This window comes from Macrobrachium nipponense, chromosome 36 (assembly GCF_015104395.2).
Source record: "Macrobrachium nipponense isolate FS-2020 chromosome 36, ASM1510439v2, whole genome shotgun sequence".
NCBI classification, from domain to species: Eukaryota; Metazoa; Arthropoda; class Malacostraca; order Decapoda; family Palaemonidae; genus Macrobrachium; species Macrobrachium nipponense.
The window spans coordinates 3,196,598-3,267,574 of record NC_087220.1 but is presented as its reverse complement, the minus strand read 5'-3'; the positions used below and the strand labels follow the sequence as shown (position 1 = coordinate 3,267,574).

Sequence of the window (70,977 nt, the reverse complement as noted above, 5' to 3'; positions counted from 1 at the left end):
CAGGCAAGATGCCGTGGCATTCGCCGGGAGTTTTTTATTAATAGTGTTTAGTGTCCGGTTGTCTGGTAAGTGTTGAAGTGCTTTAGCCAAAGGGATGGCTTGTTGATATCTTGTAAGATGTTCCATTTTTTTATTAACTTTGTCTTTTAAACTTGTGTGTGTACTTACCGGGATGTGTTCTGTATCTTTGAAACAGATGGATCTGGAATGCCGAAGGACAAAGAATTCCCAGAGGGGTGTAGACTTTTTTTTTGGTGACTAGAACATTGTACTGTTTTTGAGTTAGTCTGTAAGACTGGATTACTTGGTTGATTGATTTATTTATTCTTGTTAATAAACGTTAATGTTATGATGCAACTCTCTCATTTTCATTACCTGTTAGAATGGAGAGAAAGAGGTGGAGAGAGAGAGAGAGAGATTCCTTGGAGAGAGAGAGAGAGAGGGATTGCCGAGAGAGAGAGGGAGAGAGGCTGTGTGTGTAATGTTGCGTGTGGTTGCCTTCCGTTTCGTGTCACGCTTACCTTATGAATAATGGGGGAAGAATTCCCCCAGTTACAGTGGTGGCAGACGGTTAAGAGGGGATATAAAAGTTTTCTTTTTTTTCTATGCCTAGGAACGCCAATGTAGAGATGGAGTGGCCAGTTTAGAAAATAAAAGGGGTTATGGCTAGCGATAGTTTTCGAACGACAAAGCTTTATGGGATTGTGGAAAATTGTTAACACGTTTCCAGTGATGGGACCCACCAGTGGGTCACACTGTTCTCTCATTTGCTGCAATGCGACCCACTGGTGGGTCCCAGTAGAACAAAATTATTTTTTTTAATTTATCAAAAAAAAATTAAACTTTTAATTGCAATTATTATTTTAGTAGATCATTATTGCTATCAAAGGGTTTGAAATTATACAAAAAAAATAAAAAACAAAGTTTATTGAAATAATTGCAAAGAAAATTTGTCTGACATTCAGTATATTAGAAAATTAGTTTTCCATTCCATTTGCTAATGAAAAATCATATCACTAGTTATGTTTGAGATTGAAACATGATAAACATAGGTATGGAGTGCCATCACATGAGTCACAATATGTGGAAACCTTTCTTGACTTGATTTTGGCCACTTTGGAACCTTCATTTGCTGCTAACATTTCGTAGCAGCCTCTGCATCGTTTCCTTGTTTTTCTTTTCTGTCCTTCTGCTTCTTTGAGACAATGTGAAGATTTTCCTGAAATATTCATACTTGATTTTCCTGGTTTGTTTTTTTCCTTCATGATACCACTAGTATAGTATAAGACAATAGATTCCTTAAATGCACGTAATGACATTTTCTTGACAGCAAAGTACTTATTGTAAAGTACCCAAGCATTCACTGTAGAAGTACCAGCAATAAATTCTAATGCTACTTTTCTGTACCATTTTCTTGACTTCTTCAGAGGTGAATAATATGATGACATTTGATCTGATAAATAAACTCCTTTCTTGCACTTATTATAGTCTAACACACTTTGAGGTGTCTTGATAGGTAAACCAGTCCTTGTGACTGGTTCCATCATCATAGAGAGACTCTTCCCTTGATGGACTGCTTCCTGTTTCTGAATGAATATATTCATCATCAGAAGTGTCTTCTTCAGAAGACAGTTCTTCTTCAGAATTGGAGCTTTCATTTCTATCACATTTTTTTTTTACTTCCATAAAAGTTGGAAGCCAACATTGTAACACCTGCAATGATGATATGCTGTGTAAAGTTTTGATACTAAGGTAAAACAATATATAAAATTACTGATTGATTTATAGAAATTTAGAAAAGATTCAGAACTATGGGTCATATTAGGTCATTCACTGCCTAAGAAAAAAAAAAAGACAGAAAAGGAAACCCTTACCAAACCCAAAAATATATAAATTACATATAAATAAAAAAGAAGAAAAGGAAACCCTAACCAAAACCCATCAAATACGTAAATTATATATAAATATTTATTTTTACATGATAGCAGGTCTCAATAGACCACGAGTGGTTACTACAATTAAAAAAAAAAATTTCAAGTGGGACCCACCGGTGGGTCCCATCGCACTTGCAGTAATAAAATTTTCATTCAGATGCGATGGGACCCACTGGTGGGTCATGGCTTTTCTTGTGAGAGACAAGCATGAACAATCTCTCCCCTTGTTGTCTCCTTTGGCACTGACGATAGAGCAGTTTTACTACTGTCGCAGTACCAGCATTCCAGCCATCATGGCTGTCGCAGGAAACGTGTTAAATTGTTAGATCTCGGTTGCTAAGTGAAAAAGGGGTAGAGAAAATATCCATCCGTGGGATGGGGGGATGAGGAAAGAAAATTTCTATCAGGGTCATCAAATTTGCTCGTACCGAGATTCTTCAGGGCGTGAGCCGTGAGACAAGCAACTCAGTCTAGTTCATGAGTGACGGTTGCTAGGTGCGTTTTCACCAATCGCGTTTGTATTGTGCCGACGAGATTTACGTGTTTTACGAGAAAATTTCGAGTTCTTTTTTTTCCCCATTATGGAGTGGTGAGTGTTAACTATTGTTTTGAAGGAGGGTTTTTGTTTAAATATTTCAGGGTTATGGGATTGGTTCAAGAGGTCAACAATTTTTCTTGTCTTTGCCCCATAGTGACGTGTTTTCTTTATTTGCACGTGTTTATAATAGACGTATTTGTCTTTGTTTTAAACATATAGGAGTGTATTTTTCTATGTATGTGAACTGTGCTTAGATAAGCATATCTGGTTTAGAGACACAGCGGCCACAATTTTACGGGCTCAGCACATTTCTGCAGAGAGGCGCGTTGTATTGCGAGGGTACCACTGGCCTCCCTCGAGAGATAGTGCAGGGGAGGGCATTAGTGTATACCTTGGGAAGGGGTCCTCAGACACTGTTCAAGGGGAGATGGGGGATACTGCTGGTATGCCTCGGGTTGTTCTGTCGCTTGACTGAGGGGTTGTTCTCACGGGGGGGAGAAACCTTTTTTTTTCTCAGTGTGGGTGAACTCCCCCTTTTCCTTTTTTTTCTTTGTGTTGGGGTATGGGTTTGCCCTTGACATTGGATGCTAAGATATCAGCTGATTGATTAGTTGATGAAGTGAAACGCCCGTAGAGTCTTTTTTTTTTAGAAAAGAGATTTTTTTTTCCCCTTGGATGAAGAGAAAAGGAAATAAAAAGAGATTTTTCTTTTCTGTGAATGAGGGGAAAAGTAGTTAACATGCACGGGATGTAGTTATATCTTTGTGCATTGGAAGACACAAATATAAGGGGGATACACAGATTATTTTTTTTATTGTGTTGAGATTACTTTGAAATACCGATGATTGTGTTGTATCTGTTGTTGTGTTGGCAATGGTGTTATGTCATGGTGTATGCTGGAGAAATTGTATGTCATGAGATTCAGCAATACTGTTGTAAGCTATTTTGAATTTCACCCTTACTTGAGATCTTTGCAAGAGAATTATTGCTATGGAGAGTTATTATTATTATTATTATTAATAATTATTATACTTGAGATGTGTTACGGGAGGGTTTGCTTAAGTATAATTATCATTACGGGAGACTTGTTTTACGAGAGTTTTGAGATATTTCATGGGAGATTATTCAATAATTATTACAGATAATTATTCAAGGAGAATTATTACGATGAATTAATGGGAGAAGTCTTGTGTTAATTATTTGTTGAGTTTTGTAACTTTGGAGAATATTTCAGTGATTCACGGGGATGAGTTTTGCTGAATCTTGATGAATCTGATTGAATCTTGGTGAATTGTGTTGAATCTTGCTGAACTTTTGCTGAATTTTGTGCTGAATTTTTGGAGAATGGACAAGCATTAACATTGGTGATATTTTTTGTACTGATACTGATGAATTTGATGATAGCAATTTTTTTTGGTGATTTTGTGATAATGATACTTCTGATACTGATTTTTTATGTACTAATACGTGGGTGCCGTAATGGTATCAAGGGAGGTGAAATCTTTTTTTTTTTATTTTGGGAGGAACTAACAACACATTATTTTAGTTTTTTTTCCTTTTTTTTCATGTGTTCAGCAGATAATTGCTTGACATCTAGTGAGTTACGGGAGATAGTTAATGGTACCGTTGATTTTTCTTTTCTCCTTTTTTGGAAGTTAGCCATAGCTGACACAAGTTTTTTTTACCAAGGGTGAATTTGAATTTATATTTTCTCTCCAGTTAGTGTGAATATTATCTCAGTTCGTGACTTAGAGTCATTGTTCGGGAACGTGTTCGTGTTTCAGCTATTTGATGCTATAGAGAAATATATGGGAGAATTTTTTGCACGTTTTGAATGCATACGTAATGGCACTACATTTTTTCTCTGGATATTTGTGTTCCAGAAATTGTGAGTTTTCTTGCACAATACCCTTGTCGTATTTGTGACAACTTTGTGAGAGATAGGAAACTTGGTTAAGTTTTCTAGTGGCCTATGTCGTAGTGCATATGGAGAAGTCTTGGCCCTAGACACTGTGAGTTGGGAATTCTGTTATAAATGACTTGTGCACATTGGTGATTTTTTTTCTAGAATTTTTCTAGACAGTTTTATTTGCCGAGTTTTTGCCCTTTTTTAGCAGTTATGCTAAATGGAGAGAGTTTTTATAGTTTTTGACTATACATTGAGTTATTCTCTGGAGAATTAGAGTTATAATTGAGTATATTGGGTTATAATTGGAGGTATATATTATTTTGGAGTTATGATTTGAGATATAATATATGGGAGATATATTTTTGGCCATATTTGATATTTGCCAACAATGTGATATGAGCTATGTTTAGTTCAATTTTGCAGCCATCTTTGTTGCAAATGGAGACACATATTTGGAGATTATGGGGCGATATTTGTGAGTGAGTGAGTTAGATGCCTAGAGCACATTTTTTGGAGATATATTTTTGGAGCCTTGTTTTGTTCCACATGGAGTTATTGGGGAAATAGAGGTAAATATTTTGTATTTGCCGAAATAAAGGTGATTATTCTCTATTCCTGGAGTGGTGTTTTGTTTATTGACATGTGGCTATTGGAGAAATAAGAGAGAATAATATAAGGGGTTGGTTATTAACCAAATGGAGGAAACATTTTTATAACCGGAGTGGTGTTATTATTAATATGGTGTCTCATAATGGAGTTGGAATTACTCTTGGGCGGGTGACCCTTTTTTTTTTGTGGTTATGGGAGTTTTTTTCGAGACAAGAGAAGATTTCTGTGGTTCTCTTTTTTGGTTTCGTGACTATTTAGAGGCGAGTGTCATTACTGCATTACGAGTCCTATGGAGGTGTGTGCATATTTTTTATGTTCACAAGTGTGTTATTCTTGGAGAAATATAATTTGGGGAAAAGTCATGTTGAGAGAATAAGTCTTTGAGACAAATGTTTGAACACATTAGTCATATCCTGGAGTTAATTCTGTGAAATGTGTCAGTTAGACCTTTTTTTCTAGAGAATCATGAGTTTCCAAACTTATGTGTCTGACTAGACAATTCTTATGCTGATGTTAGAGCATACGTCCGCAGGCGATTTTTCTGCTGACAAGCGATGTGATGAGCCGTGTGCTGACTTTTTTCCTCTGATGGTGACAGATCAGAATTTTTCGCAATATCTGGAAATGTTGACAATAGCATTTCACGAAAGCGCATGTGTGAGAGTTTGCTTTCTGGCAAATTCCGGGGCTTTACATGGAGCATTCCTTGGGGAAAAACGCGGGAGTTATGCATATTATACATGTATTATGTATTTTGTGATTGGGGAAATCTTCGTGTGATTATCCTTTTTTTTATTATTTTTCTTCCTTTTCCTGTGAGAGATATAATTTGGGGATTGAGTTTTAAGTAGCATTTCTTTTTTGGACGGGAGATTTGATTTTACCGGGAGATGTAATTTTTTTAGGGTTGTTACTTAAGTAATGGGAGTTTGACATTAAGTCTCATTGTAATTAATTATTGAGCAGTAAAGGGGTTTTTGCTGTTAAAAGTTGGAGATTTTTACTGATTTTGTGGGTTGTTCAAATATCAGAGTTTGAGAGAACATTTTTGGGTCTGGGTGTTACGAGATTCTTTTTTTTCCTTGGGCTCATTGTGATTTTTATCTTTTCTTCTTTTTTTTTTTCTTTTTTCTCTTGTGAGCACATTCGAGTTTGAAATGTGAGTGCAGAAGTCCGTGGAGTTGCTGTGATTTCTGAGTTGTGTGTGTGCTGATGTGTGAGTTTGGAGAATTGAGTTGGAGAACTTGATGTTTTTTTTTCTTAGAGAGTTGCGATAATAACTTATCATTTTAGTAGTCATATTAAAGGGAGTTAATTGGGAGACGTTCAGTTAGTGTTTCTGACCTTTTGAGATCATTGTTTGATAGAAGTAGTATGTCTGGGTTAATTTTCCTAGATTGACCAGTGACTTGACTGACATACTAACACCAAAAGTCGTTCCCCGACACCAGCAAGACGTCCACCAGCCGTGAAGAGAGGTTGCTACCATGTTGTCCAGGGTGATTACAAGTATTTCCATGATGGTGATCGCGAGAGAATTCTACAGCGTGTCTTTTGGGGATCTACAGAAGCCGTGAGAAGTCTTCTACGATGAGGGAGGCATTCCGTCTTCCTACAGTTAGCTACAGTCTGCTACAGGTGCAGCTACTTGCAGACAAGCGAAGAGGGATATTCAAGAATCCTAATGCAGAAAATATGAGAGAAAATGCGTCTTGTGTTATTGGGAGATAAAGCGTGATAAGACTTTATTTTATAATGCCAGAGACGTGCAGTTTTACTTATGTCTTGTCTTAAGCCGGCCAGTGTTTTTGTGTTATAAGCAATTTTGCTAGGCGGGGGCTAGCATATAAGGTGGCCGAGCTATCTGTAAGGCCTAGGGTTTTTGATTAATGATATATTTGTCCATGTGTTCTCAGTGACCTATGGAATGTGGAGAACAGTGTAGAGTAGCTGATCAATGAGTTTCTGGGGGTGGCGTGAGATAAAAGTGCTTAGTTCAACAAGTCAATGCACGACAGTTTATGAACTCTTCTCAAAGTGCCTTTGTGAAACTGGATGCAGCTAGAACCGTGAGGCGCTATCGAACTGTGTGTTCGTATGTGCGTGTGCGCCTCTTTCTGTTAAAAGTGTCATACCCAAACCTATGGGAGGATTTTGACAGAGGGCTTCAAGTCACAGGCAAGATGCCGTGGCATTCGCCGGGTGTTTTTTATTAATAGTGTTTAGTGTTCGGTTTGTCTGGGTAAGTGTTGAAGTGCTTTAGCCAAAGGGATGGCTTGTTTGATATCTTGTAAGATGTTCCATTTTATTAACTTTGTCTTTAAACTTGTGTGTGTACTTACCGGGATGTGTTCTGTATCTTTGAAACAGATGGATCTGGAATGCCGAAGGACAAAGAATTCCCAGAGGGGTGTAGACTTTTTTTTGGTGACCTAGACATTTGTAACTGTTTTTTGAGTTAGTCTGTAAGACTGGATTACTTGGTTGATTGATTTATTTATTCTTGTTAATAAACGTTAATGTTATGATGCAACTCTCTCATTTTCATTACCTGTTAGAATGGAGAGAAAGAGGTGGAGAGAGAGAGAGAGATTCCTTGGAGAGAGAGAGAGAGAGGGATTGCCGAGAGAGAGAGGGAGAGAGGCTGTGTGTGGTTGCCTTCCGTTTCGTGTCACGCTTACCTTATGAATAATGGGGGAAGAATTCCCCCAGTTACACACATATATATATATATATATATATATATATATATATATATATATATATTGATATGATTTTTTATGATCTTTTGGGTGTGTGTGTGTGTGTGTGTGTGTGTGTGTGTGTGTGTATGTGTACGAGAGAGAGAGAAAGACCGACCGTGAGAGAGACCAACTGACGCCCCTGTAGGTGTAATAAAACACAGTTCATTTAAAGAATTTTATTCATTATTTTATGTATCCAGTGAGGAAACTACATTTCAGACCAAAATAATATTTTTGACACCAGAGCCTGGGTCATGTTATGTAAATTCGAGAGATGTAGATTTAAAGACATAGGTATCAAGAATGTTTTAAAAATATGTATTAAGAATGCCTTAATTATGATTACTAATTTTCTAAATTCTGCCAATAATTGAATTTTTAGTGAATTTTTTAAGTTGAGTGACAGACTCTGAGAGAGAGAAACCTCCTTCGCCATCAAAGGTCAACAATTGAAGGAAAATTCCTTCCATTTGGTAACTAATATGAATCACCTTTCAACAGAAAAATGGTTCAGTGTTTATAGGAGTCACGGTTTACGGAGGAATCGGAAACTATTAACTATATAATACATAATTATGGAGATTTAATAAGCAAAGACAGAGATGATGTTAATACTTGCAACATCATCAAGTCCTGTCGGTGGAGACTCCAAGGATCCTTCTCAGGATTCAGAGTCTCCAGGAAGGACTTCAGCCTTTGAGTCTCCAAACTCGCTCAGGTGACGTCGCTTACCTACATTTTTTTTCGTTTTACACTTCTGGTGTGTGTATGTATGTGTATAGTATACATATAAGTGAATAGAGTTGTGAAATGAAAACAAATACTGGATAACGAGTCACCATAGCGAGTTCGGAGCCTGGAAGGCTGGAGTCCTTCCTGGGGCCTCTGAATCCTGAGAAGGATCCTCGGAGTCTCCACCGACAGGACTTGATGACGACACAGATCTTTACATCCTCTGTGCCCTTGCTTATTGAATCACCATAATTATGTTTTATATAGTTAATAGTTTACGATTCCTCTGTAAATCTTGACTCCTATAAACGCTGAACCATTTTTCTGTTGAAAGGTGATTCATATTAGTTACCAAATAAGGAAGAATTTTCCTTCATTTTTTTACCTTTGATGATGAAGGAGATTTCTCTCTCTCAGTCTTTCACTCAACTTTAAACATTCACTAAAAATCACATATTGGGTGACTTAAAAAAAAAAGATAATTGTACTTAAAGTGTTCCTAATATATATTTCTAAAACATTCATGATAAATATGTCTCTAATCTTTTATCTCTCGAATTTACATAAGATGACCCAGTCTCTGGTGTCAAAAATATTATTTCCATTAGATGTCTAGTTACCCCAGCAGTGGCATAAAATAATGAATAAAAGTTTTTCAATTAAGTTTGTTTTATTATTATCTCTCTTTCTCAGTTGCACGCTCTCTCATACACACACACACACACACACACACACACACACCATATCAAATATATATATATACATATATATATATATATATATATATATATATATATATATATATATATATTTGTTTGTGTATAACTGAATCACGAAAGTTTGGAACGTGATAAATGCATAAATACAAAGGTTATAAGGGCCCCATTTTTTTTGGGGGGGGAAAAGGGGGGGGAAAAAGATGAAACACTGGAGTAGCTCCAAGATCTTTCGATTCAACGTCCTTTACTTAGCAGACAAACTGACTTACATGAGAAACTAAGAGGACAAGGAAGGGTCGCATAAGTGACAGATACGGATTGTAAGGAGATAAGTACCCAGAATCCAACACACCTGGAGAATGAATAACCTTCCCAAACAAGCATAAACATGGTACAATTTAAGAACAAAAAGATTAAGCCCAACTGCTCAGACACAGGGACAAAACAATTAAAGGATTATATAGGGCGGCAACTGACCACATTCAGATCTTGGTAAACAAAAACTTATTCACAAAGAATATTAAACATACATATACATAGAAAATATCTACAAGGCAACTAATTTGTATTTAAGTCTGTGATTATATCTTTGAGGTCATTCTGAAATATGTTGCAAATACAAGGGTCTAAATGAAAAACATTAGTAACAGATTACATTTCAAAAGAACGGCTTAGAATATTTTTTAGGCCAATAAATCATTTTGCAACATACAGGCAGCTTAAACACAGCCTACAACTTCAACATTCAAAGAAAACTGGCTGTAATTCATATTCCTATCATATTCCTCAAGAACAGGTAATCTCTACAAATAAATTCATTGATAGGCTTAGATTATTTCTTTAGACCTATGAAACATGTTGCAACATACAGGAAGCTTAAACACAAAATAAACTCAAACATTCAAAGAAACTTGTTGTAATTTCATATTCCTGCTTTTAAAATGTTGTTATGAGTGTTGAGCTTTTTAGGTCTACTGTCATAATGCTGCAGACGTAGTTATGTTGACTAGTCAGAGGAGCATGTTAAGTGTGCTTCCATTGATGGCACCGCTAACCTTATCGAACGGCACTTTGAACTAAGCAACGTAAAAAAAAAAATCAATTCAAATCACACAGATTACGAATCATACCAATGCATAAATGGAATCATATTTATATAACCATAAGAAAATAGGGCTAGCTGTGAATTCGCAAACTTGTTGACACGTATGACATTAAAAATGAAAAATAAAAGTCTAACACTTCTTGGCAAAGTCACATTGAGTCTGATAATCTGGACGATAACAAAAGGAAATGTCGCAAGAGATGTGAGCACCACTGTAGATATAATTATATATTATATATATATATATATATAATATATATATATATATATATATATATTATATATATATATGATGTGTATGTGTGTAGGTGTATGTGAGTGTCTGTGTTTGTACGAAAGAGAGACCAACTGACGCCCCTGTAGGTGTAATAAAACACAATTAACTTTAAAAATTTTAGACCAAAATAATATTTTTTCAAACCACAGACTGGGTCGCCTTATGTAAATTCGTGAGATATAAAATTAAAGACATAGTTATCATGCGTGTTTTAGAAATCTATAATAAGAATGCCTTAAATACATTTACCAATTTTTTAAAATTCTGCCAATATCTAATTTTAGTGAATTTTTAAAGTTGAGTGAAAGACTCTGAGAGAGAGAAATCTCCTTCACCATCAAAGGTAAAAAATTGAAGGAAAATTCCTTCCATTTGGGTAACTAATATGAATCGCCTTTGAACAGAAAAAATGGTTCAGTGTGTATAAGAGTCAAGACTTACGGAGAAATCGCAAACTATTAACTATATAAAACATAATTATCTGGTGATTTAATAAGCAACGTCACAGATGATGTGAAGACCTGTGACGTCATCAAGTCCTGTTGGTGGAGACTCCGAGGATCCTTCTCAGGATTCAGTATCCTGGAAGGATTCCAGCCTTTGAGGCTCCGAACTTGCTAGGGTGACTCGTTATCCAGTATTTGTTTTCTTTTTATAACTATACTCGCTTATACGTAAATATTACTATACACATATACACGCAAAAAACGAGGTGTAAACCAAAAAAAAAAAAAATGCAAGTAACAGATGTCACTGAGCGAGTTTCAGAGATTCAAAGGATGGAGTCCTCCTTCCTTGAGACTCTGAATCCTGAGAAGGATCCTCGTAGTCTCCACCGACAGGACTTGATGACGTCACAGGTCTTCATATCATCTGTGCCCTTGCTTATTAAATCACCATAATTATGTTTTATATTAGTTAATAGTTTACGATTTCTCCGTAAGTCTTGAGTCTTATACACACTGAACCATTTTTTCTGTTCAAAGGCGATTCATATTAGTTACCTAATGGAAGGAATTTTCCTTCAATTTTTACCTTTTGATGGTGAAGGAGATTTCTCTCTCTCAGAGTCTGTCACTCAACTTTAAACATTCACTAAAAAATCACCTATTGGCAGAATTTTTAAAATTGGTAATTGTATTTAAGGCATTTTTAATATAGATTTATAAAACATTAATGATAACTATGTTCTTTAATTTTATATCTTTCGAATTTACATAACATTACCCAATCAGTGGTTTCAAAAATATTATTTCAATTAGATGTCTAGTTATCCCACCACTGGCACACACCAACCATCATCATATAATATATATATATATATATATATATATATATATATATATATATATATATATATATATATATATATATGCTATATAAAAATACTGTATCGTGCTTGTAAGAAATCAATAGAGGGATCCACAGTAATATCCTTGTTTTATCTAGATGAAATATATTTTATGGAAATATATACAAAGCTTAAAGCTTTCGTCCATCCTCCTGTGGACTTGATCACTAAAAGCAAAGGAGTATGGACGAAAGCTTTAAGCTTTGTATATATTTCCATAAATACGTATATTACATCTAAGATAAACAAGGATATTACTGTGGATCCCTCTATTGATATATATATATATATTATATATATTATATATATATATATATTATATATATATATATTATATATATATATATAATGACTGGTAAAAAAAATGTTCTGTAACAACAGAAAATTTCCATCTAATAAAAGGAGCCCATAAAAACACCAAAATGTAGAGAGAAAAGTACTATATTTCAGAGACTGCTGTCTCTCTCTTCAGGTATATGAATGAGAAAAGTTTACAGAAAAGGTGGTATTTATACCAAGAGATCCGTCCACAAGTAAGCCAATTTAGGTCACCCCCGCTGATAATCTTCCTTTAATCTTCTTAAAAGCGTTGGTTGAATGAAGACTTCGTCGACGACATCTGAGATCCACCCGCCTTTTGAGATGTTCATTACCTGCTTCTCTTTTATTAAGGCCGATTCCATCATTTGACTCTTGTACCGGCAGGTTGCTGCTATAAATCACACGTGACAAATTCCAGTTATTCTATGGTTATGTTCATTTATATGGTTGAAAATAACCGAGTTCTGTTGTGCATACCTAACTGACCGTTTGTGTTGTATTAATCTCTGGGGAAGTGATTTACCTGTAAATCCGATGTAAGATTGGTCACAGTCCTGGCATGGGATCTCATAGCCCCAGAGTCTTTGGGAGATGTCTTTTGTTGGACGTTAATCAGGGATTTGGCTAAGGTATTTTGGGGTAGGTAAATGCAAAAGGGTTGGATTTCCCAAGGGTGTGGGTTATTCTCTTAATCGTCTCCAGGTGAGGAATTTTTTATTTTATTGTTGGGCGTGTCTCTGGTCTTGTCTTAAGGGGGTCGGTAGAAAATTACGTTTGCTTTTTGAATTGCTTTTCTCAATTATATGGTCAGGATACTTTAAAGATGAAAGTTGCTTACGAATTAGTTCAAATTCTTTTTTCCAGGAAATCTGGGGAACAAATTCGTAAGGCTCTTAAGAATAGGTTGCTAGCTACACCTATCTTGATAGTAATGTCATGATAGCTAAAGTAGTAAATATATGAAAGTGAGAACGTTGGTTTTCTGTATATGATAAATTTGTATTCTGTCGTGCTCTGATTATTAAAACATCAAGAAAAGGAATTTTGTTGTCTGTTTCCCATTAAACTTTAAATTTGATGCTGGGCACTAATGCGTTTAATTTTGAGAGGAATTAATTAAAATTACCCCACTTATTATCCCAAAATGTTTAGGATGTCATCCACGTATCTCATCCACAGCATGTTTTTGGGTTTTATTGCATTTATTACTGTAGTTTCAAAGTATTCCATGTACAGATTGGCTATAACAGGACTTAAAGGACTACCCATACTACACCCGAATTTTTGCTTGTAGAATGATTCCCCGAATGAAAATACGTTATTAGATGCACTAATTCAACTAACGTTATTATTTGTCAAGCGCCAATGGGAAATGACTGAATAAGGGGATAATTTTTTCCCTTAAAAACGAAGAACGTCCTGTACTGGTACTTTTGTGAATAGGGAGTCTACGTCAAGGCTTAAAAGTTTTATGTTGTGAAGTGGTATATGTGCTTCTCTGAATTGTGACAAAAATCTTCCGAATGTTTATGTGACTGGGAGAAAAAGTGCCTAAAAAAGGAGAAAGGAGGCCAGCTAACCATTTAGAAATTTTGTAATTGAAAGCTCCAGCGCATGAAAACGATGGGTCTGAATGGAAGATTGTCTTTGTGAGTTTTGGGAAGGCCATAAAAGTAGGGTAATTTAGGATTAATTACTTTAAATTTCTCTAATAGTTCAATACTCTTTTTGTCTTGGCCAATTAATCTTACTTTCCGAAAAAATTCTGTGGGAACGTTCTGGAGGGGATTTTTCGTCAGTTTTTCGTAAGTATTTGTGTCGCTATGGAGCTGGTTGATTTTGTCGAGGTAGAAGTCTTTGTCCATTATTACAATTTTGCCGTCTTTGTCGGATCTACTTATTATAACATCTAACTTTTTTAGCGAGTGGATGGCTATTATGAATCTGCGGGGAACAGGATATTTCTTATGAAGGTCAGTTAAAGCATTTAGTAACACTCCTTTTAAACATACCTCTTCACGGCTGTAGTTTTTTTCAGATATGAATTTATCAAAAGCCACTATGAAGTCTAGGTTGTTTTTGCGGTCTGGCATAAGGGCAAAGGATAAGCCTAAATTTAAAACTAAATGTTGATTTAAAGTAAGGGGGGTGTTGGATAAGTTTTAAAACTTTGTCTTGTTGTTCAAGATTATTCCATGCGCTATTATCTATTAGGTTATTTAACTTGCGTAAAAGTCTGTTGGAATGAGTCACGCTATTATAGGCAGCAAATGTCGGAACAGAATGAAATCAGATACCTGTATATGTGGTCTGTAGTGAGGAGGCGAAGATTAGACTGAGTTCCATATATCACTCTGCATAGCAAAAAGATGTTGTTTCTCGTACTGGTGATTCTTTCTTCCAGGAAAATCTTGTGTGATAGAGGGAAGGGGTTTGATTGTAGAGTCCATCTCCTGAATCCGTACATTTTTGGAAGTACTTGTTCTTTGAGCATTTCTTCCAAAAAGTGTTTTTTGGTTTTTCAGCCGGTGTAGTCTGTTCAGTTCTTTCTCAAACCTTGCGGAAAACTGGCTTGACTTCTGGAAGTGAGTGAAGAATCGTGGAAAGGCGGTTGAATTCCATAATGGGCTGACAATGACTGGTAAAAATGTTTTGTAACAACAGAATTCCATCTAATAAAAGGAGCCCATAAAAACACCAAAATGTAGAAAGAAAAGTACTATATTTCAGAGACTGCTGTCTCTCTCTTCAGGTATATGAATGAGAAAAGTTTACAGAAAAGGTGGTATTTATACCAAGAGATCCGTCCACCAAAGTAAGCCAATTTAGGTCACCCCCGCTGATAATATTCCTTTAATCTTCTTAAGCGTTGGTTGAATGAAGACTTCGTCCGACGACATCTGAGAACCGCCTTTTGAGATGTTCATTACCTGCTTCTCTTTTATAAAGGCCGATTCCCATCATTTGACTCTTGTACCGGCAGTTGCTGCTATAAATCACACGTGACAAATTCCAGTTTATTCTATGGTTTATGTTCATTTATATGGTTGAAAATAGCCGAGTTCTGTTGTCCATACCTAACTGACGTTTGTGTTGTATTAATCACTTCCCAGAGATTAATACAACACAAACGGTCAGTTAGGTATGGACAACAGAACTCGGCTATTTTCAACCATATAAATGAACATAACCATAGAATAACTGGAATTTGTCACATGTGATTTATAGCAGCAACTGCCGGTAAACAAGAGTCAGATGATGGAATCGGCCTTAATAAAAGAGAAGCAATTAATGAACATCTCAAAAGGTGGGTGGATCTCAGATGTCGTCGACGAAGTCTTCATTCAACCAACGCTTAAGAAGATTAAAGGAAGTATTATCAGCAGGGGTGACCTAAATTGGCTTACTTGTGGATGGATCTCTTTGGTAATAAATACCACCTTCTCTGTAAACTTTTCTCATTCATATACCTGAAGAGAGACAGCAGTCTCTGAAATATAGTACTTTTCTCTCTACATTTTGGTGTTTTTTATGGGCTCCTTATTAGATATATATATATATATATATATATATATATATATATATATATATATATATATTATATATATATATATATATATATATAATATATAGAATAAATACTATATTTCAGAGACCAAAACTGTCCTCTCTCATCAGGTAGGGGATGAATGAAAAATTTAAAACAAAAAAAATTTACAAAAAAGAAATAAAAGCAGTATTCATTCCAATATGTCACAAGTCAGCTTCTTAATCACTAGTTGAAGGAAGATTATGTATCTATAATGTCTGCATCCGACACACCCTTTGTGATATTAATTGTTTCTCCTCTTTAATCAAAGCTGGTTCTACCATCTGGCTTTTGAACCGACTATTGCTACTAAAAATTGCACATGACAAATTCCAGTTTATTTGTGGTCATGGTTATGTATGTGGTTAAAAATAGCTGAGCTCTGTTGTCCATACCAACTGAACATTTATGTTGTCTTAATCTCTGAGGCAGTGATTCCTTGTGAAGTCAATGTAAAACTGATCACAGTTATGGCAAGATTGGGTTTTGCTGAAAGTAAATCAGGAATTCTGTATTAACAGAATATAATTCACGGTCATGTATATATATATATATATATATATATATATATATATATATATATATATATATATATATATATATATTATGTTCAAGTGTTCCGGCCTACTTAAGTAGGCCTGAAGACTCAAACATGAAAAATCACGCAATCAATTGCCAGATAGAAGTGAAGAAACGACAATTCTCTATTTTAGGCTCAGTTAAAAAACTCTGATTACCTAACCACTCTAGAGTCATTATATATTAAACTTCTTGTTCCCTCATTGAATAGTGGAGTTTCATCTTCTCTGCTTTATCTGGCATAGTCAACGTTTTAACTTCTTGCCCAAGTCTAGTCGTTTCTACCGCTCTTCCTTCTCAACTAACGGTTTGGTTGTGCCTTAGTATTTGTTTTTTATTTGTACATTTTACTTTTTTCGTTTTTACTTGTCGTTAATTTTTAGTCCTTTCTGTCAATTTTAAGTTAATTTTAGGTCTTGTATTTTTACTATATTAAGAATCCTGCTTTTAATTATTTAATAATAATATGTATTTTATCTCACAGGGGACTGAAGATGTTCATTGTGTCGCGAAACGTCTCAAATAAATGTTTTCTTCTTCTAATGTGGTTGTCTGCGATTTCCTAAATGGATATATATATATATATATATATATATATATATATATATATATATATATATATATATACAATATATATTATATATATATATATATACACACACATATATATATATATATATATATATATATATGTGTGTGTGTGTGTGTGTGTGTATGTGTGTAATAAATGCAAAAAAACTAAGTTAAAAAATGCATAAAAGACACTTATCAAAAAAATGTTATAATCACGACTTCTTCACCCGAAACTGATAGCAAAAATAAAATGAAAAACAAAAACAATAATAGAGAATTAAACAAGTAATGAGAGCAATAGTAAAAGAACAGTCATAACGTCGATCATAAGTGCGAATCTTTCCCTCCTGATGATGCAAATGATCAGCTGGTCTCATTCATGAAATTGCTTCAATTTCCATGTGGCTATTTCGATGATTTGATCTCATCTGGGACAATGGAGGCCTATTGGAATCCAAATTACCAGGATTTCACGACAATGGGAATAACGATTCGGTTTTGTAATGCTGAGGTTTTTGGTATAATGAATAAATGGATTATTAGTTACAATGATGACTCGGTTATGTCTGAGCTAATTCTGAAAACGAGACCGACTTCAGACGACAAGAATTTCTACAACAAATTATTATTTTTTTTTGTTTTTTGTTTGTTTGGAATATAATCTCTCCCAGACATATTAAAAGTAAAACTTTTGTCAATCTCAAATGGAAACGTTAATATTAACAAAAGTTTAAGGAAAAACTGCTGGTACGATCTCCAAAGCACAAAATACTGATAGATAGGTAGAATAAATAGATAGACAGAAACATAGAATATTAACCACCAATTCCAGAAATGAACAGTAAAGTAAGCGGTTCGTCATTCATACACTGCTACAGAACTTGAGAAGTGGATTTGGGAAGAATGAATAATGAATGCAAGAATATGGACGTAATTGATTTGAACAAAATTCAACTCAGAGAATCATTCAGTGAAACTTCATTTTCCCACACAAAAATAAACACAACAGTAACCTAAATGGTTCCGTTATGAGTGACCCAGTCAGTCCAAGAAGAAGTTTTTAGAACAATGGTCCTTCACAGATAAGTGAAAAGAAAATACATTTGTTTTTGCATTGAAAAATAAGTGAGTTTTCCGGGATTTCCTTCCTCTGCTTCCGTAGCAGATGGCAGGTGAAGCATCAGTTGATTTTTATTTTAGTTCTAGACCTAAAATGATTTATACTTAGACCTTCTCGAACTCACCAAACTTCCCGAACAGGGTTAACTTTAGCGATAGATAACCATACAATTGCATTTGTATTAATTTAATAGACATAATTTTGTGTGTTTTCTTAAACAACACAGAAAGACAGAGACAAACACACGCATGTATATATAGATATATATATATATATATATATATTATATATATATATATATATATATATAATATGGGATATTGATATGTTTTGTGTTTAATGTTTGTGTGTGTGGTGTGTGTGTGTGTGTGTGTGTACGAGAGAGAGAGAGAGACCGACTGACGCCCCTGTAGGTGTACTAAAACACACTTAGTTTTATAGATTTATTCATTATTTTATGTATCCAGTGAGGAAACTACATTTCAGACCAAAATAATATTTTTGACACCAGAGCCTGGGTCATGTTATGTAAATTCGAGAGATTATAGATATAGATATAGTTATCAAGAATGTTTTTAGAAATATGGATTAAGAATGCCTTAAATACGATTACTAATTTTCTAAATTCTGCCAATAGCTGAATTTTAGTGAATTTTTAAAGTTAAGGGACAGACTCTTAAAAGAGAAACCTCCTTCGCCATCAAAGGTAAAAAATTGAAGGAAAATTCCTTCCGTTTGGTAACTAATAATGAATCACCTTTCAACAGAAAAATGGTTCAGTGTTTTTATAGGAGTCAGATATAGAGAGGAATCCTAAACTATTAACTATATAAAACATAACTATGGTGATTTGATAAGCAAGGTCATAGAGGATGTGAAGACCTGTGACGTCATCAAGTCCTGTCGGTGGAGACTCCAAGGATCCTTCTCAGGATCAGAGTCTCCAGGAAGGATTCCAGCCTTTGAGTCTCCGAACTCGCTAAGCTGCCTTGTTATCCAGTATTTGTTTCCATTTTACAACTCTATTTCCTTATATCTATACTAAACTCATACATACACACACCAAAGGAGTTGTAAAAAGAAAAAAAATGTAGTAACCGACATCCCATGAGAGGGTTTGGAGCCTCAAAGGCTGGAATCCTTCCTGGAGACTCTGACTCCAGCCTTTGATGGCGAAGGAGGTTTATCTCTCTCAGAGTCTGTCACTCACTATAAAAATTCACTAAAAATCACTTATTGGCAGAATTTACAAGTTTGATAACTGTATTTAAGGCATTTTTAATATAGATTTTTAAAACATTCATGAAAACTATGTCTTTAATTTTATACCTCTCGAACTTACATAAGATGAACCAGTCTGTGGTTTCAAAAAATGCTAGTTTCGATTAAATGTCTTGATATCCCACCAGTGGCAAAAAATAATGAATAAAATTTTTTCCAATTAAATGTGTTTTATTACACCTACAGGGGCGTCTGTTTCTCTCTCTTCTTGGTCGCGCGCTCTCTCGTACACACACACACACACACACACACCATATATATACTATATATATATATATATATATATATATATATATATATCTATATATATATATATATACGTAAATATGTATATATTTCAGAGACCAAACTGTCTCTCATCAGGGAGTGGATGAATGAGAAATGTTAAAAAAGAAAGCAGTATTCCTTCCAATATGTCACCCCGTTTTCTATTAATAGTTTAATCCCGGCTTCTCGCCTACACATCTGCAGCAGCTCCCGGAAACTGAATTTGGGAAAGGAAAAAGTTTTGTTAAGAGATGACAGTTTTCTTGAAGACGTCGAGAGTTGAAGTATTTATCTATACTATGGCACCATGAATCTAGTATAAAAAATTGCCAGTGATATATCGGTCAATTAAGGCTTGATATGCTAACATAACTAAATCCAGAATACTTTAATAATAATACTAAATGACACTAAACAATAAAAAATAAATATTGATGACTCGGAGAACAGTATACAGCTTAGTCCATGAGAGTAAAGTCATATTTTGCGCCAGAAAATGAAAAATCATTCTCACAAAAATGCTAAAATCCCTATGTTTTGGAATATACGCAATATTTGGCATTCTCAAAATAAAATGCTTTCGTATGAAATGTTCCATACCTCGGCATTATTCAATATATTCTGTTGGCTATGAATTCATACATTCCAACGATTCCTAAAAGGATAGAAAAAAATAAATAAATAAATCCAAGCATCACGAGAGAGTTCCTCAAAATCCAGGGTAAAATATTTCCGTCACTTTGTTTTAATAAAATATACTCGCATATTTAACAACTCTCACGCTACTCCTTACTTTATAAAAAATTTGAATTGTATAGTGATGATTAATTCTACAGCATAAAGTACTCTAATTGGTTTAAATGAGTAAAACAGAAGCAAGAAGGAAATGTCATAAAGACAAACTTATTCTGTACTAGAAAAAAATGATACAAAAATTGAAACATTTCATTTTTTCAACCCTAAGACGTTTTCTTGCGAACATGACAGAGAAAAAGGAGCCAATTAGGAAGGATATGGGATATGGAAAGGTTGATTTTTTTTTTTTTTTTACTTCAAACATGATGCGTTTTTATTTTGTTGTTCGAGTCAGGTGAAGGGCAATTATTAAAAATATGCAATACGAAGTGAGTTCTCTCTCTCTCTCTCTCTCTCTCTCTCTCTCTCTCTCTCTCTCTCTCTCTCTCTCTCGTCGTTGGAAAACTATGGACAAGTTTCCGAATTTTTTCATTATAATTTAAAGAAAAATCTTACGATCCAAAGCATAGGGAAGTGAATTAGACTTGAATATCTGAAGATATTATTAGTTATTATTATTATTATTATTATTATTATTATTTTATTATTATTATTATTATTATTATTATTATTCATATTATTATTAATATATTATCTGAAATGTGGGCAGAAATACCAATTGTGGTAGTTTCTTATATTAGCGAAAAACAATATCCCATTTGTGTGGCGTTCATTTAGAATGACAAAAAAAAAAAAAAACTTATATCACAATATAACAGATTATTAAGTAAATATTAACACCTGGTAATGGGCGACTAACTAGTAAGATTTACCCGAATATCAACTGATAATGAAGTAAAACATTTCTCGTTGCGAGTTATCATATAAAAAAGAAAAAAAGTTACACATTATCTGAACGAAACGAGAATAATCTGTGCTAACAGAGTTACTGAATGTGAAGTACAGCTGGGCAGGAGCCCTTCACAGGTATCTCCGGAAATTGCTTCTGAATGCGATGCAATTGCTTCGATCAGCGATTTCACTCTGACAGAATATTGCTTCTAAGTAGGCTTCCGTTTAGACCGCCGAATAACGAATGCGTGAATGTGTGAGCGATAAATATTTCCTTTCTGGAGAGAGAGAGAGAGAGAGAGAGAGAGAGAGAGAGAGAGAGAGAGAGACCAGTTCAGCATATCCAGACCAAATATTCCCCCAGAGACGTTCCCTAAAACGCTTTCGGAATTATTATTAGTTACCCACTAGAGTAAGCGTATGTGGAACAGAAGGACTATAAATAATCCATCCGTTACAGCAAAAGGCTAGAAATGTATAGGGATTTTTTCATTCTGCTGAATGGATTAGATGTGTATAAAATGTCATAATCTTACTACGGAAAATGAGCTCAACGCATTAACTTCATCCCCAGCAGAAATAAATAAATAATAAATGAATAAATATATAGAAATTTCACATAAGGACAACTAGTCTCAGAATATCATCCGTGGCTCAAATTACATTTGTGATAATTTCTTGCAAGAGACGGTCAAGGCCAACACCCCCCCCCCCTTACCAAACCACTTCTCTCTCTCTCTCTCTAAAAAGAGGAAAAAAAGTGGGAAGGACACAAGATTACAAGAACATAAACAAGCTGTCAAGGAGGGAGCTAAAACTACAAATAGTAGTAGTGATATGGTATTATTTTAGAAACAGGAACCAGCTTAGGGACCTATAAATACTTCAGAAAAGCATAAATCGCACTTTTCTGATTAGGAATATACCATTAGTTATGCCCGGAGATGAATAGAACATAAGTAATCGATTTTTATTACGTTTACAAAAAATGAGGACTGTTTTTTACTAAGGCGAGTGGCTATTAAAGAGAGATGTTCACTCTTTGAGAGAGAGAGAGATAGAGAGAGAGAGAGAGAGAGAGAGAGAACATTCAGCCTTTAGGTAAATAGATAGGTATTAAACATGTGGGGTTGATATAACGTCCTTGATTTTTGTTTAGTGTTCGACACATTCAAACTTTTTAAATCAGTTATGCAGTAATAGAAAGTGGTTTTGGAAAAGAAATGTTAAAAAATGGATAAAAACAAATAAGGAAACTACCAAGTAAAGGGGAAAGTCTTCAGATGAAAGAGGAAAAAGAAACAGAATAGAACTTTAAGATGGATGAAAATTGATTGAGACTGAAATAAAAAGAGGATTCTATTTTCCTTCTTCTTTTCTTTCCCTCAATCTGAGGCCACTACGATTCAACTGACAGCCACTTCAGCTACCAGTTTTATGAGCTATAAAACCGGAATCGCCCAAAACTGTTTCAACGGCTAATTTTACGTTCTTATTTTTACAATGACGGTGTATAGATAGTATTTTTCCACACAATTGATACAAAATATACTTATAGTACAATATTATCCAGCAAACTAAATGGAATAAAATGATGAGACGAAGACCACCTGGGGCTTAAATAGTACCTGAAAGATATAACCATAGATATAATATAAAAGCCTAGATGCCGCATCGGGCGCTAGCTGAATAAGCTGGCGCACGTCATCAGGCCCGCCATCTTGGGGCGGTAATTCAAACAATGCAGCAGGCTGAAGTATGACGTTTTTCCGCCACTATTCGCTTAATATTGCACGGATTTTCTTGTCTGATGGCTCGTTACAAAGCTTACATAATTCCCTACAAGGATCTAATAAAATAAAGTTGTTCCTTATTGTTTGAAAGTTAACTTGCAATGACTTTGTTTTAGCAGGTAGGGGGAAGGGGGCTAGTTGTACACAAATGTTAATATTTACCCATAACTATTGCTGTAAACAATAATTTGAAATGCTGTGATAAGACAGCCTACGAAAAAAAATGGTTAAAACATTATTGTTTAAGGGCCATTAGGTCAATAGGGTAAAATGTTGGACACTAATTTGATGTTTCTATATTTCTTTCACTGCATTATAGCTATGTAATATTAGTGTTAATCTGGTCCTTGTAATAAGAACTAAATGGCCAAGCAAGGCACATAATGAGTTTTTGTTGATGTTTTGATATAGCCTGCTGATTTCATATCAATGCATATAGATTATCATTACAATGTAGTATCATTAAACTGTTGGAAACAGCAATGAAAAAAAAACTTGTTTAAATTGCTGGGAAATATTTATAAATAAATGCACATGTACAATAAATGTTATATATACATTCAATGTAAGAACAAATATCATGAAAATAAATCATTGTGCAATACATTTTGAGAGTTGTTACTTCAAAGTATAGGCTTAATGACCATAAGGCCACCCACAGCTTTAAATTTTATACATGTGTGGGACCAAACCAATGAAACAGTTAGCTGAAAAAAATTAGACTGGCCTTATGATTGTGGTCTTAGGCTGAAAGGCTCGGTGGGGGGGGGGGGGGGGGGGGGGGGGGGGGACGGTTACTATGACCGGGTATATAGGGTTGCTCGTCAGGATTGGCTCATTTTGGCAATTTTGGTCTATAGAAGTATAGAGATGGCCCAGGCCCTTATCCCAAATAAGGTATAATAATTTGGGTCCTTGACACACAGGTCTAGAGATGAGCTATATTGAACTGTTAATGCTTGCCATAATGATATATATTAGTCTGTAGTGTGTTCCAAATTAAGTATCTATCAAAGTATGAAAAATTTAAGTTCTATATAATTATTTCACCATATAAAATTAGGTCTAGAGATAGGTCACTTTTGCCACTAGACGAGTCTCTTGATACCCGCTAAATAAATTATAGGTATGCTCGTCAGGATTGGGCTCATTTTGGCAATTTTGGTTCTATAGAGTATAGAGATGGCCCAGGCCCTTATCCCAAATAAGGTATAATAATTTGGGTCCTTGACAACACAGGTCTAGAGATGAGCTATATTGAACTGTTAATGCTTGCCATAAATGATATATCTTAGTCTGAGGCAAATTAAAGGTAGTTTTGTGTTTAAAAATTTAAGTTCTATATAATTATTTCACCATATAAAAATTAGGTCTAGAGATAGGTCACTTTTGCCACTAGACGAGGTCTCTTGTTATACCCGCTAAATTTTTTTTCCAAAGCCAGGTCTAGAGGTCAGAATTCACTGAGGAGCATCCGTTCCAAAAAATGGAAGAACCCCCACCCCCCACCCAGGACTCAAAAGGAGCAGGCAGAGATGCAAAGGCTAGATAACACAGAAATCCTAGTTATTCTAGGGCCTACTGTAGTTTATTTTAGGCTCAACCCTACAGTTTTTTATGACTTAAACTTGTAGGCCTGTGCCAAAAAATTATATTGGGGATTTTTTAACAGAGCACTTCGAGAGACAAAGATTTTTACTTAGTTGCCACAGATCCATAGCTGTAAGGCCTACTTTAGTCATCTGTCTTTATCACAGCATTTCAAATTATTGTTTACAGCAATAGTTATGGGTAAATATTAACATTTGTGTACAACTAGCCCCCCTCCTTCTCCCCTACCTGCTAAAACAAAGTCATTGCAAGTTAACTTTCAAACAATAAGGAACAACTTTATTTATTAGATTCCTTGTAGGGAATTATGTAAGCTTTGTAACGAGCCATCAGACAAGAAAATCCGTGCAATATTAAGCGAATAGTGGCGGAAAAAAACGTCATATACTGCAGCCTGCTGCATTGTTTGAATTCCCGCGCCAAGATGGCGGACTTGTTGACGTATGTCCGGCCAGCCGATGCGGCATCTAGGCTTTTATATCTATGGCTATAACCATCAGACAGTCTCAGAGGAAGGCCTACCTCCAAATACCATTCCTCTTCACGAGTATTCGAGGTTCGTGAACTTCTTGGGAAAATGGTTTATAAAACCTGCATGTTATACATCATGAGTTTTCCCATTTGTAGAAAATGAAAACAAGCCTAATAGAATAATAATGTACACAAGATAATAAGGCAAACGGCTTCATGTGATACACACACACACACACACACACACACACACACATATACATATATATATATATATATATATATATATATATATATATATATATATATATATATATATATATGTGTGTGTGTGTGTGTGTGTGTGTGTGTGTGTGTGTGTGTATTGTATATATATATATATATATACATATATATATACCAACATATAATATAATATATATATATATATATATATAATATATATATATACTATCTACAGTATGATCCAAACAAGGAGCCAATTTTACTGGGATTGTTTGAATTTAATTTTAAATTAATACACGGTATTTCGGTTTCAATAATTCGTTTCAGTTTATGCAAAAATTTGGAGTTAAAAATATAAGGGATTGAAGCATACATAAGTTGGCTCCTTGTTTGGCTTCAAGGACCATCTGCAGCCCTTCATGAGATCCAATGTGGTCTATAAGTTTACATGCCCAGGATGTCCTGGTACTTATATTGGATCGACGAAGAGGTTGTTGCAGATGCGTTATTATAGTCACTTAGGGTTGGGTTGAGTTTTAGAACGGGACAAAGATTGAGCAGACCAGAACATTCAAATATAAAAAATCATGCTATCAATTGTAAAATTGAGGTTAAGAAGCAGCACTTCTCCATATTAGCGTATTCTAAGGATGCAGATTATCTGACGACCTTAGAGTCATTATATATTAAAAGACTCGTTCCATCGTTAAAACGGGTGGCTCTCCTCTGCTCAACTATATCTGGCATAGTCGTCTTTGGAGGTTGTTGTCCCTCTTTTTGTCATTCTGTCTTCTTCCTCTGTACCTGGAAGGTTGGTGTAACAGCAGTTGTTTTTACTTTGCTTCTTACTTTTAGTCTTTTAAATTTGTTTTTAATTGTCATTTTAAGAATCCTGTGTATTTTTAGTATTTTTAATGTTAATATTTTGTCATTTTTCAGACTGATGATGCACATAGTCATGTGCGAAACGTTTCTCTATGAATAAATCTTTTAAAACATCCATGTGTCTTCGGCATTCCTGAATTGATATATATATATATATATATATATATATATATATATATATATATATATATATATATATATATATATATATATGAGGTTTTCAGAAACATTATGGACAAATCTGAAAATCCCTTTTCACAACGAATCAAACAGCACCAATATTCTGTGAGAACTGGACAAATATCGAATGCATTATTCGTACATATGAGTCAAGCAAGAGCCTTAATCATGTAATGACACAGTTAAAAGAATATCACTGAATCTTGTTTCATCAAGTCAAATAATGGATATGTTTGTAAATTTAAGTCTTGGTTTATTTAAACTTGATGCCTTCATAATAAAAAAAGTTGTAGATAGATATAAGCAACAAAATTAATATACCGAGTTTTAACATGTTTTGGACTGTATGGATACTTTGTAGTTTCCGTTAGGGTTAAATCTATGTTTAGGTTTGTGACCGTGTGATATCCGATAATCCTGGATTATCTCTTTAATTTTTACCCTTTTGATAATTAACCATCTGGTATTCTTGATCTTGTTGTGTACCTGAGACCTTTCTCTCCAATTGTATTTCATCCGTTCCTTGACTATGTCTTAGTAAAGACGAAAGCGCTTGGATTTCTGACTATCATTTTCCTGTGGTATTCGCTTATTTAAATGAAGTCACGTGCATCTACTGTGATTTTTTAAGTATTTTTGAAATATGAAGAAGAGGAAGAACCAGAATCCGCAGAATAGAGATAGAGCAGCAAGAGAATAATACTGAGTAGAGTGATTAAAACGAAATAAACTTAAAAAAAAAAATAAAAAAAAAAATAAATGGGGGCATTGACAGAAGGAAATAGATGGTGATGGAAAAAGTCAGATAAACGAACATAAAAAACAAGAGAGAAAAAATGAAATGAAGGAAGAAAAGAATGGAACAAAACTAAGAAGAAATACTGGATATGCTGTCATGCTTTTTCCTTGAAAATTTTGAGGTTTGTGGTTTTGATTTTAGATTATAGTACTAGAAAGATGATTTTTGTGATAAGATATCAAGTTAGAACACACACAGAATAACTTTAAACTTTATGAAACATTTCAATTTTTTTTCAACTTCTGCGCCATTACGTTAGAGTTTATAAGGTAAACATTCATTTCACGCTCAAAATGCAGGAGCAACTCAGTTTTCTAATTATGGCTGAAAACAATCTTGGGAAACCTGTGACACCTCTGGTGGCATTCGGTGGCAAAGAAAACGAAATAAGAAATCAGTAGATGGATAAAAATGTCAAAAATTGGGAGGCGACAATAGTATTTATAATGCATACTAGGTATGTGTGGCAATACAACCGTTGGTGGTTGGTGGTATTCCTGTTGACCCGAATTGGAACGAGATCAGTCGCTTGTATTTTAGTCCTCTTTAGCTCACATCTTTGTCGAGTCTGGTGGGCGTATAAGCTGGAACACCTGCTTGAGCAAAAGTATCAAAATAAATTCTTCTGTTCATCCGATTTTCAATGTCCTTCTGACAGGTTCATATCGTTGGTCTGACTAATAATTGTGGATTCCAGAACATTATTTTTGTACGGCAGCTACTTTTAACAAACATCTCGGCAGCTCTCCATTTTATGGTATAACCGCTATGATTTATATATTCTAAAATCCCTGAGCATTCTGAAGCATATCCTACTGATCTTTTATGCTCTCTTAATATTTATAAGTTGAATATTCAGATCCCTCATGAATGAATCTCATTACAGTTACTCTTTTAAACACCGAAATTACATGTACAAACAATAGCTATTATCTCACGACATATATTTCACTATCATTACTAAAAAAGTAATGTTCTTCATTTACTAACAGTCCAATAGACCTAGAGTGAAACTGAATTATGACCCATTCATTAAAATCCCATGCTAATTTGCTCTGGTAAGTATTCATTTTAAATTACCAATTCCCAGTTAATGATGTCACTTTCTTTTTTCTTTTACCAATATAGCATCCAATTAATCAGATAAAAAGTAGCAACATGAGGCAGCTAAATGACGGGAAATTCACATTAATTGGCATTTGATTACTCACTCATGCATGGAAATTTGTCATCAACACAAAGGTTATATGATTTAAATACTAGAATGTATCAAGAACACCCCCCCCCTTAACGGAATAGACCTTTTCACTAAAAGTTTTAATTTGAATAGGATTCATACCTCAGAATCACAATATACGTATATGGAAAGCAAAAGTTGTGGAATATCATGTACGTATCCATTAGTGGAGAAGAATGTAGGGTTGTAAACTATATCAATTACTAAAATAATCCAACATCGTTATAGGATTCAGGGATAGAGAATTTTGTTCTCTTCAAAGTATTTGAGGTGTTCCTTTCAATACCACTTTTATAGACATTTCTCCCGCTCGCACTCTTATTTCACAATACAACACCTTCGTTCACTTAAATAACCATCAGATAATATAGCAGAAGGTAACTTGCTTCAAGAAATACCCTATATTTTAAATTATTTCTCATAGTAAAAAATGAAACTCAGTCTAAGTAAGAACTGCAACCTTTTACTGATTGCTTTTTCGCTGTTATTTCTAAATAAATTCTCTTATTTTGCTGCTTTATTTTCAAGATATTCCTTTGATATATGGCTAATCATTTCATATTTTCCTCAATTCTGTTTGTAAATATGAGGATTTTTTCTCGATTCTAATGCTTGAAATATACATTCTTCATAAACCTGAAGGTTTCCTTTTTAGGATATATTAAACTAATGCAGTTATTCGTTCTTCCTATGCATAGCTGCTTTTTCTTCAGTTCAATGGCGTTTATTTTTGTTTCGTCTTATTACTAATCTATTTCCTTAACTAAGCTGACTGACTTTTTCCACAAGAATTCTGAGAAAGCCGACGGGTTCTCTCCAAGTTCTGTCATTAGCAATTCGAGGCAGAAAGTAGAAATGAGTTTCATCCAAGTTTCAAATGAAGCTGCTATTTCACGCAAATTCCCCTTGCAAAGGAATTTTCCTTGAAGAGAAAAGAAAATACAAATCATTCTCGAGAAGATGAAGGCATTTAAAGTAGAATGGGAAAACAATAACCAAATCCCCTTTTTAGATGTCTTAATCATCAGAACTAATAACTATGAATTCACGGTTTATAGGAAAGCGACATTCTCACTTCCATACATACATTTTTACAGCTGTCATGACATTTCAGTCAAACTCGTCATAGAAAGTAACTTATATCTTAGAGCCCTGAGAGGTTGCTCCCTAGATTTTCTTAACAAAGAACTTGAAGCAATCAGAAATAAAATTATCTTGTTAAATTACCCCAAGCACACAATAGAAAAAGCCATAAATAAAGCAAAGAATTTTTTTTTACAAACCTACAGAGAAAAAAGAAAAGGAAAAATTCACAGACAAAATCTTAATCCCTCGCATGGATAATTTACGAGAGATTACACAAACCTTAGGCCCCCAAACCCTTTTATCTTCACTTATCTGAATACACCAAGGAAATCATTAGTTAACGTTCAGCAGAAACCTGTTTCCAAAAAAATTTAAGTTTATCAAATCCTTTTCCAATGAAGACTGGGACTCTGATCTGATAGACAATATCCTCCTTAAAGCAACGATGAAGCGGATTAAGACAATTAACAGATGCCAGGCATCACCTAAGGGCATATCTCCTACCACATATTTCGCTAATGAAACTCCTTCTGTCATTCATTGCTTGAAAAGGGTGGAAGTAAGTCCACCGAAATATAGTCCTTAGCTTTAAAACAGTGTTTAATGGATCTTTTATACTTGAGACGTACTCTGTTTTAATAGAAGAATATATGTATATATATTATTATACATTGCTACTTTCAAAATGCATATATCCCCTCTTAGACTGTATAAAATATTGTGTATACGATTTTGGCTACATTTTTTCAGATTCTTAGCTAGCTTGGAGATAGGATGTTTAAAATGTGTGTTCAGATTTTGCATAACGTAATATAAAAGAATATATAATGTAGAATGTAGAAAGAGAGAGATTTTCTTTGTCCGTTCAAAGCTAGAATTGTTTCAGAAACTTTTCATCTCCTCGAGATTAAGGGAGCTCGAGTCTTCGTGTTGTTATCAAAACATGTCAGTTTTAATTATCGCTTGACCTTCGTCTTGATCGGGTACGAACATGAATGTATACTGGTCTCGTACGCGTATGTCTTTGCCAAGTGTCACGTGCAAATTTCACAGTTTGTATGTAAAGTTGTGTCAGATTTCGAAGCTGCTAGAAAGAATTGAATCCCTAAACGTTTTGTGTCCTCTCCACTGCCCAGCTCTTGTGTGAAATGAAAGTTTCATTCGGGCTTAGATTCTCAAAGCGATCACATCTCTCTCTCTCTCTCTCTGAACAAACATTGTTGTGTAATGGGGCCTGGTTTTGTGAAAGTGTGAAACAAGCCTGCAGCAAAGAAAGAGAATTGGTATACCAAGAAGGTAAAGTGTGACATATTTTTATTAGTTGCAACTAATAACTAATGGGAACAGTGGTTAGGTAAAAATTAATAACTGATGGTTACTAAGGTTTGGTAAAAACTGATAATTAATAGTTACAGTGGTTTGAGAGAAACTATTTACATTTTTACACATTGCAAATTTTTGTGTTTTGTGTTTGTTTGATTTGAAGTGATTTTTTTGTGTTTTGTGCATTTATCCATTTTCTTATTGAAGTGTGTGTTTTTATTTTATATTCTGTGTGATTAATACTTTTGCAATTTTGGTATTTTCCACATTTGTTCGTCGATTTTCATTTGCATTCAACCAATTTAATTGAACTTAGTTATTTTCATTAAATTAATCGTTGCACATTTAATTAAATTTAACACTTGTGAATTAATTTGCATTTACTTAGAATTCTTTTCAAGTTTTTATTATGTTTAGCACTTGTGAATTAATTTCCAAATTTCAATATTGCCTAACACTTTTGAATTTTTGAATGAATTAATTTTCTTGAATTTTGTGATAAAATTAATTTTTGATTTAATTTTACTTAATTGATTCAAGAATTAATTAAACTTTACTTTGTTTTCAAGTAACAGTAATTTTCATATTGTGAATTTCACTTATAAATTTTGAGTTTAATGATAAATTTCTGTTTAAAATTTTTGTAAGTGTTTTCATTTCTAACCAGTATATTTGCATATGATTATATTGATGTTAGGTAGAAATATAGAGTGGTAATTGATCTGTTTTCCTTCAATTAACTTGAAGTGACTTGGAACCAGGGAAGTACTTAGACTTCTGAAATCAGGGAAATACTTAGACTTTTAAAGTTGTTGATGGAGTAATGCCCTTTGATTAATTTAATTACTTACAAGATTACCTCACACTGTTTTGATGAACTTAGTCTAATTTTCTGCAATACTGGTAAGTTGTTAAGGGATCACTGTTGCCTTTAGAGTATTCAGTCGTTTAGTACCTGTGATGAGGGTTTCAGGTTGTCTGGCTTTTGTGAGGTAACAGTTAATGAATGGTAAAAGTGTAGTAACCAGATACTTGGCACTTCGTCACAATATATATATATATATATATATATATATATATATATATATATATATATATATATATATATATATATATTATATATATATATTATATATATAATATATATATATGTGTGTGTGTGCTGTGTGTGTGTGTGTGTGTGTGCTTCTATTACTGAACAAAACTACAGTTCTACTATATGAAACTATTTATATTGAAATTTCCTTATTATCGGAAGATCAATATTCATTAGAAGCAGGGATACGAATGGTTATGAGCTCAACACTTTTCACTTCAGGGGGAGGAGGATCTTTGCGAAAGCAGGATAGACTATAAATAGATATTAACCCTCAGTATTGTATGAATAAGGAAGCATTCATCGTAGCTATACCTTTGGAATTTCTTTGTCTTGCCCTAGTACGACCTTTTTAAAGTGAAGACTACGAAATGATTAATCTTACTTATATTTTTTATTTATTATTTTAATGTTGCTGGGTGTTTAGCGGCAGTTTTTTCCTTATTATATGATAACAAAGAACATAACCAAATTACTTAATGAGCTGATTAGGCGCTGTACTATTCAGTCACAGGAATATTTAATGAAATAAAGAGATGAAAAATATCCACCATCTTTTACCGTATTCTGCCAGGTGTATCAAACATTTCGTATTATTTTCTGTTGCAATGAGTTCCTGCTTTGGTGTGTATTTTTTTCCTTGTATGTACATCCCTCGCCATTTTCTGACAGCATCACGTCACAAATGCAGATTCATAGGAATTTGGCATCTTTATGCAGTATATTTCACGGAAGCCATATTTCAATGTTAAAAAGGTACACACGTATAATGTGGCATAAATAAAAAGTAAATTTGTGAACTAAAAAGTCCAAGGCTGAAAGGCTTTAACTCTTGCATATTTTGGGGTGTCCATTTTTTTGTACCTACGAGAAGATAAATTTGTATGCTTTTATTTCTTGAAGATTAAATTATAAAATAAAAAAATAATTCGGCTATATATATTATATATTATAATATCCATATAATATATATATATATATATATATATATATATACAGATATCCATTTGACTGAAATAAAAACCAGATATAATCAGCTCATTGAAAAAAAGCGTAATTTCTCCCGCTGTCATCTAGTACAGTGATGAAGGGGGACCCTACCTACCCCAACCCAAGCCCACCCTCCACACCACGGAGGAGACTCAATGGCCAGTCATCCCCTCCCACAACCATCCCCTCACACCCCCCACCCCTATTTTTGGCCGATGACGACTGGGGAGTTGGATCACACACAATTGTCTGTGATATATAAATTATGAAACATGCATAAAACGATAATGAATCCAATCTCAAAATTCAACCCAAAATTGAACCCAAGAGCGTCGTATATCACTGCGTATGAAAATCGTCTGTGTGATCACTCACTTACGAACGCACGGACATCGAGAAGTAAAGCAAGATTACTAGTGGCCGCTGTCACGCCTGCGTTCGATTCCTTGCGATAGGTTCGAATAATTTGGGATTAATCGCTAATAATTCATGATAATTTCTTTAACGAATTATAAATCACTATATAATTTTGCCGTTGACGTTCGATGATGATATGACTCAATATTGGTTTTTTTTTGATTAGTGAAATTATATTCGTGTGAGGTAAACGAATCCTCGTCGAAGCTTTCGGAAGCGTCATATAGTCCTGATTGTAGTCTCTCTTTATCTCTCTCTCTCTTTTTCCTCTCTCTCTTAACAATTCAGGAAAACAATAATTAATACAGGCGTTCTCTCTCTCTCTCTCTCTCTCTCTCTCTCTCTCTCTCTCAACTGTTTGAAACTGTTCTATAGTCTGGAACTGTTCTAGAGGTTGAAACTGCTTCACCGTATATCCAGATGTGCTGACATAACAGCATCTGTCTAATCCTACACATTTCTCATGATCTAGCAATCAAAATGTGTGTTTACGTACGTGTGTGGGTAAGTGTTGGTGTAGGGAAGGTGTTCCGTGGGTGTTGCATTAGGACCGTGGGGGGGGGGGGGGGGGAGTCTGAGCATGCACCTGTAGGAGTGATTCAAAATTCAAATCCACTGCAGTCCGTGATAAAGTCTTCCGTTCCCCTGTGTCCCAATGCTGATTGGCTTTGACTTCGATTTCAACTACGGCCTGCAAACCTGGCAAAATGCAATACTTTATTTTTTTATAGCCATTAGTACTTTCATTTAGCGCAAGTAACTATATTTCCCATCACTTGCACTCACAGCTTTGCAATGATCACTACTTCAATGAAGTTGAAGTCAAGATTGAAGCCTTACGTGCGAACGCAGTTGTCATGTGCATCGCTCAAGGTATACGAGACTCCCTCACCCTCACCATCACCCTCTCTCTCTCTCTCTCTCTCTCTGAAATACTGTTATCGACTAGGTCTATAGTAAGTGTTGAAATTTACGCATGTTATAATAAACTCCAGCAGATATGAAGTATATTTATTATACATAATGATAAGAGTTCAGACGTGAATTATGTATATATGTCTGAATGAAATTTAGACGTCTATGGGCTTGACTTATTTTCATCGGATGCAGATCTTTAACGACATTAAGTTTAGTTGTTTATAACCTACTGTTATAGACAGTTATATCTCTCTCTCTCTCACATTATCACATACAGCGTCTAGACATCTGTTGTTTCATCCACGCGCTGTTGCCAACACGCAGAGCAAGAGCCCGAGCAGCATATATAAGGCCTTCTGGATCTATACTCTGAAGTCCACGTATTTTTCAGTCTGACGACTCGTTAGTCGACTATTGAGAGTCGCAGATGAAGTGGGGAAATGAATGACATAGGAATAAAGAATAATAAAAAAAATATCTATTCAGATGTGGCAAGACCCGAATCTTGGGACGGAAACCTAGACCTATGACGATTGATCATTTCACATATTTGTTGATTTACTTGTTCATGGCTGTAAACGGGCTTTGGCAGTATTATCTGTCGATACACACACACACACACACACACACACACACACATATATATATATATATATATATATATATATATATATACATATATATAGTATACAGAGCAGTTATATAGTACGAATGCAAAAATAACCTCTGGGTTGTGCAATATACGGAGCCAGCCGCTTTCAGGGGAGACGGTTTTGTAGTACTAAAGAGAGAAAAATCATAATAAATCATAAAAAGTTAAAGGAAAGTTCGGAGAGAGAGGTATTCCTTCCTTCCGCCTTACAGCTTTTTTTTTTTTTTTTTTTTTTTTTTTTTTTTTTTTTTAACTGATAGGTAATTAAGATGGGTGAACGAAGGAAGAGTGAGGGCTAATAGTTAAGTAGCTAAGTATTAGTAAGAGTAATATAAAGTGTGGTTTATCCACAATTATATTTGGGTAAGGGTACAATTTTCTAACTAATATTATTAACATAATACAATAATGATTATACATTATTTTGACATGGTGAATTGTACAGATTACATATCTTGAATTTTATTACATAATATAATCATATTTAATAAAGTTCCAATTTTCTAACTCTAAACTTAATTTTAATTATCATAATGATTTTGCATTATATTTACTACGTATCAAATTTTACAAATTACTTTTTTCACAAGACATTTCTTAATAGTATAATGGTCGAGGTTCATCGCGATGAATGTATGAAGATACTCTTCTCCACCATCTGAGGTCTGTGTTGTTTGGGTCAAGGTTTCTCTCTCTCTCTCTCTTCTGCTTCCGACTCTTCTGCTAATTCACTATCTAGATGACAGAGCAGATATTCCTGCACTAGTGAGATTTTTAAATTGTATTAAGATTTTTTATGAAGTTTAAGTAGCGTGGTAAATTTGAACTTATTGATTTTATTTCATATTTATTTCTTTTGTTCATAGTCATCATTTTAAGTACCTAATTATTATTTAATAATTTTATTTGTTGTTTTTAATTATGTGTAAATGGTGTTGAATGGATGTATGCATGTCAGGTCATTTTTAAATTGTAACTTCAACTGTGGATTGTTTAATTGTGGTGTAAATGGTTTTGAATGAGAGTGAATGTCGTCTGTTTTAGTTGCTATGTGACATAAGATGTCTTAGTCTTGGTTGTTGTTTGTCGTTCGATATTTTTAATTGTAGTTTTAATTGATCATTTGTATAAGAGATTTTAATTGATTAATTCATTTCATCCATTTCATTCAATCATATAACACTGCAGCGCTGCATGATCTTTGCAGGTCCCAGCGTTTGGGCCATGCCCTAAATTCCATGATCAATCAATCAATCAAGATGGAAGAGTTAGCAACAAGTTTCGCCTTCGCGAGAGGTGCTCAAATGGGGCAGTGCCCCCCCCCCTCCCCCCTCCCCCCACCCGTCTCGAGGGGATCGAAGGGCGTGTTGCTGAAAACGTGAGTTCGCCCTCGTCTTCTGTGTTTCCATGTGCCCCGGTTCAATGTGCTCGTGTTTTCTCTTAGACAGAGACGCATTCGCCATTCTCCAGTATAAGACTTCATAAGAAAAATCTCTCTGTAAAGGAGACTGCAAATCCTCCCACGTCAACCGTTTTGTATGTCCGATTTAGAGGATTTCTGCACCCCCTTCGCCACCCACATACTTCCCACCCGCCCCCCCCCCCTGCCACCCTTACGGTAAACACTGGACTTCCTGGAACAGGAATAATACATAGACTGCCAGAGGCTGCCGTGTGGTGCCTGCCATTGCTTCCTTGGAAGCGTTTGGAGTTCAGATGATGTCTCTGATCCGCTTCAAGAGCGAGAAAGTGCGAGTAACCTCCCCAACCAACCGCCCCCCCCCCCCCCCCCACCCCCCTCCAACTCTCTCTCTCTCTCTCTCTCTCTCTCTCTTACGCAGAGCTTGGCTGAAGGTTGCAGGGTCTGTGATTCAAAACTATCCCGTCATAGCCCATCCACGGGTAAATATAGTTAGAGAGAGAGAGAGAATCGTAGAATGTCAAAACAGGACACGAAGGTAGAAACTAAACTCCCCAAGAAAAGAAAAAAATAAGATTCAATTGACGACAACTCTTTCTTGGTATCGAAAGGAGGAACTACCTTTTATAAATGAAGTTAACTTTTAAGGTTTAGCATTTTGTATGGTGAAACTCATATATCCCCGTTGACCCCACCTCCCCCCCTTTCTCTCTCTTGGGAGGTCAATGTTAATACGAGTATTATACTCAATGGGGAATATTGTGGAAGATTATGGAAATTAAATAAGGAATATTATGGATATGAATACTATAATTATCGAGTTCAGTAGAAAAACTAGGTGACACATACAGCACCTTCATACACACATCCAGCATGAAGGAATTAAGGGGGGGACAGTCATTAGTCCCAAAGGAGGAGAAGTGACAGAACTACTTCAAGCAGCCATGAAACAATACGACACCGGGCGAGGAGAGAGAGAGAGAGAGAAGAGAGAGAAGAGAGAGAGAGAGAGAGAGAGAGAGAGAGAGAGAGAGCTGCCATTCGTACGATAATAATCGTTCATGTACGATTAAACTGTCTCTGGCACGATGTACGATACCAGCTCCAACTATCCTACATTTTATGCGATAATACTGGTAGTTGTTTGTTTTCAGATGGTTTAAAACCATTTTTTTAAAGATTAAATGTTTCCAATTGAAAATGATGAAAATGTAAAGTGATAATTTCCCTTTAAGATATGTAGATAATTGTTTGAGATTATTGAGGTAGGTAGGCTAATTGTAGTACTGATACCGTGCGTGTTTTTATCACACCCTCTACTCAATTACCAATGGCCGAGAGGTCATCTTATCGCTAACCCCTTTTAAGAGAGACATGAGACCAATAAGTCTCTCTCTCTCTCTCTCTCTCTCCGTGGAACGAGGCAATTATGCTGAGATATATGTATACACAGGAAAAATAAAAGGAGGTACTCCTCCTTTTACTTTTCCTGTGGCCGTGGCTAAATATATTGTCACGCGCTATTTAGTGACGTATAGTAAGCATATATATATATATATATATATATATATATATATATATATATATATATATATATATATGTATATATATATATATGTATATATATTTATAATATATATATATATATATATATATATATAGTACGTATATATATATATATATATAATATATATAATATATATATATATATATATATCAGATTAGTTTGAGTTCAAGTTCACATCGTCAGTAGTGGTACAGAAATGGGAATCTATGTTTATTCTCTGTAAAATGTCACATTGTTTTTATTTATAATAACAGAAGAGTTTGATTCATACCATTTTTGCCTTATCATTAAAAATGTATAAAAGATATACATGCATTGATTTTGATACCAAGAAATGTTGTTGATTACTGTAGAGAATAGTGTAGTGATAAAAGATACGATCATTTTTCACATGCATGCGATATATTTTGCGATAATTTTGGTGAAAAAACGATAATGTTGAATCATCTGTACGATAGGGTGCCAAAGAAAATCTGGCCAGGGCGGCGGCGGCCGGCCTGGCCGCCAGTCAGCCTAGCAGCATCATCATCATCAGTGTTTCTATTTGACGAAAACGGTGGCTACAGGAGCGTACATACTATTTAAACGAAAACTATCCATTTTCTGTTTATGAAAGGAAGGAAGGAACCAAGAGATCAAGTAGACAAGACGATGATGCGTCGTCATCTATTTTTTTGGAATATTTAGTTTGAACCGGTCTTGGCGGCATAACAACGCCTATTTCCACCACATCGAGTCGTCGTCTGAGGTGAGGTTTAACGGTTAGAAAATTCGGTTTCATTCAGTACCTTTGTACATTGTTTATCCAGCTGACTGACCCAAGTGAAAGACATCGATTGATTTTCATCATATTAATAATATGACCTTTTTTCATGCCAGCATGGGCGAGTCTTGTCTAGATAGTACTATTAGCAGCGACAACCTTTTTTTAGCACATTTTGTCTCCATTTTATATTTATAGAAAAAATGATCTGAAGTAACGTTTAGAGAGAGAGAGAGAGAAAGCAACATATGCCATTAATTAATTTATATAAGATATACTACTCGTATATATTACTCATCCCAAGAGCTCCTTAGTCCCATGACGAGCGTTTTAACCTCACTGGGGCTGAAGGAATCGTTTGTAAATATTTAGAATTCTCGAAATTTTCTTATAAACGTTCAGAAAAGAACATAAGGCCTGAAGCGAAGATCGCCTCTTCATTTCATTGGTCTGTTTTCTTTTCTTGGATTCTTTCTTTACTTTAGCATTTGTTTCGTCCACGTTTCATTTCATACATAAGTGAAAGTATCTAGGTACTACCTACTCTCTCTCTCTCTCTCTCTCTCTCTCTCTCTCTCTCTCTCTCAGAGGCCGCTGGGTGCTTGCTTGTTACGAAACAATGAACGTGAGCAGCACCTTCAGACTTAGCTTAAAACGGTCCACATAAGAAAGGCTTTAAACTAAGGAAATCATAAATTTGTTTCATAGGGAAGTAGTTTCCATTGGTATCTGTATATGGAAACCATTCAAAGGTAAACTAATCTTGTAGGTAATTTATGAAGAATATTTTAAAATATGAGTCAATGGACTTGGAACAATACTTCACGGCAGATTCATGTCAGTTTAGCCTAGATGCAACAAAAACATCTTTAATTTGTACAGAGACTCCTTGCCAACTCCCCCCCCCCCCCCCAACCCTCTCTCTCCCGTGTGGTTATACATTAAACAAGACTTGCGGTTAGATATTAGCATGCAAGTTTAACTCTCTCTCTCTCTCTCTCTCTCTCTCTCTCTCTCTCTCTCTCTCTCTCTCTCTCCGGCCAGGGGATTCAGAGAATGACATTGGCTTTGTTCGTACTATTTTTTCTTTTTCTTTTTTTATGTTTACAATGAATGTACCAGTGTTTATTTTTCTTAATCACATACTTTTCCTTCACACTGGATAAAATTCAGTGTGCTGACATCCTGATCACTGAAATACGTGAGAAATTGCACAATACGACAGTGTTGCAAGCCATCCAAAATTCTCCATAATGTGAAGGATATCGATATCATCATTTTTTTTTTCGTCGAACGAACCAACTATTCCTTCAGACTGGAAGAATTCAATATTAACATTCTGATCACGGAAACCCGTGAGAAATGGCAATATATTGCAATGTCGTTGCAATACGACAATGTTGCAGCCCAGCCAAAATTCTCCAACATGGCATGGCTATAGTTTCAGATATTCTTTCGGGTCCAAACCGACTTATTATCCTTCAGACCGACAGAACCCAGTCAGCTATTGGGTCTCATATGATTCAAATACCATCGAAATGGCAGTATACGATATCATCCCTATAGCCTCCTAAGGATTTGTTCGTAAGCCAAATCGATCTTGCTTCCAAACTGGATAAAACGCAGAATATTGATGATTCATACCATGATGCTCCCATAATGGAAGCTGTTATGCCTTAGTCCTCTAAATAGTGTGAAATTGAATATCGGTAATTATCAGTAATTATGGAGAATAAAAAGAGAGATTGTCGTAAAAATATGTGAATTAATTCTTTCAGAATTAAATTCATATCAGTTGAGATAGTTATTTCCAAGTGGAAAATGTTCTGTTATAGTGTAATTGTAATAACATAATATATATATATATATATATATATATATATATATATATATATATATGTGTGTGTGTGTGTGTGTGTGTGTGTGTGTGTGTGTTTGTGTGTATGTAGTATGTATGTATGTATCCGGATCCCAAGAAGGAGCAGTGAAGAGGGAAGAACTGGAGTGAGATGGAAGTCACGGGGCAATGTTTTGAGTAAAACGCTGACGAGGTTGTCATGAGGTCAGCAGCAGCAGCAGCGCAAGAGACTCAACAGCCCGAGCAGAGCAGAGCAGAGCAGAGCAGAGCTGAGCTGAGCAGAGCAGAGCAGGTCATAGTCATGTGGTACTAAGTCTGTCGTCAGTTATATATATATTATTTAATAATCATGTTATCCTGATCTAAAAGACGTTAATGCTTCTATCAAGTCCGATGTGACTTTTTGGTCATTTTCAAGACCTAATTTGATGCTCTTCTTGTCCGATGATTCTTGCATCAAGTTCACGTATTTCTTTCTGTTAGTGAGTTCGTTTGTGCGCCCGTGTAGTACTGAAGTGTAAGGCGCGTTTGTTTGTGTTGTCTCTCTTGACCAACCGGTGATTGCTTGAAAAGCATCACAACATAATGATATCCTGATAAGGATTGTTTTATTTTTAGGGTAATTAATACAGCACTGTCTATTCTTTTCTGAAAGACAAAATCTGCTTTTTTGTGTGATTTTTACTATAATAATAATCCAGGCTCTTATTTATTGGGTTTGCTCATATGTGTATTTGGATGTCTGTGTTTCTCACATCATTAATTGATTAATAATCTGAAATATTTTCATTTTAGGGCGCTGATGCCCAGATCGAGTGGAGGAAGATGATCATTCTCTCTCTCTCTCTCTCTCTCTCTCTCTCTCTCTCTCTCTCCAGGGAGATCATAATATTAGCATGTACTACTACCGTTCTGGTGTGGTGCGGTGGCTAATAATTAGGCCTAACTGAAGATAAATTGGTCATGTTTTAGGTGTTAAGAATGTGAACGTCCATTTCGCTTCATACATTAATACAAATGTATGAGGTTTATGGTTGAATTTATTACAGCATCGGTAACTGAAACGCTCGTCTCTGTTCACAGAAATGAACCTGTTCATTCATCATGATTATTCATTGTACTTCATTCATTTCTCATAACAAACCAGATTGGAATATGGAATTCAAATCTCTCTCTCTCTCTCTCTCTCTCTCTCTCTCTCTCTCTCTCTCTCTCTATCTCTTTTGAATTGTGGCTTTGCTCACAGAGTGTTAGTTTTATTCACTGTGAATTATGAAAACTGACAATTTTTTGAGCTTCTCCTTCAGTACCATTCTCGTATTGGACAATTTAGACCAGACAAGGAGAACTGCTTCGACGGATTGTTTAGGCCTAGAGTTTTTTATGGTCTTTTTACATTTATCCGGTGGCCTCTTTACTACCCGATTATATTCATTCTTGCAGAGTCATGAGGCCTACGTATGTGTCACATGGGGAGACATCATTTTATTTCCAGAAAGCCTTCTTATTTCTTGGTTCTGTAGCTGCCGTTGTCTCCAAAGCCACAGGGATGAGATGTAGAAAAGACACAGATACTGTTACTCACGTCACACTTTATTAAAATTTCATATAAAATTCAAGTTGATGTCACAAAACACTTTAAATCAACTTAAACCTTTAAATTCACGTAACACAAAGCACTACAACTTAATTTGACCATTACTGTAAGGGCTCATAGTTGGTCAGTACTCCAAGACCAGAGAACCAATGATGAGTACCATGCTAGTAGTACAAGGCGACGAGGTTGAAGAAACTGAAAACAACAAAATATACAAACTTACTAAAACTGTTAGATAGAAATTCCATAATAAACAAAGAATTAACAATTGTTTGAATATAACAACAAAGCACCACATACATGAAATAGAATATATACAAATTTCAGTAAAGAAATAAACTTACATTTGTGTTACTCTAAGTTACATCCAATATAAGCGAAACGAATTTCCAAAAAAGTGTTCTTAACACTTTGAAGAATTCTTCTACTCTGTCAGTCATCAAAAACCTTGATCCTAAAGAAAAGTTTATTTCCAGAAACTCATACCTGTTTCAGTGTAGTTCCAACACTGATAACAACCAGCATAAAGAGTCTGTTCAAGAACTACTCAACAACAAGTAACATAAATGAACAAATTACAGAAGTAACAATCCAAAGTAGACTAAACAATGTTTACATGTAAAAATGGACACAAAATATCTATAACACAACCCTATTCACCAAGTTGAAAAACGAAACTTATTAAATAATTATATATACAACTGGTTTCTATAAAAAGCTGCGTTTACATTCTCGGCCCTATAAACAAATTATTTGTTTATCAAAATCAACCATATCTATAAATGCAGGTGATATAAATAACATCTATAATAAATGCAATATACTCTCAAGTCTTTTGATCCACATGAAAGTAACTGTTATAATCATTGCTCCTCTCGTGCAAGGAGAAGAACAAGCTTTTGAATGGGTCGATGGAGCTTTGATGGTTGTGTGTTTAAGACTACACTTCTTACAAAACCAGTTCTGTCCTTTGCAGTGCTGATAACATGAATCATCATCCAGTTGCTCCTTAACTGATTATCATCTTTTACAAGGACAATATCACCAGCCTGAAGGTGACGCTTTTCCTTGTTCCACTTCTGTCTCTTGTAATGATGATAAATATTTATTCGCCATCTAGTCCAGAATAAGTTAGCCAAGAATTAAACATTGCGCCGCCTCTGTCTCAGATACATATCTCCTTTCTAAAAAAAACACCAGGTGGTGTCATCATAACACTTGATTTCTGTGTGAGAAGCTGTGCTGGACTAAGTGGTTGTAAGTCCTCTGGGGTATCATTGACTGTGGTCAATGGACTGTCATTTACTATAGCCTCAACTTTTGTGAGAAGAGTGCATAACTCTCATCATCCAGTCATCCAGCATGTTCTTTGAAGAGAGGAGTCGAGAACCTTCTCACAATGCTAATTTGACGTTCCCACACACCTCCCATATGACTAGCTGTAGGGGGATTGAAGGTCCAGCTGATGCTTTCTTTTGAGAGGAAAGCCCTGATCTAATCTTCATTTATCTCTTGCAGTGACTTCCTCAACTCCTCAGCTCCATGAAAGTTTGTCCCATTGTCACACCAAGTCTTCTTTACATTTCCTCTTCTAGAAACAAACCTTCTTAAAGCATTTATGAAGGATGGTGTGTCTAAGGAATTCGCTGTCTCCATATGAATTGCTCTGGTAGACAAACAGGTAAATAATACACCGTACCTCTTCCTGGTTTGCCTTCCTTCTTTGACTTCCTGTGGCCCAAAGAAGTCAACACCTGTGTCTGTGAATGGAACAGCTGGAATTACTCTTTCAAATGGTAAATCAGCCATCTTCTGGTTTAGAACCGAGTTTCTCATTTTTCTACAAATGACATATCTTTGTAGAACCTGGCGGACACTTACATTGGTATGGATAACCCAGTGAAGATCTTTTGCTATCACATGGGTGCGTTCAGCATGAGCTAATTTTTCATTATATGCAATGAATAATCATAGTAGTGATATGACTCAGTCTAGGTAATATCATTTGATGCTTTTCATCATCTGAACTGTCTGCATTGGAGAGCAGTTCATTAACGTGAGGAAGCTTGTCTTGAGGATCAATGAAGGATCTAGTTTATAAATACTACTGCTGCTACAAAGTCCTTTGCCCTGCCCCATGACCCTTTGCTTTTTTGCAAGTGTCTCTTCCTCACTAAAAGCTTTCTTCTGGATATATCTGATAACATCTTTTCCAGCAACATATTCATCTGTTGTAATTGAACCAATAAGTCTAGTTTGTTTCTCAGATTTCAGTATGAAAAAAAAGAAGAATAATACTCAAGAAACTTGTCAACAGCATTTCCCTCCTCATCTTCTGGATGCACTGTAAAAGTTTTAGATCCTTCCAATTCAACATCATCTTAGGGCATGTCATTTTTCCACAGCTCCTCTGGTCCTCTAAGAAAATATGGGCCATCAAACCAAATGTCATTGTTCAGCATTTGCTGACTTGTGAAAGCTCTTGATGCAATATCAGCAGGATTCTCTTTACTCTGAACATATCTCCACTGTTCATTTTCAGATAAATCCTTAATTACTATCACTATTTGCTACAAAGATAGGAAGCCTTTTTACTATCACTAAAAATATAGTGAAGAAGTGTTGTAGAATCTGTGTGATAGAATGTCTGGTCCAATGTAATCTGCAGCTCTTTCAAAGTGTGTTGTGCTAGATTTATGGACACCACTGCAGCTGTCAATTCCAGTCGGGGTATGATTGTTGCCTTTACAGCACACTCTAGACTCTCCCATAGGCAGAGCAGTAGAAATCCTCCCACTGCTATCGGAAAGTCTTAAGTATGCTGCAGCACCATAGCCTTCATTACTAGCATCTGAAAACATGTGCAGCTGTGTGGAAGTTACTCTACCAAATTCTTTTGGTTTGACACATCTTGGAATCTTTGTCAACCATCAAGCCTCCTTCTCCAGGGGGCTTCTGGTATTCTTCGGGAATAACATCCTCCCATCCCAAGGTGTTATCCTGACAAACTTCTCGAAGAATTCTCTTAGCTGGCGAAAGAAAAGGAGCTACAAAACCAAGAGGATCATAGAGGTAACATACTGTTGACAAAAGGCCTCTCCTTGTATGTGGTTTTGGGTCCAAGCTTGCGGAGAAAGTAAAGTAGTCATTTTCAATATTCCACTGAAAACAAAGAGCTCTTTCTGCATGAGGATCTTTTGAACGGTCCTCTTGCGCGATTGATTTCAACACCAGCTTGCTGTTACTCACAAACTTTGTCAGCCGAAAACCTCTTTCTTTCAACGCAGCTGTAACATCTTTCACAAATCTTAATGCCTGCTCTTCTGAAGGTTCAGATTTTTAATTATTATCCACATAAAAATTAGTCTTAATGGTGCATTCTATATCTCGACCATACTTTTCCTTGGCATGGTCAGTTGCTGCCCTCAAAGCGTAATCGGCGATGCTCCAAAGATGTGAACACCCATTTGATACTATTTAAGTTTGCTTTCAAGTTCACCACCGTGCCACCATAAGAATCTAAGGTATTTATGTTGGACTTTTGGTCCCTGATCTTGGTAAAACATAGATTCTATGTCACCCATCAAGACCACCCTTTCTAGACGAAATCTGATGAGAACTCCAACCATGGAATTAGTCATATCAGGACCTTGCATCAACTTGCCATTAAGGGAACTACCTGGTATTTAACACTACAGTCAAAGACTACTCTAATCTTATTTATTTATTTATTTATTTTTTTTTTTGGATGGTAGACACCATCATGAGGTAGATGCCATGTAGGCTGTTCATCTTATAACCGATCCTCTGGAACCTTATAAGCATATTCTTTCGACACCAATTTCTCAACTCCACATAATCTTCTTGGTACTTTGGGTTTAGTTTAATTTTCTTCTTTGCCATTGTGCTTGTTTCACTGCCTGTTCTCTATTGTTTACCAAGTTAACTTTATTGGTTCTAAATGGTAGGGGAAGCTGGTAGCGTCCATTAGTAAACTGAATGTTTTCTGCCACTTCTTTGAGGAACTGTTGATCTTCTTGTGAAAGACTCTTCACATCAGGAAGTCTACCAACATCTTTCTCACTAAAGTCTCTTTCAAACATATGGGTCACAGCTGCAGGATGAATCCACTCCTTTACCCTTTCAACTTCCTGAAGACAGACATGGTGACATGAAATACTGTTCTTCTCTGAGGAGTATTTAGAATGTAGAGGGCCACTAACAGTCCATCCATGGTGGTAAAGAACTGCAACGGAATCTTGACCCTTGACTGGAAGCACCTCTAATGGTTGCAGCGCTTTAGAGGAATTGCTGCCAATCAATAAACCAATCTCCAGATCTTTTCTATTATCAGGAATCAGATCAGCAACATTCCTCAGACCAGCTACCTTTTTGAGCAATTCTGGTTTTGGTATCTGTTGATGACTCACTGGGATGTCTTGACGAGCGAAGGCTTTTGTCAGATCAGTAGTGTTGTTTCCTTCCATATCTGTAACACACAAATTATTAACTGCCAAAGTATTCACAATAATTACCCCATGCATGGTTTGGAGCTTTAAACATGTCTCTGTTCCAGGTGCACCTATCTGCTCTTGTAAACTCTCTGTGATGGAACAACCAGTGCTGCCATTATCAAAAAGGTATAAGTGTCCAAAACTACTTTGTTTCCTTTCTGATATACTTTTACTGGAAGAATAGGCTGTAATATTGTATTTACTTCACTGACATCATTGGTAGTACATGTGCTAACAATAATTTCACTTGCTACTTTGCTAGACGAGCTATCATTCTCTTTGTGTAGCTTGAATCCTTCGATATGCAATGATGTGAAATGCCTCTTACAGCATGTCTTACAGTGCTTCTATTTCATACATCCTTTAGAAGTATGGTTGAGACCAAAGCGTCCAAAGCATAACCTTCTCTCCCTAAGGAAATCTATTTTTTCTTCAGAGGACTTCTTAGCAAAATTCCAATATTCATCAAGATCATGGTTTTTCTTCCACATTGAACATTTCTCTTTCTCAGACACTATTGATGTCTTCCTATTTTATGGATTCAGTTATGCTTGGGTAGCAAAGCTTGAACTTTTTTTTTTTGTTAACAGTATTTGAGCTTGAAGCCTTACACTCTGCCTCCAAAGGGCCCTGCTGACCTAAGCCTACCTGCTTTGTACCACACTGCAGAAAATGCCTTCCAAACAGCAAAATCCCTCTCAGAAATAACTGGAAAACTCTGAAAAAATCAAAGAGACAAATGGTAAATGATCAAGAATCTGGGACATGATCAAAGGACTACAGGAATCCCTAGACAGTCTTAAAACTGTGGAAACAAATAATCTTTCACGGATCTGGGATGCGATCAAAGGAGTGCAGGAATCGATAGACAATCTGTGGTTGGTGTCATGGACAGGGTAGGGTCTCTCTCCGGTCAGAACTTCTCTTCAGCAGGTCACAGACTTCTTAGTCTTTCTTCGCCAAGAGAAGCTCCTTGCTGTATCTGCAGTTAAAGGCAACAGGTCTGCATTGGGCCTAGTCTGGAAACTGAGGGAGTTGGATATTTCCTCTATGGAGATATCTTTGCTCAGGAGGAGCTTTGAGACGTCTTGTCCAATAAGAGAACTCATGCCCCCTGAGTTGTCCTTCTTATGAGCCTCATTGAGAGTCATCAGACAATAATCTGACCCTCCAGACGGTCTTTTTGCTTACCCTGGCATTGGCGAAGAGAGTAGGAGAACTTGTGGGGGTCAGTTACACTCGATTTCGTCCCAGATTTTGTAGTGAAGAACTCAGAACCCTTCAGTCCTTGACACTAAGTTCGAGTCCTTTACGATCCCCTCTCTAGAGGACTTCTACGGTAATGACCCTGACGAGATGCTGCTTTGTCCTGTTAGAGTGCTACGGCACTATCTGGAGAGAACTCGACATCTCTGGCCTGACTGTTAAGGCCTCTTTATTAGCACCGAGGTGACCAAGAAAGAAATGTCTAAGAGCACTATTTCTTTCTGGCTTTATGAAGTGATCAAGAAAGTGTACTCCTCTGTAGGAAAGAATGGCACCAGTACCTTTCGCCTGAGTGTTCACAAAGTCAGTGGTATTGGCCCCTCCCTCGTGTTCTGCAACAACCTGTTGGTTCCTCAGGTACTGAAAGCTGGGGTGTGGTCTAATCAGACCACTTTCACTGCTTCTTACCTTCAGGATATAGCCCATAAGTCCTAGGACACTTTTTCCTTGGGACCCGTAGTGGCTGCTCAACAAGTTGTGTACTTTACCCAGCTCCTTTAAAAGGACATGGTTGTATCTCACCTTTTGTGAGCGGTATAAATGAAAGTGTGAATGTAAGGGTGACTGGCTCTCTTCTTTCCTCTTTTCATTCCTCACTCTTCCTTTGCGCAGAGTCATGTCCATCACAAGCTGGAACTGAAGGCCTGTGCAGGTAAGATTACAGGTTATCGATGGACTCTGTTAATGGCTATCCAGTTTTATGGCGCTTGTTTAATCACCATAAAATTGGCAATTTATACTGCCATAATGGGCTGAGTTTCGGTTAACAGCGCCACAACATACCTAAGAGGTACCATTAACCGGTTATCAGCGCCATTAACCCAAACTTGGCACCATAAGCATCATAAATTGCCATGTTGTGGTTAATAGTGGTTTTCGCTCATCAGCAGCACCCTGCTGAGAATGGAACCACTGCCGATAACCGGGGACTGCTTGTATATGATAGAGTAACCTTTCTATAACTTTTTTATTAAATTACAGAAGCATATATATCCTCCCCTTTCCCTAGCAAGGGGGGAACGGGGGTCTGACAATAGACAAACTCAATTCTTGTATTTGGCTAAATGTCTCTGACAATAAAGTTTTTGTTTGCTTTTTCATTGTCTTCGTCGCAATTGGCACATAGGCCACTGCAATGATTCAGAATGATTTTTCAGACAAACATAGCAATTTTTCGTCTTCTATATATTTTTTTTTTCTAATTCGTAAAATGTTTAACTACTAGTTGTTAAAGCTGAATTGGAGTGAATGTTAAAATCTTTGCCTGCCCTGATAGCTTTGCTTCCAGGGTAAAGAGAAGAGTTCCTCTCTGAACCAACCCTTGCAGTGACAAGAAGCAATTCGTCAAGCAGTAAATCTCTGTTTGTTGACACAGCTAAAGACTTCCATCCCTCATTGCAACAGGAATCAGAGGACCATCCATAACCTAGGAAGTTATCTCTTCCTCTGTCTAAATGTGTTGTCTTCCATTTTATATGGGCTTCATGTTTGAGACACAGTCAGTGTTGTGGAGTGTTCTTGGCCTACTTTGAAGTAAAGATAAGTATATAAGAAGAGCCTCTTCCTCCTTAGTTTTCAGGTTTTTTGCTATTCATACCCATTCTGCTATCGGACTATGGGAGGCGTAAACAATCTTTGCTTCTTATCATATTTTTTGTGTAAGTTTTAAAAATGTCGAAATTTTCAGTACCTTCAGACCATTTTTAGTGGCTGGCATGGCATTGCGGAAGGAGGCATTGGATGTTCTCCTGTTATTGCTCCTTCATTTCAGTAAGGTGTTGATTTTGAAGAGCCAGGGTGTACAGTGTACCAGGAGCACCCATCAATCTCAGTGGATGGGTCATGACTTTATTTCAGTGTAGGTGTCAGTGTTTCCTGGTGGTTTTATTTCAGTGCTGCACCCGGGGCAAGGATGGGCACCCATCGCACTTTGCTAACTATAGGAGCATTCCCCTTGCAGCAAAGTTCCCCCTAAGTAGGAGGTGACCCTTGGCACTACCACCACTCCACCCTGAGTTAAGATGACTCCAACCAGAGGCAGTAGCTATTCATCTGCATAGCTCTCTGATAGGAATGACAAGCATTGTTTTTTCAATGCTAGCAACAACTTTTCTATTTCAAATTCATTACATGACTTAATGCTTTGGAGTAGAATATGTTCTTGATCCCACCTTCATTCACTATGAAGTCAGCATCGATAACCGAAACTTGGTCCGTTATGGCACCATAAATCACTGATTTTATGGCACTAGACGAGTGCCATAAAACCAGATCGCCATAAACTGAGTCTGCCAATAACCAGGGACTGCCTATAATGACTGGGTTAGTCAAATATACAAAAATTATATTTCTATAATAAAATAAGGTTTTGTATATACTACTTACCAGTAATTATATGACTGGAGTGTACCCAATTCCACTCTGATGGACATTATTCATGAAACAGAATGAAGTAATTAGCTAACGTTCCTAGTATCACCATTATGGGATGTCACTGTATACCTACACCAAGCCATCTAAATTTGAATTTAGGCTGCCATACATGTTGAAATGTTAGCAACATAATTACTGGATAAGTATATACAAAACCTTATTTTATTTCAAAAATATCATATTTTTAGTTCATATTAATGTGGACGTACCCAGAACATTAACAGTATGGAAATTCAACTGTACAGAACTTGTGTTTTCAGATTCATACAGGGACATAGAAGACAGGAATGGGAAAAATTAAATTTTTGCACACATGTTTAGCACTGCATTAGTCTAACATTTGCACTGAATTTGCAATTGCTAAGTGTATAATATCATTGGTACTGCATTGTGTATAGTAAATTTCTATGTGTTAATGAAGATCACTTCTCTTTGCCACAGATAACCTGTTTTGTTATAAATGATCGCTGATAATCTGTGAAGGAACACGTTTTCTTCATATCAAGTTAATTTTCCTCAATAACATCCTCTAGGTAAGTGATATAAAAGAGAAGTATTTGCAATAAGAGAGAATTGAATCGTGATTCACTTAATGACACAATTGCATTGTTGAAGACCCAGGTTGTGAGTTATTCAAGATGTACTGACTGACATTTTTGGCAGGTGTCATCTTGTTACTTTGAGCTTTTGTTTTAAATGTTAACTAACCACAAAGTACAAATAATCTATTGTTCCTACACAACACACAAACCCTAGGAATTGTCTTCAGCAAAGCTGGACACTGCCATTAAACTCGACCCTACTTGACACTTGCTTCACTTTGTTTGCTTTGTTAAACATCACTCCTTCTGGTGCGGTTCATATTCTTTTTTTTTTTTCAAGGGTCTTACCAAGCAGTTATTGAGCTGTAGGATGCTTACCCCGGTAGACCAAAATTCAAAATTTTGTGGTGGCGTCACCATCGCTAGCGTAGGTGGCAGGTAACCGCCCACTTCCGGTAAACAGGTTTGACGACACCAAACCCCTCAATTCGATTTTTGCCAGCTTCCATGTAACATAGGTGGTTTTTTTCACTTACCTGTGATTCTGTGACATACTATTTCATTGTGGCTTTGTTTATTTCAATTATCTTAGGTATTTTAATTATTTTTACTGCCATTTATTCTCAAAATTTCAGATTCAGTTCATCTGGGGTTTGGTTTTGCTCCGATGGGTGTATGTAATACTAGACTAGTTAAGGAGATTTGTGATTCCCACTCTGGATGCACTAAATTTCAGGGTCAGGGGTGTAATGGAGAGTTAACATGTTCTGAGTGTCAGGAAAGGGAGGAAGAGAAATGGAAACTATGCGTTCCTCATGCTGAGAAAATTGCTAAAGATAGGAAGAGGAAGGCAGTCCCTAGAGCTGAAAGTAAGGCTATACAAACCCTCTTTCCTTTATATTGAGAATTACTTTCACCGTAGGCTAGGATACGGCCATTAAATTCTTGAACAGGGGGGTTAGGCAGTAACTACTGTCTGGTAGGCAGGTAGGCCCACCTGTCCAGATGTAAACACTCCACTTTGATTTTGGCTGTCTTCCAATAAATATGTATGTTTTTGAACTCTTGCTGACTAGCTGTTGATTATGATTTTCCCAGAAGGATTTTTCATTTATTATTTTTAGTAATAAATGAAAAAGGCATTATCCAGTGATGAAACTCCAGGATAAAAGCAGCAAATGAATATGATTTCCAGCAGAGGAACAGTGCACATACTCGAGGACCAATATCACAGCATGCTACAAGTTAGGAGAGCCAACACGAAAAGATATCCAACCATCTACTGCTTTATCCAACTATCACCTCTGCGTACACCCTTATTACATATTTCATATTTTTGCCCTTTAATGTCAGGGCGAGACAGTGTATTCATTTGAAATTTGCGCTTACACTTTGGAAATTACCAAGGGGAACATCTGAGGTTTGTCCTTTGTTTTTCTTCTGGTATTTCCTCTTCTCTTTCATCAGCTTATTGGACGACGAGAGAGGGGGCCGTGTGGTGTTGGTGTTTGAGGGATCTCCTCTCATTTCGGAGAGCAGAGGAGTATCCTTCTTTTTGTAATCATATTTTCTTTATTTTACAGGCTAACAGAGGTGATAGTTGATTAAAGCAGTAAATGGTTGGATATCTCTTCGTGTTGGCTCTCCTAACCTCGGACTTGTACCTGTAACTCGTAGCATGCTGTGATATTGGTCCTCGAGTGTGTGTACTGTTCCTCTGCTGGAAATCATATTCATTTGCTGCTTTTATCCTGGAGTTTCATCACTGGACAATGCCTTTGCAACTGCCCTGTGATTATTAAATCTACTTCTGCTGGTAAATGTGTCTCATCCTGTAGAAGGTAGCTTTGCAGAATTTGGAGAAGTCGAAGTCTTCCTATTTGTAGTCATCATATTTTCTTCAACCTCCACCCCTTTGACCTCTAATGCTCCCTACCTAAGAAGGAGAAGGTAGTCTCCCCCTCTAAGAAGTTTTGTCATGGGACTTCTAAGGGTCTGCCTCCTCTGTTGTCCATTGGCTCGCCTGTTTTTTCTGGAACAGGAACTGTCACGCTGTCCCCAGGGTCTAGCATGTCGGGAGCTGTAGAAGTGCAAACTTCAATTCACACTTCTGTTGCTAGTCCTAGAAGTTACACCGAGAGGGGCGAGGTGTATTGGAGGGATCCTGGAAGGATCTTAGGGTCCCATCTGATATATGTCCACATCATGCTAGAAGGATCTTCTGTCACTGATGGAGAAACCTCTCACCGTCTCGACATCTGGTGTTTAGATTCTTAGGATTCGAGCACCTGGAGACTATGTTCTCCCTGGCTTTTTCGCTCCTTTGGACGGATTTCAATTTGTTGTCCCCTATGGGTTCTTGCATTTTGGGAGCCTCGAGTGGATATTCTGTTGAACTCTACTCGCATTCAAGTCTTAAATACTTGCATATAGGGTTTTTATGCTTGTTCCTCCTCAATTTCTACCGGAGTTTAGGAGGGGCCCCTCCCGACGATCGTTTGATGAAATTTGGGGGACGTGCTGAGCGCTTAAATTCTTTCGATTTTCTAGCCCTATCTGAGTGTTTTGGTCATCTATGATCTGCAAATACTTGGGAGAGACGAGAATTCCCGATTATTGTTATTACAATAGACAGGAATCTCGCTGAATGCTTGAATTCCTTGGAATTTCTGGAATTCTTAGATTGTTATAGTTTTCTGTGATTCCAAACACTTGGATGAGATGGACACCCCCAATAATTGTTATTGAAAAAATTGGGAATCTCGCCAAGAGATAAAATTCCTTGGAATTTCTACCGTCTCAGAGTTATTTGGTTTTCTGTATTTTCCAAACACTCAGGCACTGGGTATTCCCAATAATTATAACAATAAATGAAAGTCTTACCAAGCTGGCACATGCTGAGTGCTTGGCTTCATCATATTGCCGAGCACCAGGGCGAGACAAGGCCCACTTATTGACTTGCAAAAGTCGGGTTTCCTCGCCAAGCATGGGAAGTCTTATGAATTCTAGTGCTTGCTGAGTGCTCACTATCACGAATGTTTGCATAGCGATAGGAGCCTTTACCAGTACAGATGAGTTCACTCTTCAGTCTGGGTTGGAGTTATGCAAATCTTGGTCATGTCTTGGACCTTAGGGTCCGAAGACGTAGGACAGCAGACACAGAATCTCTCTTTATTCTTCTTGGAGCTTTGGCCTCAAAGGAGAACTGTTAATTAGAAAGAAGTGATAGATCTTTGTTGATGATTACCATTCATAATTATGTAGTGGTGATCTGCTCAGCTCACTTGACTCCGCTCGGCCGAGCTGAGTGCTCAGCTCTACTGAACGAACTCTCTGCTCTTGTTCAGTGTGGTCCCTTGCCATGATAGCACCCTCCCTGCCCGTGTTTCAGTGAGTTTTCACAGGGGTCATCGTCTTTGTCATCTCACTCCTCACCTCCCTCTTCAAAGGCTTCCACAGCCTAAGAAAAGGAGGGTAGTTTTTCCACCCCCAAGAAGTCTTGCTTCAAGACTTCTAAGGATTTGGACCCTTTCCCCTAGGGAAGATGCAGTTGGCTGTCTCTTCAGCTCACCTGCTCCTTCTGGAGTGGGAACCAAGACACTATCCCTAGAATATTGTGTCTCGGAAGCCCCTGGAGTTCAAACCCAAGTTTGTTATCTTGTCTCTGGTTCCAAGGGTGTGACTCATGGAAATGGGGCTGTGTCTGGTACTCTTGTACGTGTCTCTCCAAGTGTACAACCTCCAACCCTGTTGTACACCCATAGTCAGTGATGGGTAGTCTTCTCTCCATCATGACTGTGGTGCAGGGCGAGAGAAGGGACTGAGCCACTTTGGTGGCTCGGACCCACCTGTGAAAGGCAGGAATGGTTATTCTTCAAGTGCCAAGATCGATGTCATTGTCCCTTGGGACAAGGCATCTGAAAGAGATAGGAGGAGGTTCTCTGTTTAGTCTTCTTTTTGAGATTCGATCACAGAGAAGATAGATGCGCGTAGTAAGACGTGGCAAGTTCTCACCAGCTTTTACTGCATTTAGCTCTGCACAACTTTCGCTCGCGTTTGAGCGAACGAAATTGTTGTAGGGAATGAATGCTTCGTTTAACAGAATTCAGAGAAGAGCGGTCAAGAACAGTCAATCCTCCTCTCTTTTTTTCCCCTCTACTTTCTACTATGTTTTTGGTTCAATCTTAGGATCTTACTGAAGGTACGTCAATCTGTTCAGGAAAGATAGCCGCGAGAAGTTTGAATGCCTCTCCAGTGCTACTTTCTTGGGAAAAACCAGTTTGGCTTGAACTAGTCATGTCCGATGTCCTGTTATCACTATAGAAGACTCCCTTTGGGACAGCTTCACATTCACTCTCTTCATTAGAGTAATAGGCGCATATCTGTAAGTTAATTCTTTTGATATGTGACTGAGATGAATACTATCTTCTAATTAACCTGAAACTCAGGATGGCCTTTCAGGCCTCCCAAGAGTTTCCAATTTTAGTTCTGAGACGACTATTAGTATTGTTTGACAACAGCACCACAACATTTGCATTATCACCAAACAAAAGGGTTTGTTTCTCCCCCATTTCAGTAAAAATGCAGATTCTCAAGTGTATCTCTTTGTGCTCGATGCTTCTAAGCCGAATGCATTCCAATATGGAATGCACAACCAGGCAACTCAGTATAAGGAGTCGAGCAAGGGGCAGAGTACTGCCTTTTCTCTGAGATTCTATTCAGCTTAATATTGATTCTCCTCTATCGAGGATTAACTACCAATTCGAATCTCTCTGCCCAGCCATCACAGACTTAGGTCTCTGGTTGGCTTGGAATTCTCGCATAAGGCCCATGTCTCGTCCTCTACTTTTGCTGTTGTGAGAATTTTCAGACAGAGATATATCTCATTAGACTCATTATCATTTTTCTGTTTACCACATAGTAGTCTTCAGTTCCATTATACCTGCCCCACTGGCCGCTGCGATGACGTAGAATGATTTTCTTCAGTTAATTTGAGCTTTTTCTTCTAATATGTATTTTCTAATTTGTAAGGTGTTCAATTATTCTTTGTTCATCCCAAATTGAAATTGAATAACGGAAGACTTCGCCTGTTTCCTGCCCAACTAACTCTGCTTCCAGAGTAGATAGAAAAGTTCCTCCCTGATCCAACCCACAAAATGCAGTTCTTCCGGCAGTACAATCCCTGTGTTTTCATTACTAAAATACTCTCCGCCTTCATTGCAAGCACCAATTTTCTCACCTATGAGCAATGAAATAGCCGAATAACTTTTCATCTCTGTAAAACACCAGGGATTAGAGCTGTCTTCACTGGTTGGTGTCATCGACAGGACTTTTTCTATGATTAGAATCTTGAGAGTTCACTTCTCTCCGATTCAACTGTGAAGACGTGGGTCCACATTCACCTTAGTCATTCACTAAATAGTATTGTTTCTCATTCATTGAGATTCAATTACTGATGAGAAACTTCTGTCTTACCATCACAGGGTCTTCAGTCTCTAGAAAGCATTTAATTCTCATCTAATGTGCACATACCTCACGAGAATCATCATCTTGTCTCTCAATATCATTGGCAAAGAAGATAGACGATTTGCATGGTTCATTCTCAGCTTCACTCTTCAAAATGCGGGTGTCATGTCGTGACTACATCTCAGATGCACAATAAGTTGGCATCTGTTGACGAGTTTGACTTCTTTGAAGGATCGAAACCCTTCACTGAGTGTTGATACCTTTATCCACTGCTGACTTCCAATGCAGAAGTGTCTAAAGATGTGTCTTCTTCTGAGTCCTATGAGATTGTGAGAAACTCATCTGCAATTTGATACATCCATTGTACGCTCTCTCAGAGAGCGAGCAGCACCAGTGGCTTGGTACTTATCACTCTGAAAAATGTAGGACTAGAAGAAAGATGCGGTCCCATTACAACCACATTTATGTCTTTCTTCCTTTGGGTCTGCCCACAGGTCATTGGAACCTCTTTTCCTTGGACCAGTGGTGGATTCTCACAATTTGTGTTTGCTTACCTGGCTCCTTCAAGAGGACAAGTTGCATCTCACCTATGGTGTGCGGTTCTGGAGGTAAGAAGGATGCGAGACTGGTCTCTCCACCTTTCCCTCCTTTTACCTCTACTCCTTTTCTTTCAGGTTGAGGATAGGACTGGAACTTACACTTGCTGGTTAGGTTTTTGATGCAGTAAGCTTGCACATCGAGTTTGCTTTCTATTTTCCTTATCAGTGTCTTCCCAATGTAATGGACCGAGGGTTTGTATATCATGTAGGAAATAATCAAAGTTTTTGTAAGTAAATTGTATTTTAACTAACTATACAAACCTGAGGTCCTTTACATTAATGCCCACCTCATGCCACCCTTCAATCTGAAGCCTGGGCCGTAAGGCAAAATGGAGTGTTTACATCCAGGCAGGTGGGTCTTGTTCAAGAATTTAACGGTCGTATTCCAGCCAACGCTGAAAGTAATTCCTAATGTAATTGACCTCAGGTTTGTAGAGTTAGGAAAAATACAATCTACTTCAAGAAATTGTGATATTGGGAGGCCTGTCTGTTCCCTTCAAGAATTATTTTACCAACCAGTGATAATAACAAGAAATAAAAGCTATTCCACCTGCTGCTTAAGCAAGTTCCTCCTTTCTCCCTCATCTTATTTCATTAACCCTTCTACGCAGGAAAGAAACAATGCTCATACAAACAACCAAATGACTTCTTTGGTCCCGTGCTAAAGTATATTCTGAGTGGTTGGCTCGAGTTCCTTTCTGGGCAAGAAAGCGCTATGCCATGAATGGCAGGCGGATGGTTAGCTTGCCCACAGGTTGGGGGTTGGGTGTGTGTCTAGGTGAATGACCGCTGATCAAAACATAAAGTTGCTTGTACCTTTACTTTCTCTACCTCACTGTTGTAAAATGTTATCATTTCATGTCTTGATATAATACATATTTATTTACTTTTATCTTATGGTACTACAAAACTGAATATTTTTTCTTGGATGCTACTGAATTTCTTCAAGCAAAATTCTTCTGACTTGGGTGATAGGTTTCTGTCTCTGCTTCTTGGAGGTAATTTTCCTATAGGGGTACAACTTGCCTAATTCTTGGCTACGTTCCTATTATCCTACCACATGGTAGCTGCGAAAGAGAGAGAGAGAGAGAGAGAGAGAGAGAGAGAGAGAGAGAGAGAGAGAGAGAGAGGAGGCTTTGGGAAAAAAATCCTCTGCCTGCACCTAGTTAATTGCAACTTCCACCACTAATACAGAACTTTTTAACCCATGTTAGACTATGCAAACGGAGCCTGGCACTGCCTCTCTTGGACAAATTGCTCTTCCTACCTACCTGATGCTGTTATGTAGTAGCAATGAAAAAACAAGCCAAGTGTTAGTTTATTTGTCTCTCTCTCATAGGCTAAATATTGGCATGCAGTTCCCTAAAGATTTCCTACCTGTAACTAAAAGAAAGATGGCAGCCAGAATTTTGTTTTACCCCTAACAATAGATACAATAGTACCTCAGACTTCAAGCTTAATCCGTTCCAGAAGGCTGTTTGAAATACAATATGTTTGGAATATATGAAACAAATATCCCCATAAGAAATAAGGGGAATCAGGATAATTCGTTCCAGTCATCCCAAAAAGTCCCCCTTTTCACATTTTTGCCCATTATTAATGAGTTCAAAAGTTAATTTAAGAGTGAAAAGTAATAAAACAGTACATTATATGATTTCTGTACTAGACTCTCCCATATTGAATTATCCAGTACTGACAAATTAACCAGTTTTGATGTAAAATCTTAATTTACTAGTTCCAATTGATGACTTACCTCCTTTGCATAAAAAAATTGTAAGTTCACATTTACTGGTAATTTTTATGAACAAATATTTAGTATGGCTATGGGTAACCCTCTTTCGCTACTTTTGTCTAATATTTTCATGGAGTTCTTTGAGTCTAGACTTATTCCAAGAAATTCTCTAAAGTGTTTTGTGATAAATATGTAGATGACTGTTTTTGTATTGTAAAAGAAAATATAAGTATACAATTAATAATCTTGTACCATCTGTAAAAGTCTTTATAGAATATATAGAAAATAATTGTATACCATTTTTGGATGTCTTAATTGTTACAAATAACACCAGTTTTTGTTTTAAAGTATATAGGAAACCCACAAATAGTTTGTCATATATCCATTTTTACTCTAACCTTGCTTAACAAATTACGGTATCAATATTTTCCAATCTGTATATTAGAACTCTCAGAATTTGTAGTCCTGAATTTTTGGACGATGAGTTTAAAATTACTGATAAAATAGGAAATTCATCATCTTATCCCCATATTTTTTTGAACTTTGTAAAAATAAAGCAAAAAAGACATATTACAATCCAATTAGTAGTAACAAAGAACTTAAGAATATTCTCTATGTACCATTTCATCCTACGTTCATTCCTACTGTACCCATTTTGAAAACTATTGATATTAACTTAATATTGAAATATAATAACATTTTGAGAAATAAACTAATTAAGAATAGCTCGCCAAATTCAAACAATATTGTATACAGTATTCCTTTTAAAGAATGTAATAAAATTTATATATGGCAAACATCGTAAGATCTATTGGTAAGATGCTCTCTCTCAGCACATATATGCCATATCAAGAGGCTCAATGATAATGGAATTGCGAATCATTGGCTTAAGACAGGCCATGCTATTAACTGGGATAGTTCCTCAATTTACAGGGTCAAAGATCAATGTAAAAGGAATCTGTTGGAGTCTGTTTTTATTGAAGCCACGTCAACAACGAATTGAAATCTCCATCCTGGATTGTCCCTTCATCCTCTTTCCTTGTCTCTTTTGCTTAAAGAACACACCGCCCAGAATAACAAACTGTTTTTGCACAGAAAGGTCTGTCATCTTTTATATTCAGTGTGAACTTGAAAATGTAGAATAAACTACAAAAGTCTTTGTTCCAATTCCCCAGTATTGATGTGTGCATGTATATATCCAAATGTCTGAATCTCAGAAGCCAGCAATAAAGTTTGTTTTGCTCCAAACCTTTCAAACCTAAATTACTGAATCATAACAAGAGGTCTAGAACTGAAAAGAGGAAGCTTGGTAGTAGGTGCGTACCACCTGTTTTATAATCAAGCCTCTTCTTTCTTGTATTGCTGTTCTGCCTCTATCTTCCCTACTGCTCACCAAAACCTCTGTTTTATTCACATTCACCTTCAAGGTACCCCTCTCTTAAGACTCCTGCCACTCTCCAACCCTTCTCTGTAGGTCTTCCATATTTTCAGCAGCAATCACCAGATCATCAGCATACAACAGCTCCCCTTGCTCTTCATTCCCGACCTCTTCACTTAACACACCCATGACCAGCACAAACAAAAATGGGCTTAATGCTGACCCTTGTGTAATCCAACACTAACCTCAAAGTTTTTTGTTTCCCCAACTGCTGTTATTACTTTTGTGCTTGTTCTTTGACATATCATCTTGACCAAGCTAACCAACTTTTCTGGGTCTTTCCTCTTCCTCAGACACCAAAACAACACTTCTCTTGAGATTTTATCGTATGCTTTCTGTAGGTCAAGACATCAAGGATGCATATTTTCAAATACCCATCCACCAGTCCTCTTCCAAGTACCTCTGCTTAATCTTTGGTTCAGAGCGCTTTGTTTCAGGCTCTGAACTGCTTACCGCTCGTTTGTCTTTGTTCAGTTTGGGCCATGGGCCATTTCACCTGGTATATGTTTTCTGAGGTATCTCAATGATTAGCTAGTCTTGGCAAGCTCTTGGTCATAGACTGACTTCTCGAGTTTTGTCAGGACCTTTGTATAGCAATCAATTTGAGAATTCTGATCTTACACGAAAGCAGAGGGTAAAGTATCTCTTATCCGGCCATGCTGACAGATGTGGTGGCAGCAAGAGCCTACCCCTCAGACTCGCATATTAGCAAGTTCAGAGAGGCAGTGCAGTTATTCCTATCTCAATAGAAAGAACCAGCTCAGCAGTGACTAGTTATTCTCAGTCACCTGTCATCCTTGCAGAAGCTGGTTCCTCATGAGCAGCTTCACCTTTGTGTTGTTCAGTGGAGGATGAAGGAGTTTTGGTCTCCCATTAGGGACTTCCCATTCTTCCTGATTCCTTTCTTGGAGGAAGTAAGGAAGGACTTATCCTGGTGGTTAGAAGACAGGAACATTTTAATAGTAGTGCCATTAGGCACTTACAATCCCGAGATGCTTCTGTATTTGGATACATCAACCAAGATAGAGAATGCACACCGGGAAGAGTTGCTGATTTCAGGTGTGTGGAACAAGACCTTCATACACCTTCACATCAATATTCTGGATCTCAAGGTGGTATTTTTGGCTGTACAAGAGGTTCAGGATCCAGTGACGGGGAACTCCGTAGTGTTTATATCAACAATACAATTGTTCAGTATTGGCGTAGGTTAACAAGCAGGTGAATTGCCTTTCCTTCAGCTCCACATGTTAGTGGTGCAAGTTCACAAGTGGGCGGAAGCACACTCAGTAGAACTGTCATCCAGGCAAATCCCAGGGAACCAGAACAGAGCAGCAGACAAGCTTAGTTGCAAGGGTCCGGAAATAGGGACAGAATGGTCCCTACACCCAAGACATTGCAGAAAGATTGTTCGATTTTGGGGGGCTTATCAGCTATAGACCTCTTTGCAACCTGTCACAATGGAAAGCTCCTGGTGTTCTGTTCTGTTGTGCCAGACCGTCCATGGACAGCAATAGAAGACACTTTCCAACACCCATGGTACAATCTCCAAGGCCTATGCTTTTGTTCCATTTTGTCTGATTCATTGGGTGATCAGCAGGGTCATGATCACCCCAAATCTCAGATGACCCTGGTTGCTCCCAAGTGACCACTTGCCATGTGGTATCCGGACCTGATAGCTGTACTTTCCTAGGTACCAAGAGATTTCCCCTTGGCACAACCTGCTGTGCCAGCTGCTCATAGAGAGGTATCACCAGGCTGTGTGAGAACTGTCACTTCACGCCTGAAGACTATCCAGCGTCTCGTGCGAGCGAAAGGTTTTTTCTTGTCACACTGCGACCAAGATGTCTGGATACCTTTGTAAATCTTCAGCGGCTGTGTACCAGAGGAAATGGGTCGTCTTCTGTGATCGGTGTCGTTGATGGGGTATCTCTCTGGTTGGATCTCCTTTTCAGCATGTTACAGACGTTCTTGTCTTTCTTCTCTGAGAGAAGTTTCTCTCCATGTCAGCTATCAGGGGCTACAGAGCTGCCCTTGGACTAATCCTTTGCTTGAAGGGTTTGAACCTCTCCTCCTTGTGGAGATCTCTGGGAATTCAGCCCCCCTGAGTGGGATGTGACTCTTGTCTTACAGAGCTTGACTTGTGCACCCTAGCCTTTTCGAGAGTTCTCAGACAGGGAACTGACCTTCAAGACTGTGTTCTTGCTTACCCTGGCATTGGCAAGGAGAGTTGGTGAACTTTCCTTCAATGTTAAATACTTAAAGGGATGAGGATCTGCTGTGCTCAAGTTTGTCCCAGAATTCGTAACGAAGATTAAGAATTTTTCAGTTCCTCACACCAGATTCAAGTTCTTTTCGATCCCCTTCCTAGAGGACTTAGCTGGTAGTGATCAAGACAATATACTAGTGTCCAGTTCGAGTGTTGTGGTGTCATCTAAAGAGGTTTCGACATCTCCATCCTGAGTGTCGATGACTCTTCATTAGTGCTGGCTTGACCAAGGAAGAGGTGTCCAAGAACAAGATTATTTTCTGGCTTAGTGAGAAAATCGAGATCGTGTTCTACTTCTGACGAGGTAGTTAGGAGAACCTTCTGAGTAAGAGCTTACAAGGTTAGGGGCATTGGTCTGTCCCTTGCATTCTGGAAGAACCTGTCAGTTCCACAATTACTAAGGGTGGGAGTGTGTTCATGAAAAACTACATTCACATCCTTCTACCTTTGGGATGTTGCCCATGGGTGCATGGACACTTTTTTCCTTGGGTCCTCTGGTGGCTGGTCAACAAGTTGTGTACCTCACCTGGCTTCCCTAGAGAGACAGGTAGCATCTTGCCTAAGTTGTTCAGTTACAAAGAGAGAGTGTGAGTGAGTGATTGGTCTCCTTCTCTCCCCTTTATCTTTTTATACCCTTCCTCACCTGTAGGGCAGAGGGAAGGCTGGCGTGTGATGCAGGTGAGCTACATAACAGAGTTCTGTACCCTATTTGTAATCTAGAAGTCTGTAGGTTAATAGATGCATGTCCATCCCCTCTCTCTAGCAAAGGGAGAGCGGAGCTGACAATTAAATAAAACCCATTGGTTTTATTGTTCTTTTATTGTCTCTAAGAAGAGGGGTTCATCCAAACCCTTTTTGAATAACGATGCTATACATACCCATTAATTCACAAGGCCCAGAAGACTGGTAGTTGAACATCACATAACCTCAACAGGTCAGAGGCACAGGACTCCTTCCTCTGCTCTACATGACTAGGAAGGAGGCCTAGGTAAATTGAGGTTCCATTCAGTTCAGAGATTTACTGAGAATCCTTCCATAAAAAAAGTAAGTTTCCATTTGTAAAGACCGAAGGTTTATATTTGTTTAGGAACAAACTACAAATGTTTTAAGCAATTTGTATTTTTCTGAACATACAAACTTGAAGGTCTTTACATAAATGTCCCACCTCTGCTACCTGAGCCAAAAGGTTAAAGTGAAGCATAAGGATATGGGTGGGCGGGACTCCCACCCTACCGTTGATAGTTAACTACCTTATTTAAAGTTAAACGGCTGTTTTCCCAGCTTGTGTTGCAACTATATCCATATGTAAAGACATTCAGGTTGTTATAGTAGGAAAAATACAAATTACCTAAAAAAAATTGTAATCATTCCACCTTTGCAGCATTGAAAACCAAAAAGCTTTTTACTGTATTCATTTTTATTTATGTATATACATTCATGTAGATTTTGGTGGGCTGGAGTTAAATGTAAATATATTGCCAAGTCGCAACCCATGCATATGCAGATACACTAATCGAGGAAATTCTGTAATATGAAATTTTCATAGGTATACAAACATAAACCTTATATCATATCTACCATCGCAGCCATCCCTCTTTGTTCATCAGGCCAAAACAAGAAGTGCTCTGTGATGGCATATGAGTGAAGGGAATTCCCTTACTCACTCTTCTTAACCATCATTTAACCCATTTCCAACATGCACTGAATGATACTCCTTCATAAAAAGCTCTGGTTCGTTTAGCTCTGAAAACAATGTCATATTTGAAGAAATGTAGCAGCATGTACCTTCCAAGACTGTCATCAGTGTTGCTAGTCATAATAGCTACTCATGTATTGTATCCACAATAACAATCAGTGAAATTAATTTGAAAACTTTCATCTCTCTTCAAATTACTACTCAATTCACCATTACTATTATTTTATTATTATCTACCGCATCTGTGGATAATACAGTGTTATGTATAGCTGGATCACATATAATTAAGCATTTGCTGTGTACTGTACCCTTCCTGCTGTTACCCCACAAAACTCTTGTGCTGGACTCTTGCATTTTCTATTCTTGTCATTTGATTTGTTAATAAGATATGTTCATAAGTAATTTGTATTGTAATGTCAAGCTAAGAAGGTTCACAGATGTGAGGTGGTGGGCATCAATATTAACTGTTAATCGATTGTTGCCTCAGGAATGTTTTGATGCTGTGTCTGGACAACATCTGGTAGGATTGTATTCATGTTTGGATAGAACTATCAAGTGCATGCTTTGTTAATCAGCCTGAGACCTTTATGGGAACCTGAATTGAATTTGATCTATTATTTTGCTGCTTCATTTCTGGCATTATGTTTCCTAACTGTGTTGCATTTTTTATTTCAGATTCTCCCTCAGAAAAACTTTCCTTCCTTCGTCAGTATTGATTAGCATCAGGATTTTGGGAAATGCATGTTGTTTATTGGTACTACATGGAACATTACCAATAGCAACTCTTAAAGTGTATGAGACAACAGTGAATTATTGTACACGCATTTAACAAATTTAAACAACAAGTAAAGTTTTTTGTATATTAGATTCATACATCAGCAGTGAAATCTGGTTGTAGTATTTCAAGATATTGTACTTAATTTTTAACAGATTTATTCAGTAATTATTTGTAAACAATTCTGTATTAAGAGTTGTGAATTGAACACATTGTCATTACAGAACAGGACAGGACATTAGGGCTAAAATGAATCCAGAACATTCTTTAGAATTTCCTTTGAAAAGTGAAACTGAAGGTGCATTATCACTACCTTCCATAAACCAAGAAAACAGCAACATGGCTGCCTTTAGTGGAACCAGTGATGGAGACTTTTTGTCTCTGGATCCATTGATGGACATCAAAATAGAGCCAGAGGAATTCTGTGAGTCTAATGAAGATGATGAATTTCATATGAAATTAATTCAATAGTGAAATGAAAAACATCCACAAACTTGCAAAAAGGAAGTAAAACAAGAAAGAAGGATCTGTGACAATGGAGAGAAGCCTTTCATATCCACTGACTGTGAGAAAGCATTGCACAAGAAAATTAATCTTACAAATTATATCACAAATCCTACCAGAGAGAAATTCATCTGCAATGACTGTGGGAAAGCATTTTCCTCGAAACGCATTCTTAGAGTTCATATGAGAATCCACACTGGAGAGAAGCCATACATGTGCAAGGAATGTGGGAAAGCATTTTCCCACAAACCAAATCTTACAAGTCATATGAAAATCCATACCGGAGAGAAGCCATTCATGTGCAAGGAATGTGGGAAAGCATTTTCCCGCAAACCAAGTCTTACAATTCACATGAGAATCCATACCAGAGAGAAGCCATTCATGTGCAAGGAATGTGGGAAAGCATTTTCCCACAAACCAAGTCTTACAAGTCATATGAGAATCCATACCGGAGAGAAGCCATTCATGTGCAAGGAATGTGGGAAAGCATTTTCCCAGAAATCAAATCTTGCACTTCATATGAGAATCCACACTGGAGAGAAACCATTCATGTGCAGGGAATGTGGTAAAGCATTTTCCCAGAAGCCAAGTCTTACACTTCATATGAGATTGCATACTGAAGAGAAGCCATTCATGTGCAAGGAATGTGGGAAAGCATTTTCCCACAAACCAAGTCTTACAAGTCATATGAGAATCCATACCGTAGAGAAGCCATTCATGTGCAAGGAATGTGGGAAAGTATTTCCAAAGAAAGATGTTCTTACAATTCATATGAGAATCCATACCGGAGAGAAGCCATTCATGTGCAAGGAATGTGGGAAAGCCTTTTCCCAGAAATCAAATCTTACACTTCATATGAGAATCCACATTGGAGAGAAACCATTCATGTGCAGGGAATGTGGTAAAGCATTTTCCCAGAAATCAAGTCTTACACGTCATATGAGATTGCATACCAGAGAGGAAAAAGAAACAACATGATAAAATAAACCAGTTAAGGGCAGAGATCTCTCAAATGACCAACTATATGACAGATCAAATTCACTCACAAAATCTGCTCAAGAAAATAAGGAAAATAAAGAAAAAATACAGAATAGGGGATGAACAAATGAGTGGAAAACTGGCAGAACACAAAGCTAATATAAAGGCCCTAGCTTCACAAATAGGAAGCAAACAACAGAAGTTAAAAGCAAAACAGATAAATAGGCAGTTTGGTATAATTCCACAGAGAGTGTATAGAAAAATGGCGAAAGAAACAGTTGAGGTACGAACACCACCGAGCAAGGAAGACACTATTAGGCAGAAGAATAGCCAGAAACAGCAAATGCCACCAATAATGTTCACTATTGAAAAAGTAACAAAGAAAATAAAAGAATACGTATAATAATTTCAAGATAACAGTAATAGACAAGACTCCAAATTTATGGCTAAAAAAGATCACAACACTACACCACACTTATGCTCAAGCCCTTCTGAAGAATAGTAAGAAGAGAAGAAGAATCACCAGAGTGGCTCACAACAAGAAATACCAACCTTCTCCCTAATAGTTCCGAGACTGAGCTCCCTAACAAATATAGGCCCATCTGCTGCCTACCAACAACCTACAAATGGCTCACAGGAGTCATAGCAGACGAGATCTGTGAACACTTAAATCAAGGCAAATATATGGAAAAAGAACGAAAGAAACAAACTAAGCACTGAAGATCAACTGCTAATAAACAAAACAATATTAGAAGATTGTAAGAAAAGACAAAGGAATCTTAATATGGCTTGGATAGATTACAAGAAGGCATTTGACACCTTGCCGTGCACCTGGATATTCAAATGTATGGAATTAGACAACATCAATGAGGAAATAAAATCTTTCTTGGCAGCACAGATAAGTAAGTGGCAGACCACTCTCTGTCTAAAACACTGTGAGGGCCAGATAGTAATTCCAGACATAAAGATCCAAAGAGGAATATTTCAGAGCGACGGCCTCTCACCTCTTCTATTCTGCTTGACCATAGATCCGCTTAGTAATATCTTGAATAACATTAACAGTGGCTATGACCCAAGCAGAAGCAGAAAAGAGAATAAAAGAGTGAACCACCTGCTCTTCATGGATGACCTGAAGTTGTTTGCAGACTCAGAAGAAAATTTGGAAGAACAAGTTAGGACAGTCCACCAATTCTCAAATGACACCTGCATGGAATTTGAGTTGGACAAGTGTGCCAAGAGTACAATAAAGAGAGGGAAGAGAGTAACATCAGAAGGAATAAAGGTAGAGAAAGGCATATTTGTTGAAGACCAGGCGGAGGAGTCTGCATGTAAGTACTTGGGAATAGAAGAAAACACTGGTATAGAGCACAATTAAGTGAGAGAAAAGATAAAGAAAGAATACATCAGCCAATTAAAGAATTAACACCAAAAACAAGATCACTGCCATAAACCAGCTGGTGATACCATTGGTGACACATGGTTTTGGCATTGTAGACTGGCCACAAGATAAGTTAGGATGGATATTAAAACCAGGAAGATTTTCATCCTACATAAAGTCACATACAGACACCAGTGTATGGACAGAATATGCCTCCCTCGCAGAGAAGGTGGATTAGGCCTGACTGAGATCAACCAGGCCTACAGAGCAGCAATAGTAAGTATAGGGCAGTACTTGAAAAGCTCTGAAGACAATAACATCAAAAAGGTTGCCCAACACCATAATGGAGCTCTGAGCCAACTAGCATCAATAACAAAACAGGCTAAGAACTTCGCAGGAAATCTGCTCGAAGACACAGAGGGTACTGAACAGACTCCAACAACAACAATAGCCACGAAAACCAGGCAGAAATACAGTAATAGAGAGGAGAGACTTAAAATGGAAAGGTGAAAAGACCATGGAAGGACAGGAAGATTTCAAGAATAATTGGAAAAGTTACATAGACAAAGAAGAGTCACTTAGATGGATAAGAAATGGAGATCTAGGTTATGATGGAGAAATACTGATAATAGGAGCACAAGACCAAGGCCTCCTGACAGACAGCTTTGAAGTGAACAGAAAAGTGTGGGAGCACAAAGCAGATCCAGTCACCTCCAATAGGGCTGCTACCATCTTTTATGACAAGGAAATTCCAACAGGAAGATATATAGAAGGAGGTGCTATAAGACCTGATATTGTCATCTGGAACAAGAAGGAATAAACAGCAAAGATTATAGATGTGACAGTACCCAGTGACTTTGGCCTCAATAGAGCTTAAAGGCATAAAATAACAAAATGCCAAGACCTGAAGAATGACCTGAAAAGCACATGGGAACTGAAGGAAATAGAAAAAAATACCTTTGGTGGTAGGAGCAACAGGACTTATAAAGAAAAATCTGAGAAAATATCTTCAGATTATACGAAGTTGCCCAGTATAAATGAGGTGCAGATTGCTTCCCTCAAAGCAATGGTAAACACCTTGAAACAAACCCTTGTATATAAGGCTAATGGAATATAGAGGTGCAACCATAGACCCCAGGCTGGAGCCCATTGCACCCTTGATATAAATGGAAAATTAAGAATAACATAAGCCAGAGAGAAACCATATAGTTGCTCTATATGTCAAAGGAGTTTTTCTCAACCAAATCCTCTCAAAAGACACGAGAATTCACACTAGAAAGAAACTGTTTACTTGATCTCTGTCCAAGTAGTTTTTATTACATGATTTTATTTAACTTGACTTCTGCGTCTGTTTTGAATGAAGGTGTCTCAAAAGGTGTGTGAAAACTCATGCTAGAAGTCATATCCTGTATCTGCACTTGGTTTCCAAGAAGTCTTTTTTTTCATTAGGTTTTTTCATTAGGTTCATCTTAGAATGTATTTGTTAACTCAGAAGAAAGATGTTATTCTTCCACACGATGTTGAAACAGTTTTTCTCTTGTAGATTCAGAACATATGTGAGCACTCATGGAGGATAGATATTGTTCTTTTACACTGCATGTTGTACTTTTGTCTTGTATTCTGCAAGTCACAGTCATTGGTTCTGAATGCCACTGTTTTTCAGGTGTCAAAATGCACAAGCAAAGTCACTCATCAGAGACAATATTCAGTTGCACTGACAGATTTGTTAATGGTTTGCACCCCAAAGTAAGTTGCACTTGATGTGGAGATAATTATTGTGAACTTGTCTGCAAAATCTATAGAAAAAAAAGCAACAGCAAACCTAAGGAACGATAAAAAGAAAAACCATATTTATATTTTTATGATCCAATTGATGACCATCATCATTGCTGTTACTCAAAGAAGAGAAGGAGAATCTGGAGGAAGGTCTCAGTGAAAATGCAGATGAAGGCTCTTCATTTGCAGAGTCTTTATTAGAAGTCAAGGCAGAGCCAAAGTATTTTGGCCAGAGTGAATTTGATGCAAAATGGTTGTATAACCTTTATGCAAAGATAAAATAAATGACTTTTAGTTTTTTTTTACAATTGTTCTCACTGAACACTGTACAGTGCTAGGTTAAGAAATTTTCCTTTGCCTTCTCCACTTTTCTTGTTCCTGTGTATTTTTTGTATGATTTCCAAATAAAGAATTAGTATTGTCTTTGGCTGACATGGTTTTCCTCCTTTTGTTATTCAGCATTATGCATATATGCTCTTGTATATGTAGTTGTAAGCTTGAATATTTCCATGAAATGTTATTCTTAGTGGAAATAGAAAGGATTGATATCTTCATTAAACTTCAATGAAATTTAGGTGCAGTTTAATTGATTATTTTTCATTATATGTTCTTGGTTTTTATCTTCTACAAAGAATGTGCTACAGCATTTGTAAGTAAATCCTAATGCCTTGTATTAGCTCACTAAATACTACATTGGACTGTGCAGTATTTTGTTTTAGGTTAACCAGTGTGAGGTGTTGAGAAGACTAGACTAGTTATGCAAATGACTAAAGAAATGTGTTATTCTGATTAGATTAAACCTCTTTTTTTATATTATTTCATTGTAAAACTTTGAAAATATTGATAGATAATAAAAATTGTTTATACATAAATAACATTTTATTTGACCTCATTAAAACTTGAATAATATCAGAAAATGTTCTACACTGCCAAAAGTGAATGAATGCACCATGATGTGTCTGAATGCACTGAGTATCTGGTCCCAGTGCACCTCTTCCCAATTGAAGTGCATCTTTCCTTGTGGTCCCAATGTACCAACTTCATTCACATAACAGCTGCCCTTTGGCGAACTGTATAGATGACTATGCTATTCACTTTGCAGGATTATTTTCTTTGATAAATCGAATCAGTTTAAAAAGTCTGAATAAAAACAGAATATTACAAAACCAATAAATACATCCTGGTATGAGGGATAAGTTTAAAAGTGATTACCTCAAGCCTAAATATTCTGTAGCTGGTGGTAACCTCTTAAATAAATGACTGTGCTGACTACTCCTTTGGACCTGTTGCGGCTGCTCAACAAATTGTGTAGCTAACCCAGCTCTTTTATCGGGACAAGGTTGCATCTCGCCTTAGATGTGCAGTTGTGGAGATGGGAGAATGAATGAGGGAGTGACTGGGATCTCTTCTTCGCCCCCTCATCCTTCTCCTCCTCCGGGCAGAGAGTGGATCCGGCCGTCACATGCTGGAACTGGAGCAACCATTCTGTTT

At 36.8% G+C, this 70,977-nt stretch overlaps 1 protein-coding gene and 1 long non-coding RNA gene across 2 annotated transcripts; both read left to right on the top strand.

Moving 5' to 3' along the window:
* Positions 1-38,408: 38,408 nt before the first annotated feature.
* On the top strand, positions 38,409-65,254 carry LOC135203264 (uncharacterized). The gene is made up of 3 exons (XR_010311886.1): positions 38,409-38,653; positions 50,778-50,869; positions 64,751-65,254. It is a non-coding gene; the product is annotated as an uncharacterized LOC135203264 (long non-coding RNA).
* A 158-nt stretch (positions 65,255-65,412) lies between these two features.
* Positions 65,413-70,280, top strand: LOC135203500 (gastrula zinc finger protein XlCGF8.2DB-like). Its single transcript, XM_064233229.1, has one exon. The coding sequence runs from the start codon at positions 65,538-65,540 to the stop codon at positions 66,330-66,332; it is 795 nt and encodes a 264-aa protein (XP_064089299.1). The 5' UTR covers positions 65,413-65,537; the 3' UTR covers positions 66,333-70,280.
* The last annotated feature ends 697 nt before the right edge of the window (positions 70,281-70,977 follow it).

What these genes read in the sequence shown, in the direction of transcription:
- LOC135203500 (XM_064233229.1), top strand. Translation starts at nt 65,538, where the DNA reads ATGAGAATCCACACTGGAGAGAAGCCATACATGTGCAAGGAATGTGGG.